We start from the raw sequence: 72089 nt of genomic DNA, 5'->3' as shown, positions 1-72089 counted from the left end.
GCCCAACGAGGTTCCTCCAGGGTTCACAGACGATGGACTTCTCATTGACCAACATTCAATTTGCCGAAATGGGAAGTCGTTAGCGAGATAGCCGGGGGGGTTAGTAGCCGGCCCCGCAATCTTACGGCCAAGGGGAGACGCTGATTGGCCAAAGCCACTCCTGTCATTTGCCCCTGACATCCATAGGCCGGTATGGGGGCACACATGCCTTGCTGGGGGTCTATATACTGTATATACGGAATATGGGGGTGTATATACTGTATATACGGAATATGGGGGTGTCTATACTGTATATACGGAATATGGGGGTGTATATACTGTATATACGGAATATGGGGGTCTATATACTGTATATACGGAATATGTGGGTGTATATACTGTATATATGGAATATGGGGGTGTATATACTGTATATACGGAATATGGGGGTGTATATACTGCATATACGGAATATGGGGGTGTATATACTGTATATACGGAATATGGGGGTGTATATACTGTATATACGGAATATGGGGGTGTATATACTGTATATACGGAATATGGGGGTGTATATACTGTATATATGGAATATCATGCCCAGACTGGGGTGGGGCATTAATTAAGGAAAGTGCAGGGGGGGGGTCACACAGGACCCGCCCGTCTCCCCCCCCCCCCTGTTTATTTAAGGTTCAGCCCAGACTGAGTCGCACACAAATTGGAACCAGCTGCCGCCGTGCGATTCAGTAGCACAATCCCCCCCCCCGGCCCCCACCTGAACAATAGCTCCTTATGCGCCAATTTCATTGGGGGTTACAGTCATGTTTGGTCCTAACACCCCCCCACCCCCGGTGTCAGTATAGTAAGGAGACTGGGACACTCTGTGCAGAGAGGAACTAACGGGAAAACTTCCCCTTTACTCAAACCTGGGCCGGTCCTTAATATATTCTGTGTCCCACTCACACTCACCTCACTCACTCCCACTCCAGCACTCACACTCACGTCATTCACTCACTCCCACTCCTGCACTCACTCACCCCCGCTCCTTCACTCACTCACCCCCACTCCTGCACTCACTCACCTCATTCACTCACCCCCACTCCTTCACTCACTCACCCCCACTCCTGCACTCACTCACCTCATTCACTCACCCCCACTCCTTCACTCACTCACCCCCACTCCTGCACTCACTCACCTCATTCACTCACCCCCACTCCTTCACTCACTCACCCCCACTCCTGCACTCACTCACCTCATTCACTCACCCCCACTCCTGCACTCACTCACCTCATTCACTCACCCCCACTCCTTCACTCACTCACCCCCACTCCTGCACTCACTCACCTCATTCACTCACCCCAACTCCTGCACTCACCTAACTCACCCCACTCCTGCACTCACACTCACCCCCCCTCCTGCACTCACACTCACCCCCCCTCCTGCACTCACCTCCCCTCCTGCACCCACCTCATTCACTCACCCCCGCTCCTTCACTCACACTCACCCCCCCTCCTGCACTCACCTCCCCTCCTGCACCCACCTCATTCACTCACCCCCCTCCTGCACTCACACTCACCCCCCTCCTGCACTCACCCCCGCTCCTTCACTCACACTCACCCCCCTCCTGCACTCACCTCCCCTCCTGCACCCACCTCATTCACTCACCCCCCTCCTGCACTCACACTCACCCCCCTCCTGCACTCACCCCCGCTCCTTCACTCACACTCACCCCCCTCCTGCACTCACCTCCCCTCCTGCACCCACCTCATTCACTCACCCCTGCTCCTACACTCACCCCCCTCCTGCACTCACACTCATCTCACTCACCCCTGCTCTGCCCCACTCCTGCACTCACACTCACTCCCTCCTGCACTCACACTGACCTCATTCACTCACCCCCGCTCCTTCACTCACACTCACCTCACTCACCCCTGCTCTGCCCCACTCCTGCACTTTTCATTCACTCAGCCCCACTCACCTCAGCAGGCAAGTGTGGGTGTAGGAGTGGGGGCAAGTGGGGCGCAGATGCAGGGGAATATATTGGGACCCACACTGAGGGCCACAGGCCCTAGAGCCCCCCCTTTCCCCAGTAGGACAGAACAGTAGGAGTCTATTTGGGGTTCTGGGGTCACCAAGGTATCTTGTCCTTATAGAGTGAAACCGGGGGTCCGTGTCCCATGCAATAGGGAATGTATACGGGGGGGGGGGGTAGGATTGCGGGGCGCTGATTGGTGCCAGATGCTGCTAACAATGTGCATGTTATGTGGGGGCCGCAGGTGTGGGACAGAATCCCTTTCTGGGGGGGGGGCGGGGGGATTCAGCAATCAGCGCTGCGGTTTCTCCCGGCTCCCACTTCCCAATGAGCATCACAATGGGATTGTTGTTCTGCCGCCACTGGATCAGGTGTCAGTACCGACCCATACACGCTCCGACCCCCCGACACTGGGGGGGGGGGGACATATGCTCCGCATTAGGGCAAAACAGTGAAAATGGATAAAAAAGGGGGAAAATCCTGACGTTCCATTAAATGTTTATGATTGCGGCTTATCGGCAGATTTTCACATTTTTATTTCCATAAAACAAATAGCGAGGGGGACGCGACCCCCCCCCCAACAGTGCGACAATATACGACTTTTATACGACTCGCCCCTATGTTCCCTCTTATCTTTCCTCCTTCACTAATTACACTTTCTGCCCGACTTTCCCTTTATTTCCACATCATAAAGAGAATGAGCCGCTTGTGCTGCTGCGTAGCCGGAGCTCCCTCTGCTGGGCACAAAATGCACTGCAGCCGCCCGGGACAAACGGCAGCAGCTCCCCCTGCTGGGCAATGGGAATCAGTGCAACTGAGTAACCAACATGGCAGCTCCATCGTCCAATCATTGGTATTAATCTGATTCTTGTTCTTTACCCACAATGCAGCATTTTCCCTGGAATCCCAACTTATTAGCAGATACAGGGGACCCTGGAAGCAGGGTAGGATTGGGCCGGGGGGCACCTGGAAAAAAACAGTGGTCCCCAACCCTAGTGGGCCCCCGCCGGCCCTGACCTGATCCTCACCGGAGCTTCCCAGGCTGTAGATCAGGCAGGTTGGGTGGGGGTGTATGGGAGCCATGGCAGGGGCCCCTGGGGTGGCTATATTGGTGGGCCCTGCACCCCTCAATCTGACCCTGCCTGGAAGTAACCCGCCCCCTGAAGGCAGAGGTTAATATTAGGGTTCCCTTGCACCCCGCTGCCCCTTATTTAGCTACTATTATATGGGGGGGTATTGCGCAGCCCCCATCTACTGAGCCCCCTATATGTGCACTGGGCTTGGGGGAATTGGCTGTGGGGGGGTGTTAGGCCGCAGTGGGGGTGTCGGGGTGCCTTTGGGTGCCTATATCTTAATTTTTCAGGGTAATATTTTGGGGTTCTGTTAGATATATTTATCGTATATTTATTAGACACCCCCTCATATCGCCCCGGCCCCCCTTGGAAACACAGGTTTATATTGTTACAGAAAATGAAAATCAAGGGGGGGGGGCTGCGCAGGCGGATAATGCAGTGTGTGGGGGTCACAGGGAAATGGGCCGGGGGGGGGGGGCTGCGCAGGCGGATAATGCAGTGTGGGGGGTCACAGGGAAATGGGCCGGGGGGGGCTGCGCAGGCGGATAATGCAGTGTGTGGGGGTCACAGGGAAATGGGCCGGGGGGGGGGCTGCGCAGGCGGATAATGCAGTGTGTGGGGGTCACAGGGAAATGGGCCGGGGGGGGGGCTGCGCAGGCGGATAATGCAGTGTGGGGGGTCACAGGGAAATGGGCCGGGGGGGGCTGCGCAGGCGGATAATGCAGTGTGTGGGGGTCACAGGGAAATGGGCCGGGGGGGGGGGCTGCGCAGGCGGATAATGCAGTGTGTGGGGGTCACAGGGAAATTGGCCGGGGGGGGCTGCGCAGGTGGATAATGCAGTGTGTGGGGGTCACAGGGAAATGGGCCGGGGGGGGCTGCGCAGGCGGATAATGCAGTGTGTGGGGGTCACAGGGAAATGGGCCGGGGGGGGCTGCGCAGGCGGATAATGCAGTGTGTGGGGGTCACAGGGAAATGGGCCGGGGGGGGCTGCGCAGGCGGATAATGCAGTGTGTGGGGGTCACAGGGAAATGGGCCGGGGGGGGCTGCGCAGGCGGATAATGCAGTGTGTGGGGGTCACAGGGAAATGGGCCGGGGGGGCTGCGCAGGCGGATAATGCAGTGTGTGGGGGTCACAGGGAAATGGGCCGGGGGGGCTGCGCAGGCGGATAATGCAGTGTGTGGGGGTCACAGGGAAATGGGCCGGGGGGGGCTGCGCAGGCGGATAATGCAGTGTGTGGGGGTCACAGGGAAATGGGCCGGGGGGGGCTGCGCAGGCGGATAATGCAGTGTGTGGGGGTCACAGGGAAATGGGCCGGGGGGGGAGCAGAACCATCACAGAGATGAGCACTAACAGCTCCGTAATTACCCCCCCGGGGCATCTGGGCGCCTCCAATCGCTCCGATTCTCTCACTAATGAATCCGGGGAGTCATTTCCCTCTGGTTAAACCCAAACGATATCAGCGCAGAACCGGCCGGAAGCGCCTTATTGGGTCAGCGACACACGGCCCAGATAGGAACGTTCCCTCACCCCCAGCGGCTGCCACACACTAACTGCCCCCCTACCAACCCCACTAACCGGCACCCACACATTCTACTAACTGCCCCCCTACCAACCCCACTAACCGGCACCCACACATTCTACTAACTGCCCCCCTACCAACCCCACCAACCGGCTGCCACACATTCTACTAACTGCCCCCCAACCAACCCCACCGACCGGCACCCACACATTCTACTAACTGCCCCCCAACCAACCCCACCGACCGGCTGCCACACATTCTACTAACTGCCCCCCAACCAACCCCACCGATCGGCGGCCACACATTCTACTAACTGCCCCCCAACCAACCCCACCGACCGGCGGCCACACATTCTACTAACTGCCCCCCAACCAACCCCACTAACCGGCTGCCACACATTCTACTAACTGCCCCCCAACCAACCCCACCGACCGGCGGCCACACATTCTACTAACTGCCCCCCAACCAACCCCACTAACCGGCTGCCACACATTCTACTAACTGCCCCCCAGCCAACCCCACCGACCGGCGGCCACAAATTCTACTAACTGCCCCCCAACCAACCCCACTAACCGGCTGCCACACATTCTACTAACTGCCACCCTACCAACCCCACTAACCGGCTGCAATGGATTTTTGTTCCTTTTTCACTTATATTTCCAAATATTAAGGTTAAATGGCACAGTCTGTAGTGGGGAGGAAAGGGGATCTCACCATCAGCATAGGAAAGGGTTCCTTACTGTAAGGGCAGTCAGGTTATGGGATTCCCTACCAAGAGAGGGGGAATGAGTGATACATTGGGGGTGGGGAGGAAAGGGGATCTCACCATCAGCATAGGAAGGGGTTCCTTACTGTAAGGGCAGTCAGGTTATGGGGTTCCCTAGCAAGGGGGGGTAGGGGTGTTGGGGTACCACCATATGCAGCTGAGCCCCCCCATCCCTATTACATACAGACTCTGGGTCTCTGATAGAAACAAAGCCAATAAAAATGATTTCAACTGTAATTAAAACGGGAGCCGTCAGTGAGTGGGAATTGTGCGCAGCTCGCGGTTATTTTACAGCCCCCGCGGCGCTTATTTATGGGCGTCGTTATTAATAATTAAATCGACAGTCAGTGATTTACTGGGAACATCTCCTTCCTCTCCTGTTTGTATCAATCAGTAGGAACGGGGCGGGACAAAGGGATACCCACCAATCACAAGCCTTGTTATGGGCTAAGGGGGCCCAGCCTGAAGGCCAGTTAGGGGGGGATTTGGGGTGAGTGCTTATTTGTGCCCTGGGTACCCCTGGAACTATAGCGGGGTGACTGTTACCCCAATGTTTCTATATATCTGTAACCTTGTTATGGGCTAAGGGGGCCCAGCCTGAAGGCCAGTTAGGGGGGGATTTGGGGTGAGTGCTTATTTGTGCCCTGGGTACCCCTGGAACTATAGCAGGGTGACTGTTACCCCAATGTTTCTATATATCTGTAACCTTGTTATGGGCTAAGGGGGCCCAGCCTGAAGGCCAGTTAGGGGGGGATTTGGGGTGAGTACTTATTTGTGCCCTGGGTACCCCTGGAACTATAGCGGGGTGACTGTTACCCCAATGTTTCTATATATCTGTAACCTTGTTATGGGCTAAGGGGGCCCAGCCTGAAGGCCAGTTAGGGGGGGATTTGGGGTGAGTACTTATTTGTGCCCTGGGTACCCCTGGAACTATAGCGGGGTGACTGTTACCCCAATGTTTCTATATATCTGTAACCTTGTTATGGGCTAAGGGGGCCCAGCCTGAAGGCCAGTTAGGGGGGGATTTGGGGTGAGTACTTATTTGTGCCCTGGGTACCCCTGGAACTATAGCGGGGTGACTGTTACCCCAATGTTTCTATATATCTGTAACCTTGTTATGGGCTAAGGGGGCCCAGCCTGAAGGCCAGTTAGGGGGGGATTTGGGGTGAGTGCTTATTTGTGCCCTGGGTACCCCTGGAACTATAGCGGGGTGACTGTTACCCCAATGTTTCTATATATCTGTAACCTTGTTATGGGCTAAGGGGGCCCAGCCTGAAGGCCAGTTAGGGGGGGATTTGGGGTGAGTGCTTATTTGTGCCCTGGGTACCCCTGGAACTATAGCGGGGTGACTGTTACCCCAATGTTTCTATATATCTGTAACCTTGTTATGGGCTAAGGGGGCCCAGCCTGAAGGCCAGTTAGGGGGGGATTTGGGGTGAGTGCTTATTTGTGCCCTGGGTACCCCTGGAACTATAGCGGGGTGACTGTTACCCCAATGTTTCTATATATCTGTAACCTTGTTATGGGCTAAGGGGGCCCAGCCTGAAGGCCAGTTAGGGGGGGATTTGGGGTGCTTATTTGTGCCCTGGGTACCCCTGGAACTATAGCGGGGTGACTGTTACCCCAATGTTTCTATATATCTGTAACCTTGTTATGGGCTAAGGGGGCCCAGCCTGAAGGCCAGTTAGGGGGGGATTTGGGGTGAGGGCTTATTTGTGCCCTGGGTACCCCTGGAACTACAGCGGGGTGACTGTTACCCCAATGTTACCCCAGTTGGGGGGGATTTGGGGTGCTGGAAGAGATAGAGGGGGCCCTGCTCCATGTATATTCTATCCCCGCTGATCTGTTCCGTATGTTTAACCCTCTCCGTGCCAGCTGATTGGAGACATGTGTGCGGCAGGCCGGGGGGGGGGCGCTAATGCCGGCGATTACCCGGCGGTTGCCTGAGTGGAGCTGACAGCTCGGGGCTAATGGAGTTGTACTGGGAGTTCATATAAATCAGACAGGGCAATTAATTACAGAAACCGCCACAAATCCCTTTGTTACTTTCCCTGCGCAGACGGATTTAATAACGTTCCTTTTTGTCAGATTTCAGTGACATTTATAAGTCTTAAACCTTCCCTAATCGAATCAATACGGCGATATATTTAGCCCCCGGCCGGGGCCCGACGCACGACTCGTTAGCTCCGGGTCTGGGGGGGCGGCTCCTACAGAACCAGCTCCGGGTCTGGGGGGCATTGGGCCACCACGGGCAGGAATTGGCCCAATAGAGAGATTTAGGGCAGGAATTGGCCCAATAGAGAGAGTTAGGGCAGGAATTGGCCCATAGAGAGAGTTAGGGCAGGAATTGGCCCATAGAGAGATTTAGGGCAGGAATTGGCCCATAGAGAGAGTTAGGGCAAGGTATTGGCCCATAGAGAGATTTAGGGCAGGGATTGGCCCATAGAGAGAGTTTGGGCAGGAATTGGCCCAATAGAGAGATTTAGGGCAGGGTATTGGCCCATAGAGAGAGTTAGGGCAGGAATTGGCCCATAGAGAGAGTTAGGGCAGGAATTGGCCCATAGAGAGATTTAGGGCAGGAATTGGCCCATAGAGAGAGTTAGGGCAGGAATTGGCCCATAGAGAGAGTTAGGGCAGGAATTGGCCCATAGAGAGATTTAGGGCAGGAATTGGCCCATAGAGAGAGTTAGGGCAAGGTATTGGCCCATAGAGAGATTTAGGGCAGGGATTGGCCCATAGAGAGAGTTTGGGCAGGAATTGGCCCAATAGAGAGATTTAGGGCAGGAATTGGCCCATAGAGAGATTTAGGGCAGGGTATTGGCCCATAGAGAGATTTAGGGCAGGAATTGGCCCAATAGAGAGATTTAGGGCAGGAATTGGCCCATAGAGAGAGTTTGGGCAGGAATTGGCCCAATAGAGAGATTTAGGGCAGGAATTGGCCTATAGAGAGATTTAGGGCAGGAATTGGCCCATAGAGAGAGTTAGGGCAGGGTATTGGCCCATAGAGAGATTTAGGGCAGGAATTGGCCCATAGAGAGATTTAGGGCAGGAATTGGCCCATAGAGAGAGTTAGGGCAGGGTATTGGCCCATAGAGAGAGTTAGGGCAGGAATTGGCCCATAGAGAGAGTTAGGGCAGGAATTGGCCCATAGAGAGAGTTAGGGCAGGAATTGGCCCATAGAGAGAGTTAGGGCAGGAATTGGCCCATAGAGAGAGTTAGGGCAGGAATTGGCCCATAGAGAGATTTAGGGCAGGAATTGGCCCATAGAGAGAGTTAGGGCAAGGTATTGGCCCATAGAGAGATTTAGGGCAGGGATTGGCCCATAGAGAGAGTTTGGGCAGGAATTGGCCCAATAGAGAGATTTAGGGCAGGAATTGGCCCATAGAGAGATTTAGGGCAGGGTATTGGCCCATAGAGAGATTTAGGGCAGGAATTGGCCCAATAGAGAGATTTAGGGCAGGAATTGGCCCATAGAGAGAGTTTGGGCAGGAATTGGCCCAATAGAGAGATTTAGGGCAGGAATTGGCCTATAGAGAGATTTAGGGCAGGAATTGGCCCATAGAGAGAGTTAGGGCAGGGTATTGGCCCATAGAGAGATTTAGGGCAGGAATTGGCCCAATAGAGAGATTTAGGGCAGGAATTGGCCCATAGAGAGAGTTAGGGCAGGGTATTGGCCCATAGAGAGATTTAGGGCAGGGATTGGCACATAGAGAGAGTTTGGGCAGGAATTGGCCCATAGAGAGATTTTGGGCAGGGTATTGGCCCATAGAGAGATTTAGGGAAGGAATTGGCCCATAGAGAGAGTTAGGGCAGGAATTGGCCCAATAGAGAGATTTAGGGCAGGAATTGGCCCATAAAGAGAGTTAGGGCAGGTATTGGCCCAATAGAGAGATTTAGGACAGGAATTGGCCTATAGAGAGATTTAGGGCAGGAATTGGCCCATAGAGAGAGTTAGGGCAGGGTATTGGCCCATAGAGAGATTTAGGGCAGGAATTGGCCCAATAGAGAGATTTAGGGCAGGAATTGGCCCATAGAGAGAGTTAGGGCAGGGTATTGGCCCATAGAGAGATTTAGGGCAGGAATTGGCCCATAGAGAGAGTTAGGGCAGGGTATTGGCCCATAGAGAGATTTAGGGAAGGAATTGGCCCATAGAGAGAGTTAGGGAAGGAATTGGCCCATAGAGAGAGTTAGGGCAGGAATTGGCCCATAGAGAGATTTAGGGAAGGAATTGGCCCATAGAGAGATTTAGGGCAGGAATTGGCCCATAGAGAGAGTTAGGGAAGGAATTGGCCCATAGAGAGAGTTAGGGCAGGAATTGGCCCATAGAGAGATTTAGGGAAGGAATTGGCCCATAGAGAGAGTTAGGGAAGGAATTGGCCCATAGAGAGAGTTAGGGCAGGAATTGGCCCATAGAGAGATTTAGGGAAGGAATTGGCCCATAGAGAGAGTTAGGGAAGGAATTGGCCCATAGAGAGAGTTAGGGCAGGAATTGGCCCATAGAGAGATTTAGGGAAGGAATTGGCCCATAGAGAGAGTTAGGGAAGGAATTGGCCCATAGAGAGAGTTAGGGCAGGAATTGGCCCATAGAGAGATTTAGGGCAGGAATTGGCCCATAGAGAGATTTAGGGCAGGAATTGGCCCATAGAGAGAGTTAGGGCAGGAATTGGCCCAAAGAGAGATTTAGGGCAGGAATTGGCCCATAAAGAGAGTTAGGGCAGGTATTGGCCCATAGAGAGAGTTTGGGCAGGAATTGGCCCATAGAGAGAGTTAGGGCAGGAATTGGCCCATAGAGAGAGTTAGGGCAGGAATTGGCCCATAGAGAGATTTAGGGCAGGAATTGGCCCATAAAGAGAGTTAGGGCAGGTATTGGCCCATAGAGAGAGTTTGGGCAGGAATTGGCCCATAGAGAGAGTTAGGGCAGGAATTGGCCCATAGAGAGAGTTAGGGCAGGAATTGGCCCATAGAGAGATTTAGGGCAGGAATTGGCCCATAAAGAGAGTTAGGGCAGGGTATTGGCCCATAGAGAGAGTTTGGGCAGGAATTGGCCCATAGAGAGAGTTAGGGCAGGAATTGGCCCATAGAGAGAGTTTGGGCAGGAATTGGCCCATAGAGAGATTTAGGGCAGGAATTGGCCCATAGAGAGATTTAGGGCAGGAATTGGCCCATAGAGAGATTTAGGGCAGGAATTGGCCCATAGAGAGAGTTAGGGCAGGTATTGGCCCATAGAGAGATTTAGGGAAGGAATTGGCCCATAGAGAGATTTAGGGCAGGAATTGGCCCATAGAGAGATTTAGGGCAGGAATTGGCCCATAGAGAGATTTAGGGCAGGAATTGGCCCATAGAGAGAGTTAGGGCAGGAATTGGCCCATAGAGAGATTTAGGGCAGGAATTGGCCCATAAAGAGAGTTAGGGCAGGGTATTGGCCCATAGAGAGAGTTTGGGCAGGAATTGGCCCATAGAGAGAGTTAGGGCAGGAATTGGCCCATAGAGAGAGTTTGGGCAGGAATTGGCCCATAGAGAGATTTAGGGCAGGAATTGGCCCATAGAGAGATTTAGGGCAGGAATTGGCCCATAGAGAGATTTAGGGCAGGAATTGGCCCATAGAGAGAGTTAGGGCAGGTATTGGCCCATAGAGAGATTTAGGGAAGGAATTGGCCCATAGAGAGATTTAGAGCAGGAATTGGCCCATAGAGAGAGTTTGGGCAGGAATTGGCCCATAGAGAGATTTAGGGCAGGAATTGGCCCATAGAGAGAGTTTGGGCAGGAATTGGCCCATAGAGAGATTTAGGGCAGGGTATTGGCCCATAGAGAGATTTAGGGAAGGAATTGGCCCATAGAGAGATTTAGGGCAGGAATTGGCCCATATAGAGAGTTAGGGCAGGAATTGGCCCATAAAGAGAGTTAGGGCAGGTATTGGCCCATAAAGAGAGTTAGGGCAGGTATTTGGCCCATAGAGAGAGTTTGGGCAGGAATTGGCCCATAGAAAGAGTTAGGGCAGGATTTGGCCCATAGAGAGAGTTAGGGCAGGAATTGGCCCATAGAGAGATTTAGGGCAGGAATTGGCCCATAGAGAGGGTTAGGCCAGGAATTGGCCCATAGAGAGAGTTAGGGCAGGAATTGGCCCATAGAGGATGTTAGAGCAGGAATTGGCCCATAGAGAGAGATAGGGCAGGAATTGGCCCATAGAGAGATTTAGGGCAGGAATTGGCCCATAGAGAGATTAAGGCCAGGAATTGGCCCATAGAGAGATTTAGGGCAGGAATTGGCCCATAGAGAGAGTTTGGGCAGGAATTGGCCCATAGAGAGATTTTGGGCAGGAATTGGCCCATAGAGAGAGTTTGGGCAGGAATTGGCCCATAGAGAGATTTAGGGCAGGAATTGGCTCATAGAGAGAGTTAGGGCAGGAATTGGCCCATAGAGAGATTTAGGGCAGGAATTGGCCCATAGAGAGAGTTAGGGCAGGTATTGGCCCATAGAGAGATTTAGGGAAGGAATTGGCCCATAGAGAGATTTAGAGCAGGAATTGGCCCATAGAGAGAGTTTGGGCAGGAATTGGCCCATAGAGAGATTTAGGGCAGGAATTGGCCCATAGAGAGAGTTTGGGCAGGAATTGGCCCATAGAGAGATTTAGGGCAGGGTATTGGCCCATAGAGAGATTTAGGGAAGGAATTGGCCCATAGAGAGATTTAGGGCAGGAATTGGCCCATATAGAGAGTTAGGGCAGGAATTGGCCCATAGAGAGATTTAGGGCAGGAATTGGCCCATAAAGAGAGTTAGGGCAGGTATTGGCCCATAGAGAGAGTTAGGGCAGGAATTGGCCCATAGAGAGAGTTAGGGCAGGATTTGGCCCATAGAGAGAGTTAGGGCAGGAATTGGCCCATAGAGAGAGTTAGGCCAGGAATTGGCCCATAGAGAGAGTTAGGGCAGGAATTGGCCCATAGAGAGAGTTAGGGCAGGAATTGGCCCATAGAGAGAGTTAGAGCAGGAATTGGCCCATAGAGAGAGATAGGGCAGGAATTGGCCCATAGAGATATTTAGGGCAGGAATTGGCCCATAGAGAGATTTAGGGCAGGAATTGGCCCATAGAGAGATTTAGGGCAGGAATTAGCCCATAGAGAGATTTAGGGCAGGAATTGGCCCATAGAGAGATCTAGGCCCATAGAGAGATTTAGGCCAGGAATTGGCCCATAGAGAGATTTAGGGCACGCTATTGGCCCATAGAGAGAGTTTGGGCAGGAATTGGCCCATAGAGAGAGTTAGGGCAGGAATTGGCCCATAGAGAGATTTAGGCCAGGAATTGGCCCAATAGAGAGATTTAGGGCAGGAATTGGCCCATAGAGAGATTTAGGGAAGGAATTGGCCCATAGAGAGATTTAGGCCAGGAATTGGCCCATAGAGAGATTTAGGGCAGGGTATTGGCCCATAGAGAGATTTAGGGAAGGAATTGGCCCATAGAGAGATTTAGGCCAGGAATTGGCCCATAGAGAGATTTAGGCCAGGAATTGGCCCATAGAGAGATTTAGGGCAGGGTATTGGCCCATAGAGAGAGTTTGGGCAGGAATTGGCCCATAGAGAGAGTTAGGGCAGAAATTGGCCCATAGAGAGATTTAGGCCAGGAATTGGCCCATAGAGAGATTTAGGGCAGGAATTGGCCCATAGAGAGATTTAGGCCAGTAATTGGCCCATAGAGAGATTTAGGCCAGGAATTGGCCCATAGAGAGATTTAGGGAAGGAATTGGCCCATAGAGAGATTTATGGAAGGAATTGGCCCATAGAGAGATTTAGGGCAGGAATTGGCCCATAGAGAGATTTAGGCCAGGAATTGGCCCATAGAGAGATTTAGGGCAGGAATTGGCCCATAGAGAGATTTAGGCCAGGAATTGGCCCATAGAGAGATTTAGGCCAGGAATTGGCCCATAGAGAGATTTAGGCCAGGAATTGGCCCATAGAGAGATTTAGGGAAGGAATTGGCCCATAGAGAGATTTAGGGCAGGAATTTGCCCATAGAGAGATTTAGGGCAGGAATTGGCCCATAGAGAGATTTAGGGAAGGAATTGGCCCATAGAGAGATTTAGGGCAGGAATTGGCCCATAGAGAGATTTAGGGCAGGAATTGGCCCATAGAGAGATTTAGGGCAGGAATTGGCCCATAGAGAGAGTTAGGGCAGGAATTGGCCCATAGAGAGAGTTAGGGCAGGAATTGGCCCATAGAGAGAGTTAGGGCAGGAATTGGCCCATAGAGAGAGTTAGGGCAGGAATTGGCCCATAGAGAGAGTTAGGGCAGGAATTGGCCCATAGAGAGATTTAGGGCAGGTATTGGCTCATAGAGAGAGTTAGGGCAGGAATTGGCCCATAGAGAGAGTTAGGGCAGGTATTGGCCCATAGAGAGAGTTAGGGCAGGAATTGGCCCATAGAGAGAGTTAGGGCAGGAATTGGCCCATAGAGAGAGTTAGGGCAGGTATTGGCCCATAGAGAGAGTTAGGGCAGGTATTGGCCCATAGAGAGAGTTAGGGCAAGAATTGGCCCATAGAGAGAGTTAGGACAGGAATTGGCCCATAGAGAGAGTTAGGACAGGAATTGGCCCATAGAGAGAGTTAGGGCAGGTATTGGCCCATAGAGAGAGTTAGGGCAGGAATTGGCCCATAGAGAGAGTTAGGACAGGAATTGGCCCATAGAGAGAGTTAGGGCAGGAATTGGCCCATAGAGAGAGTTAGGACAGGAATTGGCCCATAGAGAGAGTTAGGGCAGGTATTGGCCCATAGAGAGAGTTAGGGCAGGTATTGGCCCATAGAGAGAGTTAGGGCAGGAATTGGCCCATAGAGAGAGTTAGGGCTGGGTATTGGCCCTGAGAATCACATGATATGGTCAGTAATACGGCTCTGGGGTTCCCCTTTGGTAGATCCATCCATTCACAGTGTTACCCCCGGCCATTATTTCCAAAAATATACTCCATTCATTCTGTCCCATATCTGCCCCTTTCCCTGCCCCACATCTGCCCCTGGCCTAGCCACGCAGTGCAAAGTCTCTCCCCAACCCACCCAATTCTGCCCTCCTACCCCTTATGTCTCTGCCCCTTGTGTCACTCTCCTGCCCCTAGTTATGTCCGGGAGACTTTGTGTGTGAAAAGGTGCAAACCCTCCATGAGATTTCATTATAAGGGATAATGTACCCCCTACTGTAAATGATAAGGATATTAGCAGTCACTGAGGGGTTCTGTGCCCCCCATATAAAGGCACAAGGCTGCAGGCTGAGTTATACAGGGAACTCTGAGTATCACTCATGTATTATAAGGGATAATGTACCCCCTACTGTAAATGATAAGGATATTAGCAGTCACTGAGGGGTTCTGTGCCCCCCATATAAAGGCACAAGGCTGCAGGCTGAGTTATACAGGGAACTCTGAGTATCACTCATGTATTATAAGGGATAATGTACCCCCTACTGTAAATGATAAGGATATTAGCAGTCACTGAGGGGTTCTGTGCCCCCCATATAAAGGCACAAGGCTGCAGGCTGAGTTATACAGGGAACTCTGAGTATCACTCATGTATTATAAGGGATAATGTACCCCCTACTGTAAATGATAAGGATATTAGCAGTCACTGAGGGGTTCTGTGCCCCCCATATAAAGGCACAAGGCTGCAGGCTGAGTTATACAGGGAACTCTGAGTATCACTCATGTATTATAAGGGATACTGTACCCCCTACTGTAAATGATAAGGATATTAGCAGTCACTGAGGGGTTCTGTGCCCCCCATATAAAGGCACAAGGCTGCAGGCTGAGTTATACAGGGAACTCTGAGTATCACTCATGTATTATAAGGGATAATGTACCCCCTACTGTAAATGATAAGGATATTAGCAGTCACTGAGGGGTTCTGTGCCCCCCATATAAAGGCACAAGGCTGCAGGCTGAGTTATACAGGGAACTCTGAGTATCACTCATGTATTATAAGGGATACTGTACCCCCTACTGTAAATGATAAGGATATTAGCAGTCACTGAGGGGTTATACACATTTCTGAAACACAAAGCATCAGGGACAGATTTGCCCCCCAATATCCAGTGATAAGAGCAACACTGACCCTGACTGACCCCCCAATTCTTCTCATTCCCCCCCCAGCTTCAGACTCCCCTACCCCAGGGGCAGTTTGATTAGAAATGTTCCCTCGCGTTACAGGGGGGCGACTAATATACAGAATAATACGACAGACTCTCAGCGGCCCCCAAACTCTCTGCTGGGGGGGGGGGGGGCAGGTATTTTCTATAATGATGTTCCCTTTGTACCAGGAGAGTCAGAGATTAAAGCTCCCGACGGGGAGAATCTTCTCAATTAATTCTCTCTCCCAATTCTCTATTTGTATTTAATCAGCTCCGACTCCCTTTCCCTTCAATAGAAACAGAGCAGGAACCAATGGGGCGGGGGTCACACACACTGGGGGGGGCACGGGTAGGGGGCAAGGGGACATGGGTAGGGGGCAAGGGGACACAGGTAGGGGGGGACGGGTAGGGGGTAAGGCAGTACGGGTAGGGGGCAAGGGGACACAGGTAGGGGGGCACGGGTAGGGGGCAAGGGGACACAGGTGGGGGGGGCAAGGGTAGGGGGCAAGGGGACACAGGTAGGGGGGGCACGGGTAGGGGGCAAGGGGACACAGGTAGGGGGGGCACGGGTAGGGGGCAAGGGGACACAGGTAGGGGGGGCACGGGTAGGGGGCAAGGGGACACAGGTAGGGGGGGCACGGGTAGGGGGCAAGGGGACACAGGTGGGGGGGGCAAGGGTAGGGGGCAAGGGGACACAGGTGGGGGGGGCAAGGGTAGGGGGCAAGGGGACACAGGTAGGGGGGGCACGGGTAGGGGGTAAGGCAGTACGGGTAGGGGGCAAGGGGACACAGGTAGGGGGGGCACGGGTAGGGGGCAAGGGGACACAGGTGGGGGGGGCAAGGGTAGGGGGCAAGGGGACACAGGTAGGGGGGGCACGGGTAGGGGGCAAGGGGACACAGGTAGGGGGGGCACGGGTAGGGGGCAAGGGGACACAGGTAGGGGGGGCACGGGTAGGGGGCAAGGGGACACAGGTGGGGGGGCACGGGTAGGGGGCAAGGGGACACAGGTAGGGGGGGCACGGGTAGGGGGCAAGGGGACACAGGTAGGGGGGGATGGGTAGGGGGTAAGGCAGTACGGGTAGGGGGCAAGGGGACACAGGTAGGGGGGGCACGGGTAGGGGGCAAGGGGACACAGGTAGGGGGGGCACGGGGAGGGGGCAAGGGGACACAGGTAGGGGGGGCACGGGGAGGGGGCAAGGGGACACAGGTAGGGGGGCACGGGGAGGGGGCAAGGGGACACAGGTAGGGGGGGCACGGGTAGGGGGCAAGGGGACACAGGTAGGGGGGGCACGGGTAGGGGGTAAGGCAGCACGGGTAGGGGGCAAGGGGACACAGGTAGGGGGGGCACGGGGAGGGGGCAAGGGGACACAGGTAGGGGGGGCACGGGTAGGGGGCAAGGGGACACAGGTAGGGGGGGCACGGGTAGGGGGCAAGGGGACACAGGTAGGGGGGGATGGGTAGGGGGTAAGGCAGTACGGGTAGGGGGCAAGGGGACACAGGTAGGGGGGGCACGGGTAGGGGGCAAGGGGACACAGGTAGGGGGGGCACGGGGAGGGGGCAAGGGGACACAGGTAGGGGGGGCACGGGGAGGGGGCAAGGGGACACAGGTAGGGGGGGCACGGGTAGGGGGCAAGGGGACACAGGTAGGGGGGGCACGGGTAGGGGGCAAGGGGACACAGGTAGGGGGGGCACGGGTAGGGGGTAAGGCAGCACGGGTAGGGGGCAAGGGACACAGGTAGGGGGGGCACGGGGAGGGGGCAAGGGGACACAGGTAGGGGGGGCACGGGTAGGGGGCAAGGGGACACAGGTAGGGGGGGCACGGGTAGGGGGCAAGGGGACACAGGTAGGGGGGGATGGGTAGGGGGTAAGGCAGTACGGGTAGGGGGACAGGGGACACAGGTAGGGGGGGCACGGGGAGGGGGCAAGGGGACACAGGTAGGGGGGGCACGGGGAGGGGGCAAGGGGACACAGGTAGGGGGGGATGGGTAGGGGGTAAGGCAGTACGGGTAGGGGGACAGGGGACACAGGTAGGGGGGGCACGGGGAGGGGGCAAGGGGACACAGGTAGGGGGGGCACGGGGAGGGGGCAAGGGGACACAGGTAGGGGGGGCACGGGTAGGGGGCAAGGGGACACAGGTAGGGGGGGCACGGGTAGGGGGCAAGGGGACACAGGTAGGGGGGGATGGGTAGGGGGTAAGGCAGTACGGGTAGGGGGCAAGGGGACACAGGTAGGGGGGGCACGGGTAGGGGGCAAGGGGACACAGGTAGGGGGGGCACGGGGAGGGGGCAAGGGGACACAGGTAGGGGGGGCACGGGTAGGGGGCAAGGGGACACAGGTAGGGGGGGCACGGGTAGGGGGCAAGGGGACACAGGTAGGGGGGGCACGGGTAGGGGGTAAGGCAGCACGGGTAGGGGGCAAGGGGACACAGGTAGGGGGGGCACGGGGAGGGGGCAAGGGGACACAGGTAGGGGGGGCACGGGTAGGGGGCAAGGGGACACAGGTAGGGGGGGGCACGGGTAGGGGGCAAGGGGACACAGGTAGGGGGGGATGGGTAGGGGGTAAGGCAGTACGGGTAGGGGGCAAGGGGACACAGGTAGGGGGGGCACGGGGAGGGGGCAAGGGGACACAGGTAGGGGGGCACGGGGAGGGGGCAAGGGGACACAGGTAGGGGGGGCACGGGTAGGGGGCAAAGGGGACACAGGTAGGGGGGGCACGGGTAGGGGGCAAGGGGACACAGGTGGGGGGGCACGGGTAGGGGGTAAGGCAGCACGGGTAGGGGGCAAGGGGACACAGGTAGGGGGGGCACGGGGAGGGGGCAAGGGGACACAGGTAGGGGGGGCACGGGTAGGGGGTAAGGCAGCACGGGGCAGTCCATTAAGGATACTGGTACCATTAACTCACTGGGTCTGTTTGTTGGAAAGAGAAAGAGACAGAGGGACTGAGGGGGGGATCCAGAGAGACAGCAACAGAGAGAGACAGACAGAGGGACTGAGGGGGGGAAAGAGATATCATAGTCTGAATGTGAGACAGGTGCTGAGGAGGAGAGAGATGCTGAGAAAGTGACTGATAGGAGGGGAGAGGGTAAGAGACTAAGGGGAGAGATGATGGGAGGAAAGGAGACTGACTGATAGGGGAGGAGAGACAGAAAAGACAGAGACTTTGGGGATGAGATACTGGAGAAAAAGACAGCAAGAGAGGAGCTGACAGAGAGAGACAGTGAGACAGTCTCTGTAAGAATGAGGTTCCCTCTCAGTTTCTGGGGGGCAGTTTGTTGGGCAGAAACAGAGGGATTGTGGGTGTTTTATTGGGCAATCAGTATATAGCTATCAGTATTGGGCCCCGGGGTGGTCTCTGGGGCTCTATTTGCCCCCCACATCTTAAAGTAGAGACAGTCACATGGGTACCAGGAAATACACTCCCCCGTGCACAGGAAGCAGAGACAGTCACATGGGTACCAGGAAATACACTCCCCCGTGCACAGGAAGCAGAGACAGTCACACGGGTACCGGGAAATACACTCCCCCGTGCAAAGGAAGCAGAGACAGTCACACGGGTACCAGGAAATACACTCCCCCGTGCACAGGAAGCAGAGACAGTCACACGGGTACCGGGAAATACACTCCCCCGTGCAAAGGAAGCAGAGACAGTCACACGGGTACCAGGAAATACACTCCCCCGTGCAAAGGAAGAAGAGACAGTCACACGGGTACCAGGAAATACACTCCCCCGTGCAAAGGAAGCAGAGACAGTCACATGGGTACCAGGAAATACACTCCCCCGTGCAAAGGAAGCAGAGACAGTCACATGGGTACCAGGAAATACACTCCCCCGTGCAAAGGAAGCAGAGACAGTCACATGGGTACCAGGAAAAACACTCCCCCGTGCAAAGGAAGCAGAGACAGTCACATGGGTAACAAGAAATACACTCCCCCGTGCACAGGAAGCAGAGACAGTCACACGGGTACCGGGAAATACACTCCCCCGTGCAAAGGAAGCAGAGACAGTCACACGGGTACCAGGAAATACACCACCCCGTGCAAAGGAAGCAGAGACAGTCACACGGGTACCAGGAAATACACTCCCCCGTGCAAAGGAAGCAGAGACAGTCACACGGGTACCAGGAATACACTCCCCCGTGCAAAGGAAGCAGAGACAGTCACATGGGTACCAGGAAATACACTCCCCCGTGCAAAGGAAGCAGAGACAGTCACATGGGTACCGGGAAATACACTCCCCGTGCAAAGGAAGCAGAGACAGTCACACGGGTACCAGGAAATACACTCCCCCGTGCACAGGAAGCAGAGACAGTCACATGGGTACCAGGAAATACACTCCCCCGTGCACAGGAAGCAGAGACAGTCACACGGGTACCAGGAAATACACTCTCCCGTGCAAAGGAAGCAGAGACAGTCACACGGGTACCGGGAAATACACTCCCCCGTGCAAGGAAGCAGAGACAGTCACACGGGTACCGGGAAATACACTCCCCCGTGCAACGGAAGCAGAGACAGTCACACGGGTACCGGGAAATACACTCCCCCGTGCAAAGGAAGCAGAGACAGTCACATGGGTACCGGGAAATACACTCCCCCGTGCAAAGGAAGCAGAGACAGTCACACGGGTACCAGGAAATACACTCCCCCGTGCACAGGAAGCAGAGACAGTCACATGGGTACCAGGAAATACACTCCCCCGTGCACAGGAAGCAGAGACAGTCACACGGGTACCAGGAAATACACTCCCCCGTGCACAGGAAGCAGAGACAGTCACATGGGTACCGGGAAATACACTCCCCCGTGCAAAGGAAGCAGAGACAGTCACACGGGTACCAGGAAATACACTCCCCCGTGCAAAGGAAGCAGAGACAGTCACACGGGTAACGGGAAATACACTCCCCCGTGCAAAGGAAGCAGAGACAGTCACACGGGTACCGGGAAATACACTCCCCCGTGCACAGGAAGCAGAGACAGTCACACGAGTACCGGGAAATACACTCCCCCGTGCAAAGGAAGCAGAGACAGTCACACGGGTACCGGGAAATACACTCCCCCGTGCACAGGAAGCAGAGACAGTCACATGGGTACCGGGAAATACACTCCCCCGTGCAAAGGAAGCAGAGACAGTCACATGGGTACCGGGAAATACACTCCCCCGTGCAAAGGAAGCAGAGACAGTCACACGGGTACCGGGAAATACACTCCCCCGTGCAAAGGAAGCAGAGACAGTCACACGGGTACCGGGAAATACACTCCCCCGTGCAAAGGAAGCAGAGACAGTCACATGGGTACCGGGAAATACACTCCCCCGTGCAAAGGAAGCAGAGACAGTCACACGGGTACCGGGAAATACACTCCCCCGTGCAAAGGAAGCAGAGACAGTCACACGGGTACCGGGAAATACACTCTTCCGTGCAAAGGAAGCAGAGACAGTCACATGGGTACCGGGAAATACACTCCCCCGTGCACAGGAAGCAGAGACAGTCACATGGGTAACAAGAAATACACTCCCCCGTGCAAAGGAAGCAGAGACAGTCACATGGGTACCGGGAAATACACTCCCCCGTGCAAAGGAAGCAGAGACAGTCACATGGGTACCAGGAAATACACTCCCCCGTGCAAAGGAAGCAGAGACAGTCACATGGGTACCGGGAAATACACTCCCCCGTGCAAAGGAAGCAGAGACATTTACATGGGTACCGGGAAATACACTCCCCCGTGCACAGGAAGCAGAGACAGTCACATGGGTAACAAGAAATACACTCCCCCGTGCAAAGGAAGCAGAGACAGTCACACGGGTACCGGGAAATACACTCCCCCGTGCAAAGGAAGCAGAGACAGTCACACGGGTACCGGGAAATACACTCCCCCGTGCAAAGGAAGCAGAGACAGTCACACGGGTACCGGGAAATACACTCCCCCGTGCAAAGGAAGCAGAGACAGTCACACGGGTACCAGGAAATACACTCCCCCGTGCAAAGGAAGCAGAGACAGTCACACGGGTACCGGGAAATACACTCCCCGTGCAAAGGAAGCAGAGACAGTCACATGGGTACCGGGAAATACACTCCCCCGTGCAAAGGAAGCAGAGACAGTCACACGGGTACCGGGAAATACACTCTTCCGTGCAAAGGAAGCAGAGACAGTCACATGGGTACCGGGAAATACACTCCCCCGTGCACAGGAAGCAGAGACAGTCACATGGGTAACAAGAAATACACTCCCCCGTGCAAAGGAAGCAGAGACAGTCACATGGGTACCGGGAAATACACTCCCCCGTGCAAAGGAAGCAGAGACAGTCACATGGGTACCAGGAAATACACTCCCCCGTGCAAAGGAAGCAGAGACAGTCACATGGGTACCGGGAAATACACTCCCCCGTGCAAAGGAAGCAGAGACAGTCACATGGGTAACAAGAAATACACTCCCCCGTGCAAAGGAAGCAGAGACAGTCACACGGGTACCAGGAAATACACTCCCCCGTGCAAAGGAAGCAGAGACAGTCACATGGGTACCGGGAAATACACTCCCCCGTGCAAAGGAAGCAGAGACAGTCACATGGGTACCAGGAAATACACTCCCCCGTGCAAAGGAAGCAGAGACAGTCACATGGGTACCGGGAAATACACTCCCCCGTGCAAAGGAAGCAGAGACAGTCACATGGGTAACAAGAAATACACTCCCCCGTGCAAAGGAAGCAGAGACAGTCACACGGGTACCGGGAAATACACTCCCCCGTGCAAAGGAAGCAGAGACAGTCACATGGGTAACAAGAAATACACTCCCCCGTGCACAGGAAGCAGAGACAGTCACATGGGTAACAAGAAATACACTCCCCCGTGCAAAGGAAGCAGAGACAGTCACACGGGTACCGGGAAATACACTCCCCCGTGCAAAGGAAGCAGAGACAGTCACACGGGTACCGGGAAATACACTCCCCCGTGCAAAGGAAGCAGAGACAGTCACACGGGTACCGGGAAATACACTCCCCCGTGCAAAGGAAGCAGAGACAGTCACACGGGTACCAGGAAATACACTCCCCCGTGCAAAGGAAGCAGAGACAGTCACACGGGTACCGGGAAATACACTCCCCCGTGCAAAGCAAGCAGAGACAGTCACACAGGTACCAGGAAATACACTCCCCCGTGCAAAGGAAGCAGAGACAGTCACACGGGTAACGGGAAATACACTCCCCCGTGCAAAGGAAGCAGAGACAGTCACATGGGTACCAGGAAATACACTCCCCCGTGCAAAGGAAGCAGAGACAGTCACATGGGTACCAGGAAATACACTCCCCTGTGCAAAGGAAGCAGAGACAGTCACACGGGTACCGGGAAATACACTCCCCCGTGCACAGGAAGCAGAGACAGTCACATGGGTACTGGGAAATACACTCCCCCGTGCAAAGGAAGCAGAGACAGTCACATGGGTACCAGGAAATACACTCCCCCGTGCAAAGGAAGCAGAGACAGTCACATGGGTACCGGGAAATACACTCCCCAGAGACAGAGAGGAAGTTGGGAAGACATTACCCATAATGCCCCATGTTACTCAGCATTAGAAGTAGTTGGAGACACAAGAAGTCACTTTATAACGAGACGTGAGAATTAATGTTCTGAGACTTTTTATGGAACAAACATCGTGTTCCGCTGGGAATTCTCCCAAGTTCCAGACCAAGAAGTTTCCTGAGAAAGTGGAAGTTGCACATATTTCTCGCTGCCGATGGGCTCGGCCTGTCAGTTCTGGTTTATGGGCCCCAATCAATCTCTGGGCCTAACGAGCTCCATGTTCCGCGCCACAAAGGGAGACTCTTTAATAATCGCACCGACATTCTGTGAGTTATGTCTGAATCCCGGGAATTTATATCCCAAATAGGAACTGGGCTCTGCTGGTCCCACAGCGACACCTACTGGCACCGCAGGGAACTACTCAGTGAGCTGATACAGGGAATTGGCCCAGGTATAGGGAAAGGCTGGCCCAGTTGGGATTGGTTACACTGGGGGGGGGCAGTTAAGGGGGGGGGGTCACTATATATAAATATATAAGGGGGGGCAGTAATGAAATAGAGAAAGTACAGGGAAGAGCGACTAAGCTGATAAAGGGAATGGGCTCAGTTATGGGGAAAGGCTGGCCCAGTTGGGATTGGTTACACTGGGGGGGGGGGGGCAGTTAAGGGGGGGTCACTATATATAAATATATAAGGGGGGGCAGTAATGAAATAGAGAAAGTACAGGGAAGAGCGACTAAGCTGATAAAGGGAATGGGCTCAGTTATGGGGAAAGGCTGGCCCAGTTGGGATTGGTTACACTGGGGAAGGGGCAGTTAAGGGGGGGGTCACTATATATAAATATATAAGGGGGGGCAGTAATGAAATAGAGAAAGTACAGGGAAGAGCGACTAAGCTGATAAAGGGAATGGGCTCAGTTATGGGGAAAGGCTGGCCCAGTTGGGATTGGTTACACTGGGGGGGGGGGGGGGGCAGTTAAGGGGGGGGTCACTATATATAAATATATAAGGGGGGGGCAGTAATGAAATAGAGAAAGTACAGGGAAGAGCGACTAAGCTGATAAAGGGAATGGGCTCAGTTATGGGGAAAGGCTGGCCCAGTTGGGATTGGTTACACTGGGGGGGGGGGGGGGGGGGGCAGTTAAGGGGGGGGTCACTATATATAAATATATAAGGGGGGGGGCAGTAATGAAATAGAGAAAGTACAGGGAACAGCGACTAAGCTGATAAAGGGAATGGGCTCAGTTATGGGGAAAGGCTGGCCCAGTTGGGATTGGTTACACTGGGGGGGGGGGCAGTTAAGGGGGGGGTCACTATATATAAATATATAAGGGGGGGCAGTAATGAAATAGAGAAAGTACAGGGAAGAGCGACTAAGCTGATAAAGGGAATGGGCTCAGTTATGGGGAAAGGCTGGCCCAGTTGGGATTGGTTACACTGGGGGGGGGGGGGGGGGGGGGGGGTCACTATATATAAATATATAAGGGGGGGCAGTAATGGAGTAACAATAAGTACAATGAATAGGAAGTGAATGGGGATCATGTGACTCCCCCCTCAATGAGCCTATAAGAGGGCGGGGCTGATTAATGAGCTAATTAGTGTTTCGCACAGAGGTAATTAGGTGCCGTCGCTAATCAAAATGAATGAGGCCCGACCCCCCCCCCCCTTTTCCGATTGGGAGATGCGAGCGCCGTGTTCAGCCAATCAGGGATGAGGTTCCATTTGATGTTTTTTATGATGTTCAAACTGTTCTGTCGCTTTAATTAAAGGGGCAGTTATTGTTTCTGCCAGGCCCGGATTTGTGGAGAGGCCACAAAGGCCCGGGCCTAGGGCGGCAGAAGTTTAGGAGAGAAATCCGGCCCTGGTTTCTGCCCCCCCAGGGCCCCACAGTATAACGGGAGAGACAGGGGCTGCTATAATATCTGTAGCCAGCAGGGGGCTGTCCTGCCCCAGTCAAACCAGCTCAAAAATGAGAAAGTTACCTGCTGGTTTCTGCTACATTGTTTCAGCAGTCGGAACCAGCAGTGCAGAGAATAGAAACAGACAGACTATTAACCAGCGAGAATAAATGTGTGTTGAAAAGAAAACATTTTTTGGGTGGATTTCCCCTTTAAACAGCTGGACCCAAGCCCCAGTACGGCCCCCCCCCCCCCCCTATCAATGGGCCCTTTGTGCTCCCGGGCACCCTGCGTGCCAGCAGCCAATAGAAGGCACAGGTAACAAGGTATTTATTACCCCCCCGTCACATCTGATCCCACTTTGCACTCGGGGTGCCGGGGGGGCAAATCCCAGGAATAATGATGCGGAACCAATCGGCTCACCTGGATCTGTTTGTGCCCAACGTCCCAATGCGCCTTGGTCTGCGCCGCCGCTTTCATCTCGTTCCCGGGCCGGCGGGACAAACAATTCAGCTGCTTGGGGGCAGGGCTTAGTTCCGCGGGGGCGGGGAAAGGCTTCCAGATGTCCCACGAGGAGCTGAATGCATTATGTGTCAGTTTGTATAGAAGTGGGCGGTCCCTTGTTGTTGAGCTCTGTACCTGGGTAAGTACTGGGGGGAGATTGGATTCACTTACCCAGGGGGAGGTTCCTGCCTGACCATGGGAAAGAGAGCAGCCCAGGAGCAGGAAGTACAGAGAATCAGAGCTCTGTACCTGGGTAAGTACTGGGGGGAGATTGGATTCACTTACCCAGGGGGAGGTTCCTGTCTGACCATGGGAAAGAGAGCAGCCCAGGGGCAGGAAGTACAGAGAATCAGAGCTCTGTACCTGGGTAAGTACTGGGGGGAGATTGGATTCACTTACACAGGGGGAGGTTCCTGCCTGACCATGGGAAAGAGAGCAGCCCAGGAGCAGGAAGTACAGAGAATCAGAGCTCTGTACCTGGGTAAGTACTGGGGGGAGATTGGATTCACTTACCCAGGGGGAGGTTCCTGCCTGACCATGGGAAAGAGAGCAGCCCAGGAGCAGGAAGTACAGAGAATCAGAGCTCTGTACCTGGGTAAGTACTGGGGGGAGATTGGATTCACTTACCCAGGGGGAGGTTCCTGCCTGACCATGGGAAAGAGAGCAGCCCAGGAGCAGGAAGTACAGAGAATCAGAGCTCTGTACCTGGGTAAGTACTGGGGGGAGATTGGATTCACTTACCCAGGGGGGGTTCCTGTCTGACCATGGGAAAGAGAGCAGCCCAGGAGCAGGAAGTACAGAGAATCAGAGCTCTGTACCTGGGTAAGTACTGGGGGGAGATTGGATTCACTTACCCAGGGGGGGTTCCTGCCTGACCATGGGAAAGAGAGCAGCCCAGGAGCAGGAAGTACAGAGAATCAGAGCTCTGTACCTGGGTAAGTACTGGGGGGAGATTGGATTCACTTACCCAGGGGGAGGTTCCTGCCTGACCATGGGAAAGAGAGCAGCCCAGGAGCAGGAAGTACAGAGAATCAGAGCTCTGTACCTGGGTAAGTATTGGGGGGAGATTGGATTCACTTACCCAGGGGGAGGTTCCTGCCTGACCATGGGAAAGAGAGCAGCCCAGGAGCAGGAAGTACAGAGAATCAGAGCTCTGTACCTGGGTAAGTACTGGGGGGAGATTGGATTCACTTACCCGGGGGGGGGGGTTCCTGCCTGACCATGGGAAAGAGAGCAGCCCAGGAGCAGGAAGTACAGAGAATCAGAGCTCTGTACCTGGGTAAGTACTGGGGGGAGATTGGATTCACTTACCCAGGGGGGGGGGGTACCTGCCTGACCATGGGAAAGAGAGCAGCCCAGGAGCAGGAAGTACAGAGAATCAGAGCTCTGTACCTGGGTAAGTACTGGGGGGAGATTGGATTCACTTACCCAGGGGGAGGTTCCTGCCTGACCATGGGAAAGAGAGCAGCCCAGGAGCAGGAAGTACAGAGAATCAGAGCTCTGTACCTGGGTAAGTACTGGGGGGAGATTGGATTCACTTACCCAGGGGGAGGTTCCTGCCTGACCATGGGAAAGAGAGCAGCCCAGGAGCAGGAAGTACAGAGAATCAGAGCTCTGTACCTGGGTAAGTACTGGGGGGAGATTGGATTCACTTACCCAGGGGGAGGTTCCTGCCTGACCATGGGAAAGAGAGCAGCCCAGGAGCAGGAAGTACAGAGAATCAGAGCTCTGTACCTGGGTAAGTACTGGGGGGAGATTGGATTCACTTACCCAGGGGGAGGTTCCTGCCTGACCATGGGAAAGAGAGCAGCCCAGGAGCAGGAAGTACAGAGAATCAGAGCTCTGTACCTGGGTAAGTACTGGGGGGAGATTGGATTCACTTACCCAGGGGGAGGTTCCTGCCTGACCATGGGAAAGAGAGCAGCCCAGGAGCAGGAAGTACAGAGAATCAGAGCTCTGTACCTGGGTAAGTACTGGGGGGAGATTGGATTCACTTACCCAGGGGGGGTTCCTGCCTGACCATGGGAAAGAGAGCAGCCCAGGAGCAGGAAGTACAGAGAATCAGAGCTCTGTACCTGGGTAAGTACTGGGGGGAGATTGGATTCACTTACCCAGGGGGAGGTTCCTGCCTGACCATGGGAAAGAGAGCAGCCCAGGAGCAGGAAGTACAGAGAATCAGCGCTCTGTACCTGGGTAAGTACTGGGGGGGAGATTGGATTCACTTACCCAGGGGGGGGGGGTTCCTGCCTGACCATGGGAAAGAGAGCAGCCCATGAGCAGGAAGTACAGAGAATCAGAGCTCTGTACCTGGGTAAGTACTGGGGGGAGATTGGATTCACTTACCCAGGGGGGAGGTTCCTGCCTGACCATGGGAAAGAGAGCAGCCCAGGAGCAGGAAGTACAGAGAATCAGAGCTCTGTACCTGGGTAAGTACTGGGGGGAGATTGGATTCACTTACCCAGGGGGGGGGGTACCTGCCTGACCATGGGAAAGAGAGCAGCCCAGGAGCAGGAAGTACAGAGAATCAGAGCTCTGTACCTGGGTAAGTATTGGGGGGAGATTGGATTCACTTACCCAGGGGGAGGTTCCTGCCTGACCATGGGAAAGAGAGCAGCCCAGGAGCAGGAAGTACAGAGAATCAGAGCTCTGTACCTGGGTAAGTACTGGGGGGAGATTGGATTCACTTACCCAGGGGGAGGTACCTGCCTGACCATGGGAAAGAGAGCAGCCCAGGAGCAGGAAGTACAGAGAATCAGAGCTCTGTACCTGGGTAAGTACTGGGGGGAGATGGGATTCACTTACCCAGGGGGAGGTCCCTGTCTGACCATGGGAAAGAGAGCAGCCCAGGAGCAGGAAGTACAGAGAATCAGAGCTCTGTACCTGGGTAAGTACTGGGGGGAGATTGGATTCACTTACCCAGGGGGGGGGGGTCCTGCCTGACCATGGGAAAGAGAGCAGCCCAGGAGCAGGAAGTACAGAGAATCAGAGCTCTGTACCTGGGTAAGTACTGGGGGGGAGATTGGATTCACTTACCCAGGGGGAGGTTCCTGTCTGACCATGGGAAAGAGAGCAGCCCAGGAGCAGGAAGTACAGAGAATCAGAGCTCTGTACCTGGGTAAGTACTGGGGGGAGATTGGATTCACTTACCCAGGGGGGGAGGTTCCTGCCTGACCATGGGAAAGAGAGCAGCCCAGGAGCAGGAAGTACAGAGAATCAGAGCTCTGTACCTGGGTAAGTACTGGGGGGAGATTGGATTCACTTACCCAGGGGGGGGGTTCCTGCCTGACCATGGGAAAGAGAGCAGCCCAGGAGCAGGAAGTACAGAGAATCAGAGCTCTGTACCTGGGTAAGTACTGGGGGAAGATTGGATTCACTTACCCAGGGGGAGGTTCCTGCCTGACCATGGGAAAGAGAGCAGCCCAGGAGCAGGAAGTACAGAGAATCAGAGCTCTGTACCTGGGTAAGTACTGGGGGGAGATTGGATTCACTTACCCAGGGGGGAGGTTCCTGCCTGACCATGGGAAAGAGAGCAGCCCAGGAGCAGGAAGTACAGAGAATCAGAGCTCTGTACCTGGGTAAGTACTGGGGGGAGATTGGATTCACTTACCCAGGGGGAGGTTCCTGCCTGACCATGGGAAAGAGAGCAGCCCAGGAGCAGGAAGTACAGAGAATCAGAGCTCTGTACCTGGGTAAGTACTGGGGGGAGATTGGATTCACTTACCCAAGGGGGGGCAGTTATCCTGATGCCACTGCCCCTCACTACTCATCCAAGGGGGCAGATTCACTACTTGCAGTACCATTGCTCCCTATAGAGTACAGGCAGGACAGCGCCACCATCTGACGAGGAACTGAAATGAAATCATTCCCGATTGGTGCATTTCCTCAGCCAATTCCCATATTAACCTCTAAATGCCCGCACTGCAGACAGACAAGGAATGGGTCCCACTGCACGGCGGTTACACAGAACCAGTCCCAGATTTAAAGGGCAAATATTCCAATCTATTTAGGAGGGAAGAGAGGATGATGGGAGCTCCGCAATGTCCTGTTATTTACTGGGATGGAAATGGTTTCTCTGTATAAGAGAATTCTGGGTAACAGGGCCCCTCTGATACTGACGGGGCCCGGCTCTTTGGAACCAGGAATTCTGGGAGTATTTTCATCCTGGCCACTCATAATGAGCGGCCCCAGCAAATTAATGGAGCTCGTTAAGAAAAAGCAATTAATTAGAGTCTGGCCGTGACTCTCGCCAGCAGTTCCGCCACATTAAGGCTGCGCAATTACACCGTTTGGCTGATACTGATCCCCCCCCCCGCCTGATTGGCTGGCCGGCGGCCAATGAAAAGCAGCGTCCTGAAGTCCTTCAAGTGACTCCGAGAAACTTCCAGATTCCAAAGCCTGAAACACCGGCGGATTATCCAGTCATCTCCCAGCCTGGCATTCGCCCCCACAGCCTGGTCGCTAGGCACACACTCCCTAGCAACCAGACAGCAATATCATAAGTTAAATAGAAAAATGCACCCAATGATGAAGAAATACAAAGGGGCCCCTGAACCCCACCCAAGTTTGGGGTTTGTATCTGCCGTGGGAGGGGGGTTCCATACTAAAAACTTACCCCTGACTATTAATAGGACAATAGTCAGGGGTAATTTTTTAGTCTGGAACATCCCCCCCCCCCCCCCCCGAGCAGATCCCTTTATCAAGTGTGAAAAACAAAATAAACGGTGTAGAAATTTAAAACAATAACTCCACCCCCCCAGGTGTCCAATTGGTTATCAAAACTGTCCATCAAGAGAGCTGAAAGCTCCTCCGTGTAGTGTCATTATCCATATTCATATGTTCAAGCCGGTCATTTTTGAATTTTCAATCACCATCAGTAGTGCCATTTAAAGGTCTGTGAAAAGTCCCATAGTCTTATACTGTTACAATATATACAAAACCATTAAATACATCACTCCATATTTGTGCCATATACATAAACATATTAAAACCATGTATGTCCCCACACAGGTACAACATTCTTACAAATATTAAAATATTGCTACATTACACTATATGCCTCTAATTACGCACACTGTAATGGTATTTAACAATACTCAGATCCTTAGGGCTATATACTTAACCAAATGACATTACTAAAAAACATACCCTTATTATTATACAGGTATCGGACCCCTTATCCGGAAACCCGTTATCCAGAAAGCTCCGAATTACGGAATGCCCGTCTCCCATAGACTCCATTTTAATCAAATAATTCAGAATTTTGAAATTGATTTCCTTTTTCTATGTAGAAATAAAACAGAACCATGTAATTGATTCCAACTAAGATTAATTAATCCTTATTGGGGCAGAACAGCCCTATTGGGTTTATTTCATGGTTAAATGATTCCCTTTTCTCTGTAATAATAAAACAGTACCTGTACTTGATCCCAACTAAGATATAATTACCCCTTATTGGGGCAGAACAGCCCTATTGGGTTTATTTCATGGTTAAATGATTCCCTTTTCTCTGTAATAATAAAACAGTACCTGTACTTGATCCCAACTAAGATATAATTACCCCTTATTGGGGGCAGAACAGCCCTATTGGGTTTATTTAATGGTTAAATGATTCCCTTTTCTCTGTAATAATAAAACAGTACCTGTACTTGATCCCAACTAAGATATAATTACCCCTTATTGGGGGCAGAACAGCCCTATTGGGTTTATTTAATGGTTAAATGATTCCCTTTTCTCTGTAATAATAAAACAGTACCTGTACTTGATCCCAACTAAGATATAATTACCCCTTATTGGGGCAGAACAGCCCTATTGGGTTTATTTCATGGTTAAATGATTCCCTTTTCTCTGTAATAATAAAACAGTACCTGTACTTGATCCCAACTAAGATATAATTACCCCTTATTGGGGCAGAACAGCCCTATTGGGTTTATTTAATGGTTAAATGATTCCCTTTTCTCTGTAATAATAAAACAGTACCTGTACTTGATCCCAACTAAGATATAATTACCCCTTATTGGGGCAGAACAGCCCTATTGGGTTTATTTAATGGTTAAATGATTCCCTTTTCTCTGTAATAATAAAACAGTACCTGTACTTGATCCCAACTAAGATATAATTACCCCTTATTGGGGGCAGAACAGCCCTATTGGGTTTATTTAATGGTTAAATGATTCCCTTTTCTCTGTAATAATAAAACAGTACCTGTACTTGATCCCAACTAAGATATAATTACCCCTTATTGGGGGCAGAACAGCCCTATTGGGTTTATTTCATGGTTAAATGATTCCCTTTTCTCTGTAATAATAAAACAGTACCTGTACTTGATCCCAACTAAGATATAATTACCCCTTATTGGGGCAGAACAGCCCTATTGGGTTTATTTAATGGTTAAATGATTCCCTTTTCTCTGTAATAATAAAACAGTACCTGTACTTGATCCCAACTAAGATATAATTACCCCTTATTGGGGGCAGAACAGCCCTATTGGGTTTATTTCATGGTTAAATGATTCCCTTTTCTCTGTAATAATAAAACAGTACCTGTACTTGATCCCAACTAAGATATAATTACCCCTTATTGGGGGCAGAACAGCCCTATTGGGTTTATTTCATGGTTAAATGATTCCCTTTTCTCTGTAATAATAAAACAGTACCTGTACTTGATCCCAACTAAGATATAATTACCCCTTATTGGGGCAGAACAGCCCTATTGGGTTTATTTCATGGTTAAATGATTCCCTTTTCTCTGTAATAATAAAACAGTACCTGTACTTGATCCCAACTAAGATATAATTACCCCTTATTGGGGGCAGAACAGCCCTATTGGGTTTATTTCATGGTTAAATGATTCCCTTTTCTCTGTAATAATAAAACAGTACCTGTACTTGATCCCAACTAAGATATAATTACCCCTTATTGGGGGCAGAACAGCCCTATTGGGTTTATTTCATGGTTAAATGATTCCCTTTTCTCTGTAATAATAAAACAGTACCTGTACTTGATCCCAACTAAGATATAATTACCCCTTATTGGGGCAGAACAGCCCTATTGGGTTTATTTAATGGTTAAATGATTCCCTTTTCTCTGTAATAATAAAACAGTACCTGTACTTGATCCCAACTAAGATATAATTACCCCTTATTGGGGCAGAACAGCCCTATTGGGTTTATTTCATGGTTAAATGATTCCCTTTTCTCTGTAATAATAAAACAGTACCTGTACTTGATCCCAACTAAGATATAATTACCCCTTATTGGGGGCAGAACAGCCCTATTGGGTTTATTTAATGGTTAAATGATTCCCTTTTCTCTGTAATAATAAAACAGTATCTGTACTTGATCCCAACTAAGATATAATTACCCCTTATTGGGGGCAGAACAGCCCTATTGGGTTTATTTCATGGTTAAATGATTCCCTTTTCTCTGTAATAATAAAACAGTACCTGTACTTGATCCCAACTAAGATATAATTACCCCTTATTGGATACAAAACAATCCTATTGGGTTTAATTAATGTTTTATTGATTTTTTAGTAGACTTAAGGTATAGAGATCCAAATTACGGAAAGACCCCTTATCCGGAATACCCTTGGTCCTGAGCATTCTGGATAACGGGTCCTATACCTGTACCACCATAATTACAAAAAAGGTTTTAGACTCCAAGAGTCATTAAGGCCATCAGGTACGAAAGTGTTAAGTTTTTTTATCCATTTGCCTTCTCGCCTCAAGAGGTCTTTCCTACGATCACTACCTCTTATATCCACAATAACCTCGTCGAGGACACACCACCTCAATTGTGCAGCACTATGTTTAAGGTCAAAAAAATGTCTCGACACTTGCGTATCGGTTTGTGTATTAGGCTTAAAATGACGAATATTCCCTTTATGTTCCTATATTCTCAATTTTACTTCCCTTATTGTTTGGCCCACATACCCTAGCCCACAAGGGCACTTCAGTAAATACAGTGGAGGAAATAATGATTTGACCCCTCACTGATTGTGTAAGTTTGTCCAATGACAAAGAAATGAAAAGTCTCAGAACAGTATCATTTCAATGGTAGGTGTAACAGTGGCAGATAGCACATCAAAAGGAAAATGGAAAAAAGAACTTGAAATAAAAGATAGCAACTGATTTGCATTTCATTGAGTGAAATAAGTTTTTGAACCCCTACCAACCATTAAGAGTTCTGGCTCCCACAGAGTGGTTAGACACTTCTACTCAATTAGTCAACCTCATTAAGGCACCTGTCTTAACTAGTCACCTGTATAAAAGACACCTGTCCACAGAATCAATCAATCAAGCAGACTCCAAACTCTCCAACATGGGAAAGACCAAAGAGCTGCCCAAGGATGTCAGAGACAAAATTGTAGACCTGCACAAGGCTGGAATGGGCTACAAAACCATTAGCAAGAAGCTGGGAGAGAGGGTGACAACTGTTGGTGCGATTGTTGGAAAATGGAAGGAGCACAAAATGACCATCAATCGACCTCGCTCTGGGGCTCCACGCAAGATCTCACCTCGTGGGGTGTCAATGATTCTGAGAAAGGTGAAAAAGCATCCTAGAACTACACGGGAGGAGTTAGTTACTGACCTCAAATTAGCAGGGACCACAGTCACCAAGAAAACCATTGGAAACACATTACACCGCAATGAATTAAAATCCTGCAGGGCTCGCAAGGTCCCCCTGCTCAAGAAGGCACATGTGCAGGCCTGAAGTTTGCCAATGAACACCTGAATGATTCTGTGAGTGACTGGGAGAAGGTGCTGTGGTCTGATGAGACCAAAATAGAGCTCTTTGGCATTAACTCAACTCGCTGTGTTTGGAGGAAGAAAAATGCTGCCTATGACCCCCAAAACACCGTCCCCACCGTCAAGCATGGGGGTGGAAACATTTTGCTTTGGGGGTGTTTTTCTGCTAAGGGCACAGGACAACTTATTCGCATTAACGGGAAAATGGACGGAGCCATGTATCGTGAAATCCTGAACGACAACCTCCTTCCCTCTGCCAGGAAACTGAAAATGGGTGGTGGATGGGTGTTCCAGCACGACAATGACCCAAAACATACAGCAAAGGCAACAAAGGAGTGGCTCAAGAAGAAGCACATTAAGGTCATGGAGTGGCCTAGTCAGTCTCCGGACCTTAATCCAATAGAAAACCTATGGAGGGAGCTCAAGCTCAGAGTTGCACAGAGACAGAAACCTTAGGGATTTAGAGATGATCTGCAAAGAGGAGTGGGACCAACATTCCTCCTAAAATGGGCGCAAACTTGCTCATCAATTACAAGAAACGTTTGGCCTCTGTGCTTGCAAACAAGGGTTTTTCCACTAAGTATTAAGTCTTTTTTTGTTAGAGGGTTCAAAAACTTATTTCACTCAATGAAATGCAAATCAGTTGCTATCTTTTATTTAAAGCTATTTTTTCCATTTTCCTTTTGATGTGCTATCTGCCACTGTTAAACCTACCATTGAAATGATACTGTTCTGAGACTTTTCATTTCTTTGTCATTGGACAAACTTACACAATCAGTGAGGGGTCAAATCATTATTTCCTCCACTGTATACCACAAAAGGAGAATTACAGGTGGCATATATTTTCAATGGTATAGTATACCCCTTGGATGGATGACTTAAGGACTTACCCTTTATAATTGAAGAACAACAATTACAATTAAGGCAAGGAAAGGTACCAGTTTTTTGCAGGCATAAAATATCCTTCAAAGTAGAACCTCGTTTGTAACAAAAAACAATTTGCCGAACTGCTTATCATTTTGTATCAGAGGCCAGTATTTATTTACCACGTTCTGGACTTTCCGACTATATTGGCCGTATTTAGAAACAAAAGTTAATCTACGATTTTCATTCGTTTTTCTTTTGCTTGGAATTAACAAATCACTCCTATTAAGTTTAGCTACCTCTTCAATAGCTGCCTGAATATTATTCTTATTATAGCCCCTTTCCACAAATCTTACAGTAAGCCCATTTTTAGCCTCCTCTTTTAGCACGCATAAATTGCCCTTTAGGAATAGCACGCATTATTTTAGGGTTATGGTAACTCTTCGCGTGTAATAGATTATTCCTATCTACGTTTTTTCTATACAGATCTGTCTGTATTATGCCATTCTGCATCTAAAAAGTTAAGTTCTGACAAAGACCATTTTTTAGCAGAGAATCTGCCCACTGTATCTAGTGACCAGGGTAACAATGCTATTAGTTTGCCCCATGGAGGGGCAATAAAGAGACAGGGAGACGTGGGAGGAGTGAGCTCCATTTTATTATTCAGCAGAGACATATTTACACTGAGTTACATTCCTTCACAGCGGGAGCAGCCATTGCACCAGTCACTCAGGGCATCGCTGGGGGGGCATTACTGGGGGGGCAACAGAAACGCCGTGGGAATGGGTTCAAATCACTGCTGGTCCCTGCGAGCGACTCAAACGCCGTCGTCATTTACTAAACACAAATGCAGCGCGGCCCCCTGGGAAATCACCGGAGCTCCACCCCCCAGACGCAGGGGAGGGGTCATTGTGCCAGTGCTCACTCCGATGGTCGCACCAGGCTACTATGGGGGCAGTGCCCGGGGCCCCTAGGGGCAGATGAGGATATGTAGCAAGCAGTATGGCAGCTCCCAGCCCTGGGCTGGCAATAAGGCTCTCTGGTCAGTAGAACTGCTGTCCATATATACATAAGGGCAGTAAAGGGCAAGCAAACCCTCCCTAAACATAGCGCGCACTGTACCTTTAAGGTGTTCTGATTGTGTTGATACCAACGTCGGGTTCAAGTATTCCAGGGAATTGGTACCAAATCTCCCTCCCATAACAACCCCGTGGTTACCGGGGGGGGGAATCTGGGTAACTACCCCCACCAGCCCTTGTCATACCCCCTGCGCCCCAGGAACTGCTGTCAAAAGTGCAGGAGGGCCACAGAGTACAGAACTCTGTCTTAAAGGGTCAGTTCCCCTTTAATTTAACCCTTAGTGTGATGCAGTGATATTCTCAGAAAATTTGCAATTGGTCTACATTTTCTGTGGTTTTTTTTTTTTTTTTAAACAGTTTCCACTTGGGAATTCCAGCAGCTATCTGGTTGCTAGGGGCCAATTTAACCTAGCAACCAGGCAGCGGTATAGGAGAGACTGGAAGACCCACAGAGGAGGTCTGCATAGAAAAGAATAAAAAGTTACAGTAACCAATAGGGGGTTTTGGTTGCCGGGGGGGGGGGTCAGCGACCCCCATTTGAAAGCTGGAAACTATAAGAAATGAAGACCAATGGAAAAGCTGCTGAGAATCTGTAACACACACATGGGGGTTATGTAATAAAAGGCACCGAGTTTGCCCAGGAGCAGTAACCCATAGCAACCAATCAGCAGGCAGCATTTACTGGTCAGCAATCTCTCATTGGCTGTTGCTTCTGGGCAAACTTCCCCTTTAATGCGTCAGTGTTATATACAGGTCACAACAACTTCACAGTTTTCCGTGCAATCAACACGCAATCGTGTCTCGCCGTTTCCGCGGAAACGCCGCTTGTGCCGTAAAGTAAAGTGCTTAACCCCGAAGAGGATGAAAGACGTTGGACACTTTGGTTACGGGGCGACGTTACCCATCAGCCCCATAAAGTTACACAAAGAAAAAAAAAAAAGAAAAAGTCTAGTTTTAAAGCAAACGCCGCACAGAGGCGAGAGGCGGAGCCAAGTGCAGCGCCGGGGGGGGGGATCCAAGGTACTGGCTCCGCCTCTTCCTGCCACTGGGCGGGAACCAACCCTCAGCCCCGAGACAAACGCTCATTTACACGCTTTGCGTATATACAATATGCTACATGCGTCCTGATTGGTGCACAAGCCCACGGAGCTAAGCTCCGCCCTTCGCTTTGGTCTCCAGTGGCGCCAGTCTGGCTCAGTCACAGAGGAGGATCATGGGAATACGGATTTAAGACTACGCGTCACGGGGAGGGGTCATGTGACAGGAAAATGAATGCCACAGTGCTTCCTGTCATGTGATCGGAGTGGGCGGGACACAGGAATCTTTAGACTGGGGGTCATTTTACCATAGGAGACCCCCCCACACACTCATTGCTATACAAGCGACTGTATACGTGTGGGTTAAAGGGGAAGTCTGCACAAACCAGATATCTAATCTAGCAAATCCGCTAGTGGGTCGCCCCATTCTCTTCTACCCGCCCCCCCCACCTTGAGCCCAAATCAGAAGGGACCAGAACCGCCCCCACGCGGGTCCCACTGACGCTTCACGATTATCAAAAAAATAGAAAATCTCTTAATAAACGTCCCGTCTCCCTTTCCCACGTTGATTTAAGAAATTTGAACCCGCCCCCGAGGGGGTGGGGCTTCACAGTCTGCTTCAGGCACCTTCAGAAAGGAAAGGGTTAACGTGAAACCCACACGGGAGGGATTGAAGGCAAAGTTCGCCCCCTGCTGGGGGGGGGGGGGGTGTTGTTAGGGTTCTACCCCCGTCTCCTCGGTTGTAGGTGTGTCAGTAGGAATCTTCTGGGGGAGGTGGCTACGGCGAAACTCCTCCCCCGCGGAGCAATAAATTAGCGGTTTCATTCCAGTTATTAGCAGGACCCGTTCTATTCACGTAGTGAGGGGCCCCGGGGGCCCCGTACAGTATCCGTACGATTGAAATGTAGAAAAGAGGGGGCGTGGCCAATGTGCCTAAGTGGGAGGGGCATGGAGACCCTGGGGTCGCCATTGAGCAGCTGCTGGGAACGGGCGGCGCCGAATTCTCTTTCGATAATTTAAGTAAAATCTTCTTTTCCAGGGAGGAGCCTCGGCCTTGGCCCCGCCCCTCGCGCTCCTGGAGGCTGACAGTTAGTCTGGGGTTAAAGGCATGTTTGAAATAAAAGTGATATATGAGGAGCTGTGGAGCGCGCAGCTGACGCTCCGTTCCCACGTTCCCAGAGCGAGATCCAGTTGAGACGAGTCGAGCCCGAGGGCGGCGGCCGCTACTTGGGGAGGGTCAGCGCCGTCACCTCCGCCTTCATTTTGAAGTATTGGTTGAGGCGCACGATGGCGTAACTGGAACGGGAGAAAGCACAGGGTTAATTACCAACGTTACACTGCACGTTACAGGGGATGCTGGGAAATGTAGTCTGGCAACGGCATCACACAGGGGTCAAACTAACCCAAACGATTATTATTATTACTATTCAGAACTTACAGCTTTCATCTCGCAGCCTGGCATATAAAGCCCTGTCTTGTTGCTACGCTCTGTAGCCTAGCAACAGAGGAGCTTTAAAGGGGGCAGTACACCTTTAAGTTAACTTTTACTATGTTATAGAACGGCCAATTCTAAGCAACTTTCCAATTGGTCTTCATTATTTATTTGTTATAGTTTTTGAATTATTTCCCTTCTTCTTCTGTCTCAAATAGGGGTCACTGACCCCGGCAGCCAAACCCTATTGCTCTGTGAGGCTCCAGTTTTATTGTTATTGTTACTTTTTATCCCTTATCTTTCTATCCAGCCCCTCCCCTATTCATATTCCTGTCTCTCATCCTAACCCCTCCCTGGTTGCTAAGGTAATTTGGACCCTAGCAACCAAACCCTATTGCTCTGTGAGAGTCCAGTTTTATTGTTATTGTTACTTTTTATCCCTTATCTTTCTATTCAGCCCCTCCCCTATTCATATACCAGTCTCTCATTCAAACCACTCCCTGGTTACTAAGGTAACTTGGACCCTAGCAACCAAATAGCTGCTAAGACTCCAAACTGGAGAACTGAAAGTGAAATAACTAAAAAACTACAAATAATAAAAAATGAAGACCAATTACAAATTGTCTCAGAATATCACTCTCTACAAAGCTGAGCAACACCCTTTAATGGCCAAACTGAAGGCTGCAACCAAAATGAGAAACGACCAACTGCAACCTGGCTCAGGTCTCTGTCTACACAAACCTCCTGAACATCAGGGGTTAACTAAATATACATTTGTTTCATTCCCCCGACGGCCCCCCAATTTGTCCCAGTAGCAGCTCTGTCAGTGTGGCCCCTGAGGGCCCCCGTAGTGCTACAATGCATTATTACCCAGCAGCCCCTACTGAGCCTTCCCCCTGCCTGGGGTATACATTGTATGTGACTGTCAGGCTCAGTAAGGGCTGCTGGGTAATAATGCATTGTAGCTCTACGGGGGGAGCCCTCAGGGGCCACACTGACAGAGCTGTTGGGGAAAGGGCACTCATTTGTGGGAGGGGCTATTTGTGGGAGGGGCTATTTCAGGCTCATGAGTCGCACCCCAGACCTTGTATTTAGTAACATTACACCTGCCCCTGGCAGTTAACAGCCCCCGCTGGCAGCCTGTGTGCCCCCCCCCTTCCTTTAAGGTATAGAAGTCGGGGGGCTATAGGCTATACATAGGATTCCCAGAATGCCGCACAAATGCGCTGATTAAGGGGGTTTAGTTTCCCTTGTGACGCACGGAGCAGAAATACCCCCGGCTCTAGGGTTACACGAGGGAGGGGGCAGGTGGGGGGCTATAATGGGGGGGGCAGTGGCATTTAGTACTGGATCTTCCACCCTAGAACTGAACCAACAGCATTGGGCGCAGGTTTGGCTCATACAGAGAATTTAGGGCACGGTCTGTGCTACAGCGCAAACACCATTTATTCCCCATTCCTGTCTGGGGGGCGGGATTAACTGTCAACACCTGTCTGGGGGGGCAGGATTAGCCCCCAACACCTGTCTGGGGGGCAGGATTAGCCCCCAACACCTGTCTGGGGGGGCGGGATTAACCCCAAGACCTGTCTGGGGGGGGGCGGGATTAACCCCAACACCTGTCTGGGGGGGGCGGGATTAACCCCAACACCTGTCTGGGGGGGCGGGATTAACCCCAACACCTGTCTGGGGGGGCGGGATTAACCCCAACACCTGTCTGGGAGGCAGGATTAACCCCCAAGACCTGTCTGGGGGGCGGGATTAATCCCCAAGACCTGTCTGAGGGGCGGGATTAACCCCCCAACACCTGTCTGAGGGGCGGGATTAACCCCCCAACACCTGTCTGGGGGGCGGGATTAGCCCCCAACACCTGTCTGGGGGGGCAGGATTAGCCCCCAACACCTGTCTGGGGGGGCAGGATTAACCCCCAACACCTGTCTGGGGGGGCAGGATTAGCCCCCAACACCTGTCTGGGGGGCGGGATTAATCCCCAACACCTATCTGGGGGGCGGGATTAATCCCCAACACCTGATGTGCCCAAACACTGCCCCCTTGTGGGCACTTGGGGGGCGTCACTCTGCCAAGCTGGGGTATAATCCTTTGCGTACGGCAACCCCCCCAAATAACTGCCCCCGGTCACCTCTCAGGAACCCCCAGCGAGTGGAATCTGCCCCATTTGCGGCAAAACTTACCCCAAGAAGTCAAAGTCGATTTTGGAATATTTCGCTTGAATCAAGGCCCAAAGTCCCCAGAAGAAATGAGAAGCCTGAGGGGAAAGAGAGAAGGTTGAGAGGCTGTTACACAATCTTGGGGTACAGAGCCCGTGGCCCCTACAGAACCCCAGGGCCCCCCAACCATCTGACACAGGGCTTCATTATTTCAGCTGGTTGCTAGGCTCAACAACCATAGCAACTGGCCTAGGGAAATTTTTAAAGACAAAAATGGAGCCTGCAGCTGACCCCCCCCCGGGTGCCCAGAAACCATTTTATTGCCCCCCCCCCCCGGACTCACCAGGGCAAACTGATTCACTTGCACGTAGAGAACCTCCACCTCCTTCTCAGTCACCTCCGGGCTGAAGCCCTTGTGCTCCTTGTAGGCCTCCAGGTAGGATCTGAGCCACTGGAACTGCAACTCCCGGCCGGGGTACAGGGAATAGTCCACCTCGTTCACCCCTACGGAACAGTGCATTGATTTAACCCCTTACTGCCCCAGTCAGATCAGTGCATTGCATTAACCCCTTACTGCCCCAGTCAGAGCAGTGCGTTAACCCCTAGCAACTTGCCCTTAAACAGGCCTTGTTCCCCCCCCCCCCCCCAGAGCTGTTGGACCAGTCCGGGCCCAGTGGAACCTCACCTGCAACCCCTCCCCCAGAGCTGTTGGACCAGTCCGGGCCCAGTGGAACCTCACCTGCAACCCCCCCTCCCTCCCCCAGAGCTGTTGGACCAGTCCGGGCCCAGTGGAACCTCACCTGCAACCCCTCCCCCAGAGCTGTTGGACCAGTCTGGGCCCAGTGGAACCTCACCTGCAACCCCTCCCCCAGAGCTGTTGGACCAGTCTGGGCCCAGTGGAACCTCACCTGCAACCCCTCCCCCAGAGCTGTTGGACCAGTCCGGGCCTAGTGGAACCTCACCTGCAACCCCTCCCCCAGAGCTGTTGGACCAGTCTGGGCCCAGTGGAACCTCACCTGCAACCCCTCCCCCAGAGCTGTTGGACCAGTCTGGGCCCAGTTGAACCTCACCTGCAACCACCCCCAGAGCTGTTGGACCAGTCTGGGCCCAGTTGAACCTCACCTGCAACCACCCCCAGAGCTGTTGGACCAGTCTGGGCCCAGTGGAACCTCACCTGCAACCCCCCCCCCCTCCCCCAGAGCTGTTGGACCAGTCTGGGCCCAGTGGAACCTCACCTGCAACCCCCCCCTCCCCCAGAGCTGTTGGACCAGTCTGGGCCCAGTGGAACCTCACCTGCAACCCCCCCTCCCCCAGAGCTGTTGGACCAGTCTGGGCCCAGTGGAACCTCACCTGCAACCCCCCCCTCCCCCAGAGCTGTTGGACCAGTCCGGGCCTAGTGGAACCTCACCTGCAACCCCTCCCCCAGAGCTGTTGGACCAGTCCGGGCCTAGTGGAACCTCACCTGCAACCCCTCCCCCAGAGCTGTTGGACCAGTCTGGGCCCAGTGGAACCTCACCTGCAACCCCTCCCCCAGAGCTGTTGGACCAGTCTGGGCCCAGTGGAACCTCACCTGCAACCCCTCCCCCAGAGCTGTTGGACCAGTCTGGGCCCAGTGGAACCTCACCTGCAACCCCTCCCCCAGAGCTGTTGGACCAGTCCGGGCCTAGTGGAACCTCACCTGCAACCCCTCCCCCAGAGCTGTTGGACCAGTCCGGGCCCAGTGGTACCTCACCTGCAACCCCCCCCTCCCCCAGAGCTGTTGGACCAGTCTGGGCCCAGTGGAACCTCACCTGCAACCCCCCCCTCCCCCAGAGCTGTTGGACCAGTCTGGGCCCAGTGGAACCTTACCTGCAAACACCACTCCCCCCAGAGCTGTTGGACCAGTCCAGGCCCAGTGGAACCTCACCTGCAACCCCCCCCTCCCCCAGAGCTGTTGGACCAGTCTGGGCCCAGTGGAACCTTACCTGCAAACACCACTCCCCCCAGAGCTGTTGGACCAGTCCAGGCCCAGTGGAACCTCACCTGCAACCCCCCCCCTCCCCCAGAGCTGTTGGACCAGTCTGGGCCCAGTGGAACCTCACCTGCAAACCCCCCCCCTCCCCAGAGCTGTTGGACCAGTCTGGGCCCAGTTGAACCTCACCTGCAACCACCCCCAGAGCTGTTGGACCAGTCCGGGCCCAGTGGAACCTCACCTGCAATTTCCCCCCACCCAGAGCAGTTGGACAAGTCCGGGCCCAGTGGAACCTCACCTGCAACCCTCCCAGAGCTGTTGGACCAGTCCGGGCCCAGTAGAACCTCACCTGCAACCCCCCCCAAGCTGTTAGACCAGTCCGGGCCCAGTAGAACCTCACCTGCAAACTCATTGAAGTGGTTCCCGATATCGTAGGCCTGGTAGTTGTACCCCGAATATTCGTAATCGATAAACTGCAGGTCCCCTGTAAGAGAGAAGCGCAATTCAGGCCCCGAGGCTCCTGGGGGGGGGGGGGGGGTCCCTATCTGCGGTGTTAGTGGGACAGAACCAGCAGAACCAACAGTCTGTGCATGCAGCGGGTCTGGGCTGTGAATTTTACCCTGGTTAGAATGGCTACGGGGACCCCCCCCCAAATACCCCAAATAAAAATTACAAGCTGCCCCCCCCCCAACAGGAATTAAGCAGAAAATACAATAAAACTGGGTTTTAGGTCATTTAAGCCCAAAATGGGAGAAATGGAAATTCCTGATATTTAAAGCCCCCCCAGGCCCCACCCCCGACAGAGAAGGGAAACGGCACTGACAGCAGCGACTACGGAAACACGAGGGTCAGACAGACAGCGGGGGGGGCACCCCTCCAGGAATGTTACACTTGGAACGTTCCAAATAGGAAATATGGATTGTGGGTAATGTGGCCCTGACAGCGGGAATGGGTAGGATTGGGGTAGTTACCCTAGGGGCCCCCACCCACTGCCAGCCCCTTCTGAGAGATAAAGGGGGTTCAGGGTTACCCCAATACTAAACAGCAGCCATATGCAAGGCACCGTAACCCAATGGGATTAGCGTAATAGAGAATGGGCGGAGCCACTGTTTCTCCTTCCTGACGACAGGGTGGGGGACAGAGAATTTAGGGGGACAAGGGGGGGCACAATATCTCCTAATTAACGTGTCGGACATTTGGCCAATGAGCATTTCTGTAAAATTCACAGTCGAGCCCCCAATACACAAATGACGGACATAAACCCCGCCCCCGCGGAACAGGGAAATAGCACAAGGAAGCGGGGGCGCCTGGGGTTTCGGGGGGAAGGGGGGGGTATCTCGGGGGTCACATGACAGAGAGACAGGAGAGAGAGAGGAGACAGAGCAATGAGAATACGGACGGAGGAGGAGGAGGCGGTTACCAGGATTCGTGCTCCTAGGGGGAGGTGCAAGGGGAGGTGCCAATTACCCTCCAGTCAGTGCGGCGCCACGGGGCAGCCACAACCCTGATCTGCGGCAGATGAAGAAAATCTGGCACTGACATGTCACAACACACAATGGTTAAAAGCCCCTCATTTCCCACCCCCCCCCCCCCCCCCCAGGGTTTTAAAGTGGAAGGGCCCGAGGGGCAGGAAGCGCTGGTACAATGGTCAGTACCCGGCCCTATAACAGCCCCAAATACAGAGCTGGGGGAGGGAGGTAAGAGAAGGGTAAGAGTGGGGGCCAAGTTGTGTTTAAGTCTACCCCCCCTCTCTGTATCTACCCCTCTCAACCCCTGTCACCCATCTCTCACCCCATTACCCCCAGCTCACAATTTTACCTGCCCCATTGCTCCCCCTATTGCCCCCCATCCCTGGATTCTACCTGCCCCATTGCTCCCCCTATTGTCCCCCATCCCTGGATTCTCCCTGTCCCATCCCTCCCCCTATTGCCCCCCATCCCTGGATTCTACCTGCCCCATTGCTCCCCCTATTGTCCCCCATCCCTGGATTCTCCCTGTCCCATCCCTCCCCCTATTGCCCCCCATCCCTGGATTCTCCCTGTCCCATCCCTCCCCCTATTGCCCCCCATCCCTGGATTCTCCCTGTCCCATCCCTCCCCCTATTGCCCCCCATCCCTGGATTCTCCCTGTCCCATCCCTCCCCCTATTGCCCCCCATCCCTGGATTCTACCTGCCCCATTGCTCCCCCTATTGTCCCCCATCCCTGGATTCTCCCTGTCCCATCCCTCCCCCTATTGCCCCCCATCCCTGGATTCTCCCTGTCCCATCCCTCCCCCTATTGCCCCCCATCCCTGGATTCTCCCTGTCCCATCCCTCCCCCTATTGCCCCCAGCTCACGATTTTACCTGCCCCATTGCTCCCCCTATTGCCCCCATCCCTGGATTCTCCCTGTCCCATCTCACCCCCTATTGCCCCCAGCTCTGGATTCTTCCTGCCCCATCTCTGCCCCCATTACCCCAGCATTGGGTTCTCCCTGCCCCACCCTCCCCCTATATCCCCAGATCTTCTCAACCCCCCCGCCCCCCCAACACTTTCATCCCACCCCTCTATCTGTCACATTCTGGCTGATTTGTGTGCCCCTCCCACGGACACAGCTATTGGTTAGAGGCCACTTGTGACACGGCAAACAGAGCCAATCAGAGCGGTTATTTATTTGCACCAAAATAGAGCAATTTCCACTTTAAAACCCAAAGAAGCAATTAGTTCTGTGAGCCCAGGAGCCCCGGCATGCATTACCCACAATTCCCTGTTACCCGACTGCTCTATCAATAGACTGGCACCTTCAGAGTTAACTTTCCATCAGAGCCCGACCAATCAGAGAGAAGCACCTCAAGTTCTGTGCGAATTTCTCACATACCCCCCCCCCAATAACTGCCCAGCAATGGCTGCTCCTACCCCTCCCCCAGAGGGAACCCCAAAATATAAATCCTGCTGCACCCCCAGTCCCCCTATAATCAGCAGAGGGTGGGCCCCTGGGTTCTGACGTGATGATGCATATTTGGGGGGGGCAGTATGGGGTGTCTGGGTTGATCAGGGCACCCCAATATATTTCTCTCTAAAACCAAAATAAAGGGAAAATAAAGTAACCCCACCCCCGCTCCCCAAGATCCCAACTCTGAGTGCTGATTGGATCATATATTGCCCCACCCCCCCCAAACATTCCCTACTTACCAAAGGGAACTGCACAGATTTGGGGGGGCACAGACCATGCAAAGTCTCTCGGTACCAGCGCTACGGGGAAGGGGCGGGGCTTGCGGGCCCCGGGGACCTACCTTGCTTCTCATTGTAGATGATGTTCTTACACAGGAGGTCGTTGTGGCACAGAACCACCGGCGACTGCAGATTGGACAGAACCTCCTTCATCCACGACATCTCCCCTTCCAGAACCTCAGGGCTGGGCACGTCCCGGCGGAACCTGGGGGGCAGTAAGTGCGTTAGAAAAGACCCAAATACCCCCCTCAGCTTTGGTTTCACCCTCTCCCCCCACTAGGGGCAGCACAGTCTCTGTGTGTCGGGGACAGCGCTGTTTGGCCAATCAGAGGGCAGAACTGGGAAGCAGCCAATGTGCAGAGGGGAGAACAGACAGTGCAGGGGCAGAAGGTGTGATGGGAGGGGCAGAAGGTATAATGGGAGGGGCAGAAGGTATAATGGGAGGGGCAGAAGGTATAATGGGAGGGGCAGAAGGGGTGACGGGCGGGGAAGAAGGGGTGACGGGAGGGGCAGAAGGGGTGACGGGAGGGGCAGAAGGGGTGACGGGCGGGGAAGAAGGGGTGACGGGCGGGGAAGAAGGGGTGACGGGCGGGGAAGAAGGGGTGACGGGAGGGGAAGAAGGGGTGACGGGAGGGGCAGAAGGCGTGACGGGAGGGGCAGAAGGCGTGAAGGGAGGGGCAGAAGGCGTGACGGGAGGGGCAGAAGGCGTGACGGGAGGGGCAGAAGGCGTGATGGTGTGAGGGGCAGAAGGCGTGATGGTGTGAGGGGCAGAAGGCGTGATGGTGTGAGGGGCAGAAGGCGTGATGGTGTGAGGGGCAGAAGGCGTGATGGTGTGAGGGGCAGAAGGCGTGATGGTGTGAGGGGCAGAAGGCGTGATGGTATGAGGGGCAGAAAGTGTAATGGGAGGGGCAGAAGGCAAGATGGGAGGGGCAGAAGGCAAGATAGGAGGGGCAGAAGGTGTAATGGGAGGGGCAGAAGGCGTGACGGGAGGGGCAGAAGGTGTGACAGGAGGGGCAGAAGGTGTAACGGGAGGGGCAGAAAGCGTGACAGGAGGGGCAGAAGGTGTAATGGGAGGGGCAGAAAGCGTGACAGGAGGGGCAGAAGGCGTAATGGGCGGGGCAACCTACCTGGCATTGACCGCCTCCTCCTGGAACTCGGTAGGAATGAGGGAGAAATATTTCCTCATCTTCGCCCACAGATTGGACTTGGGGATCCAGCCGTTGTGGGCGTGGATGGCGTGGATCTTGGCCAGTTGCCGGGCGATTAGCCTGGGGAGGAAAGGAATGGGTTAATGGACCGACCACCCCAATATCCCTCCCCCAAGTCTATCCATTTCCATGCAGACATGATAGGGTTAATGGCACATAAAGGGTTAAGCAGACGTGCAGCCAATGGGATTCACAGCTCAGCCTGGCCCCGCCCAATTGGGTCGGCGTCCGGTTCCTGTGCCGGGGGGGGGGGGGGGGGGGGGGGGAGAGTTAACCCCAAAACCCAACGCGGGGGAATTAGATGTCACCGAAATCTTCTTAGCGGCAAATTCCCTGAGTGTCAGCAGCGACTTACTGGCCCGATTAGCGCCGTCACCTTCAGCTACTGGGTCACAGGAACAGAACCGACCCTACTGGGCCTGGCTACTGGGTCACAGGAACAGAACCGACCCTACTGGGCCTGGCTACTGGGTCACAGGAACAGAACCGACCCTACTGGGCCTGGCTACTGGGTCACTGGGAACAGAACCGACCCTATTGGGCCTGGCTACTGGGTCACAGGAACAGAACCGACCCTATTGGGCTTGGCTACTGGGTCACAGGAACAGAACCGACCCTACTGGGCCTGGCTACTGATTCACAGGAACAGAACCGACCCTACTGGGCTTGGCTACTGGGTCACAGGAACAGAACCGACCCTACTGGGCCTGGCTACTGGGTCACAGGAACAGAACCGACCCTACTGGGCCTGGCTACTGGGTCACAGGAACAGAACCGACCCTACTGGGCCTGGCTACTGGGTCACAGGAACAGAACCGACCCTACTGGGCCTGGCTACTGGGTCACAGGAACAGAACCGACCCTACTGGGCCTGGCTACTGGGTCACAGGAACAGAACCGACCCTACTGGGCCTGGCTACTGGGTCACAGGAACAGAACCGACCCTACTGGGCCTGGCTACTGGGTCACAGGAACAGAACCGACCCTACTGGACCTGGCTACTGGGTCACAGGAACAGAACCGACCCTACTGGACCTGGCTACTGGGTCACAGGAACAGAACCGACCCTACTGGGCCTGGCTACTGGGTCACAGGAACAGAACCGACCCTACTGGACCTGGCTACTGGGTCACAGGAACAGAACCGACCCTATTGGGCCTGGCTACTGGGTCACAGGAACAGAACCGACCCTACTGGGCCTGGCTACTGGGTCACAGGAACAGAACCGACCCTACTGGGCCTGGCTACTGGGTCACAGGAACAGAACCGACCCTACTGGACCTGGCTACTGGGTCACAGGAACAGAACCGACCCTACTGGACCTGGCTACTGGGTCACAGGAACAGAACCGACCCTACTGGACCTGGCTACTGGGTCACAGGAACAGAACCGACCCTACTGGACCTGGCTACTGGGTCACAGGAACAGAACCGACCCTACTGGACCTGGCTACTGGGTCACAGGAACAGAACCGACCCTACTGGACCTGGCTACTGGGTCACAGGAACAGAACCGACCCTACTGGGCCTGGCTACTGGGTCACAGGAACAGAACCGACCCTACTGGACCTGGCTACTGGGTCACAGGAACAGAACCGACCCTATTGGGCCTGGCTACTGGGTCACAGGAACAGAACCGACCCTACTGGGCCTGGCTACTGGGTCACAGGAACAGAACCGACCCTACTGGGCCTGGCTACTGGTCACAGGAACAGAACCGACCCTACTGGACCTGGCTACTGGGTCACAGGAACAGAACCGACCCTACTGGACCTGGCTACTGGGTCACAGGAACAGAACCGACCCTACTGGACCTGGCTACTGGGTCACAGGAACAGAACCGACCCTACTGGACCTGGCTACTGGGTCACAGGAACAGAACCGACCCTACTGGGCCTGGCTACTGGGTCACAGGAACAGAACCGACCCTACTGGACCTGGCTACTGGGTCACAGGAACAGAACCGACCCTACTGGACCTGGCTACTGGGTCACAGGAACAGAACCGACCCTATTGGGCCTGGCTACTGGGTCACAGGAACAGAACCGACCCTACTGGGCCTGGCTACTGGGTCACAGGAACAGAACCGACCCTACTGGGCCTGGCTACTGGGTCACTGGGAACAGAACCGACCCTACTGGGCCTGGCTACTGGGTCACAGGAACAGAACCGACCCTACTGGGCCTGGCTACTGGGTCACAGGAACAGAACCGACCCTACTGGGCCTGGCTACTGGGTCACAGGAACAGAACCGACCCTACTGGGCCTGGCTACTGGGTCACAGGAACAGAACCGACCCTACTGGGCCTGGCTACTGGGTCACAGGGAACAGAACCGAGCTAAACACCCTGAGGGGCCGTGCTACTGGGTCACAGGGAACAGAACCGACCCTACTGGGCCTGGCTACTGGGTCACAGGAACAGAACCGACCCTACTGGGCCTGGCTACTGGGTCACAGGAACAGAACCGACCCTACTGGGCCTGGCTACTGGGTCACAGGAACAGAACCGACCCTACTGGGCCTGGCTACTGGGTCACAGGAACAGAACCGACCCTACTGGGCCTGGCTACTGGGTCACAGGGAACAGAACCGAGCTAAACACCCTGAGGGGCCGTGCTACTGGGTCACAGGGAACAGAACCGACCCTACTGGGCCTGGCTACTGGGTCACAGGGAACAGAACCGAGCTAAACACCCTGAGGGGCCGTGCTACTGGGTCACAGGGAACAGAACGAGCCTGGGACTAACGGGTCAGAAGGAACTAGACCAGGTACTTGGGGGTCAGAACTGATTTATAGGGTATTTAGGGGTCTGTGGGTGCCGGGAGTTTTACCTCAAAGGCTGCAGGTTGCTCAGAGTCCCCCCTGCTGTACCCCATACACCCCCACATTCCGGTTCCGAGCAGCGATATTTAACCCTCTGCGGTACGGTACCAGATGAGTGAGTTGTAGTTTAACAACAGCTCATTGGGCTGAATACGTGTCTCTATCCCTATATCTACTTATAGTTTTATTTATTTGTATTGGGCGGAGAGAGAGTAATGGATATGGAGAGTGGGGGCTGCTGGGAGTTATTTGCATCCTCAGCTATAGGGAACATGGGGCGGGGCGGCCAAACTGCTATTCTGCGCGTCTGGGTCGGTGCCAGCGAGGTTTTAGGTTCTGCAGATCCGTTACTGTGGGAATGTCCCTCGCTGAACTGTATGGGCCCCACTGACTGCTAATATCCTTATCAGTTACAGTAGGGGGTACATTATCCCTTATAATACATGAGTGATACTCAGAGTTCCCTGTATAACTCAGCCTGCAGCCTTGTGCCTTTATATGGGCACAGAACCCCTCAGTGACTGCTAATATCCTTATCATTTACAGTAGGGGGTACAGTATCCCTTATAATACATGAGTGTTACTCAGAGTTCCCTGTATAACTCAGCCAGCAGCCTTGTGCCTTTATATGGGGGGCACAGAACCCCTCAGTGACTGCTAATATCCTTATCATTTACAGTAGGGGGTACATTATCCCTTATAATACATGAGTGATACTCAGAGTTCCCTGTATAACTCAGCCTGCAGCCTTGTGCCTTTATATGGGGGGCACAGAACCCCTCAGTGACTGCTAATATCCTTATCATTTACAGTAGGGGGTACATTATCCCTTATAATACATGAGTGATACTCAGAGTTCCCTGTATAACTCAGCCTGCAGCCTTGTGCCTTTATATGGGGGGCACAGAACCCCTCAGTGACTGCTAATATCCTTATCATTTACAGTAGGGGGTACATTATCCCTTATAATACATGAGTGATACTCAGAGTTCCCTGTATAACCCAGCCTGCAGCCTTGTGCCTTTATATGGGCACAGAGCCCCTCAGTGACTGCTAATATCCTTATCATTTACAGTAGGGGGTACATTATCCCTTATAATACATGAGTGATACTCAGAGTTCCCTGTATAACTCAGCCTGCAGCCTTGTGCCTTTATATGGGGGGCACAGAACCCCTCAGTGACTGCTAATATCCTTATCATTTACAGTAGGGGGTACATTATCCCTTATAATACATGAGTGATACTCAGAGTTCCCTGTATAACTCAGCCTGCAGCCTTGTGCCTTTATATGGGGGGCACAGAACCCCTCAGTGACTGCTAATATCCTTATCATTTACAGTAGGGGGTACATTATCCCTTATAATACATGAGTGATACTCAGAGTTCCCTGTATAACTCAGCCTGCAGCCTTGTGCCTTTATATGGGGGGCACAGAACCCCTCAGTGACTGCTAATATCCTTATCAGTTACAGTAGGGGGTACATTATCCCTGTAGAAGTCGGGGGCTGTACCTGGATATTGTGGGGTTGCAGACATGTTCTGGGTCGAGGGCCTCCCCCTGCATGAACTCGTAGCACAGGCCGTTGTTGAAGGTGCAGTAGAGTTGGGGGGCGCAGCCGTGGGAACGCAGCACCCGGAAACTCTTTAGCTCCTCCTCCCTGTCGACCAGCAGTTCGGTTTTGTTGCCGTAGATTCTCACCAGGACCACGTCCTCCATCGCGTCGCCCGTGTAACAGCCAATCAACTTGTTGGTTATTCCATCAGTGAAAACCTGAGACACGGGGGGGGTAAAACACATTATTACAGACAGAATCGCTATGGCAGCTCCATAGGGAGACACAGAGAAGGAATCTCCCATAATGCACTGGGAGGCGATGCCAGGAAGGGGCAGACACATTCATTTTGGTTATTGCCCTTTTACCCTTTAGAAGGACTATAGGTTTGTGTGGGGCAGTCCATTAGGGCGGGGGGGGGGAGGTTTAGATCTGCCCGGGGCGATTATCCGGCTGCACCTACTGACCTGGATTATGATTATTCGTTGGAACGAACCACCTGGGGGCGGGGCCAAGGAGATTATACACCTATTATTATACAGACAGGGTGCAGGGAGTTGGGGGCGGCACGGATATAATGAGCAGTATATAGTACTGGCCACTAGGGGGCGCTGCTTCTCTGCGTTTTCTGAATCCTCATTCATTTTACTGAGGGGAAGCAGCAGGGCAGGTCCCACGCACTTTGCTACAGATGCAGATACACACCGGGTTAACTTGCTCTTTACTCCCCTTACTGCAGGGTAGGATCAGCCCCTGCCCCAGTGAGCTTACAATCTAATATCCCTATGCCATTCCCATCAGCCCCTGCCCCAGTGAGCTTACAATCTAAGGTCCCTATCCCATTCCCATCAGTCCCTGCCCCAGTGAGCTTACAATCTAAGGTCCCTATCCCATTCCCATCAGCCCCTGCCCCAGTGAGCTTACAATCTAAGGTCCCTATCCCATTCCCATCAGTCCCTGCCCCAGTGAGCTTACAATCTAAGGTCCCTATCCCATTCCCATCAGCCCCTGCCCCAGTGAGCTTACAATCTAAGGTCCCTATCCCATCAGTCCCTGCCCCAGTGAGCTTACAATCTAAGGTCCCTATCCCATTCCCATCAGTCCCTGCCCCAGTGAGCTTACAATCTAAGGTCCCTATCCCATCAGTCCCTGCCCCAGTGAGCTTACAATCTAAGGTCCCTATCCCATTCCCATCAGTCCCTGCCCCAGTGAGCTTACACTCTAAGGCCCCTATCCCATTCCCATCAGTCCCTGCCCCAGTGAGCTTACAATCTAAGGTCCCTATCCCATTCCCATCAGCCCCTGCCCCAGTGAGCTTACAATCTAAGGTCCCTATCCCATTCCCATCAGTCCCTGCCCCAGTGAACTTACAATCTAATGTCCCTATCCCATTCCCATCAGCCCCTGCCCCAGTGAGCTTACAGTCTAAGGTCCCTATCCCATTCCCATCAGCCCCTGCCCCAGTGAGCTTACAATCTAAGGTCCCTATCACATTCCCCCCGCGCCACGCTGGCACTGACACAGGAACGGCCCCACCTGCTCGGGGCAAATATTTACACTGCGAGTGCAGAAAATAAACAGGTTCATAACCCGAATCCTCTCACCTCTGACTGTTTGTGGGCTGAACTCCACCCTCTCTTTAGCCCCAGTGGCCCCTGAGTGGGGTCCCCCCCATGTTGGGGGTTAGGGGGCACTGAAGCTCCAATAAATGAAGGTGACTGGGTTTCTGAGGTTAGCGGGGCGGTCCAACAGCCGGGGGGGGGGCAGAAGTTATTACCCAAAACAAGAAGAACTTATAAGGAAATGTATGTACAAATAACAGCCCCCCCCTCCCCCCCGAGGCAACACTGGGGTTTTTGTTTCAGAAGAATCGCTACATTGTATCACAGGCGAGAAATGCCCTCCAACCCCGCGGCTCCGTGGGATCGGCCTATTGTCACGTACGGGGGGGGGGGCCTCGTCCTCCATTTTATTCTACGTCGACTCCCAGCGTCACCGGCAAGTGGGGGGGGGGGGTTCCCTTTAATGTGAACTGGGGGATTCTATGTAAGAGCAGGCCAATGGGGGAATGTGGGGGAGGAGACAGAGTTGCCCCCCAAACCAGGGTGGATCAGAGGCCACGCCCCCTTTAGAGGAGAATAAAGGGGAAATGTCAGGTTGCAAACAGGTTGTGGGAGTGTCACATGGTATAAACATGATAGCCCCGCCCCACTGATCCCCCAGCATCCCCTACTGGTACCAGTACAACCCCAGCAGCCCAGAACCTCGGCCCAAAAGCCACGGCCCATTAACTTGTTAATGATTAAAGGCAAACGATATGGAAACAGAACCAGGAGTCACCTTTCTGCAGGGTCCCTAGTGGGGCACAACTCCCAGCATGCCTAGCGCTCCCCTACTGGGGCACAACTCCCAGCATGCCTAGCGCTCCCCTACTGGGGCACAACTCCCAGCATGCCTAGCGCTCCCCTACTGGGGCACAACTCCCAGCATGCCTAGCGCTCCCCTACTGGGGCACAACTCCCAGCATGCCTAGCGCTCCCCTACTTGGGCACAACTCCCAGCATGCCTAGCGCTCCCCTACTTGGGCACAACTCCCAGCATGCCTAGCGCTCCCCTACTGGGGCACAACTCCCAGCATGCCTAGCGCTCCCCTACTGGGGCACAACTCCCAGCATGCCTAGCGCTCCCCTACTTGGGCACAACTCCCAGCATGCCTAGCGCTCCCCTACTGGGGCACAACTCCCAGCATGCCTAGCGCTCCCCTACTGGGGCACAACTCCCAGCATGCCTAGCGCTCCCCTACTTGGGCACAACTCCCAGCATGCCTAGCGCTCCCCTACTGGGGCACAACTCCCAGCATGCCTAGCGCTCCCCTACTGGGGCACAACTCCCAGCATGCCTAGCGCTCCCTACTGGGGCACAACTCCCAGCATGCCTAGCGCTCCCCTACTGGGGCACAACTCCCAGCATGCCTAGCGCTCCCCTACTTGGGCACAACTCCCAGCATGCCTAGCGCTCCCCTACTGGGGCACAACTCCCAGCATGCCTAGCGCTCCCTACTGGGGCACAACTCCCAGCATGCCTAGCGCTCCCCTACTGGGGCACAACTCCCAGCATGCCTAGCGCTCCCCTACTTGGGCACAACTCCCAGCATGCCTAGCGCTCCCCTACTTGGGCACAACTCCCAGCATGCCTAGCGCTCCCCTACTGGGGCACAACTCCCAGCATGCCTAGCGCTCCCTACTGGGCACAACTCCCAGCATGCCTAGCGCTCCCCTACTGGGGCACAACTCCCAGCATGCCTAGCGCTCCCCTACTTGGGCACAACTCCCAGCATGCCTAGCGCTCCCCTACTTGGGCACAACTCCCAGCATGCCTAGCGCTCCCCTACTTGGGCACAACTCCCAGCATGCCTAGCGCTCCCCTACTGGGGCACAACTCCCAGCATGCCTAGCGCTCCCCTACTGGGGCACAATTCCCAGCATGCCTAGCGCTCCCCTACTGGGGCACAACTCCCAGCATGCCTAGCGCTCCCCTACTGGGCACAACTCCCAGCATGCCTAGCGCTCCCCTACTGGGGCACAACTCCCAGCATGCCTAGCGCTCCCCTACTGGGGCACAACTCCCAGCATGCCTAGCGCTCCCCTACTGGGGCACAACTCCCAGCATGCCTAGCGCTCCCCTACTGGGGCACAACTCCCAGCATGCCTAGCGCTCCCCTACTGGGGCACAACTCCCAGCATGCCTAGCGCTCCCCTACTGGGGCACAACTCCCAGCATGCCTAGCGCTCCCCTACTGGGGCACAACTCCCAGCATGCCTAGCGCTCCCCTACTGGGGCACAACTCCCAGCATGCCTAGCGCTCCCCTACTGGGGCACAACTCCCAGCATGCCTAGCGCTCCCCTACTGGGGCACAACTCCCAGCATGCCTAGCGCTCCCCTACTGGGGCACAACTCCCAGCATGCCTTGCACACCCCAATCAGTGACTCAATGGGTGAAAGACATAACTGCCCCCTATTCACTTGTACGGCAATCGCCTGCCAACATCAGCTCACTCATTGGTCAGAAACCCCCCCCCCCCCGTATTCACATGCCCAAAAGTGGGCGTGGGTTACGGTGCAGAGAGGGCGTGTCTAAACTTTCTGCTCCCACTCATTATACAGAGCCCTGGGGGGGGGGGGGGTATATTTAGTGCAAACACTGAGCCATAAACCCAGCAAAACAACAGGTACAGAGCGGGCACAGGATGGGGGAAGGGTGGGTACAGGTCGGGCACAGGGCAGGCACAGGGCGGGTACAGGGCGGGCACAGGATGGGGGAAGGGTGGGTACAGGTCGGGCACAGGGCAGGCACAGGGCGGGTACAGGGCGGGCACAGGATGGGGGAAGGGTGGGTACAGGGCGGGCACAGGGCGGGTACAGGGCGGGTACAGGGCAGGTACAAGGTGGGCACAGGATGGGGGAAGGGCGGGTACAGGGCGGGTACAGGGCGGGCACAGGATGGGGGAAGGGCGGGTACAGGGCGGGTACAGGGCGGGCACAGGATGGGGGAAGGGCGGGTACAGGGCGGGCACAGGGCAGGTACAGGGTGGGCACAGGATGGGGAAAGGGCGGGTACAGGGTGGGCACAGGATGGGGAAAGGGCGGGTACAGGGTGGGCACAGGATGGGGAAAGGGCGGGTACAGGGTGGGCACAGGATGGGGAAAGGGCGGGTACAGGGTGGGCACAGGATGGGGAAAGGGCGGGTACAGGGTGGGCACAGGATGGGGAAAGGCGGGTACAGGGTGGGCACAGGATGGGGGAAGGGTGGGTACAGGGCGGGCACAGGGCAGGCACAGGGCGGGTACAGGATGGGGAAAGGGCGGGCACAGGGTGGGGAAACGGCGGGCACAGGGTGGGGAAACTGCGGGCACAGGGTGGGGAAACGGCGGGCACAGGGTGGGGAAGGGCGGGCACAGGGTGGGGAAAGGGCGGGCACAGGATGGGGGAAGGGTGGGTACAGGGTGGGGAAAGGGCGGGCACAGGATGGGGGAAGGGCGGGCACAGGATGGGGAAAGGGCGGGTACAGGGTGGGCACAGGATGGGGAAAGGGCGGGTACAGGGTGGGCACAGGATGGGGAAAGGCGGGTACAGGGTGGGCACAGGATGGGGAAAGGGCGGGTACAGGGTGGGCACAGGATGGGGAAAGGCGGGTACAGGGTGGGCACAGGATGGGGGAAGGGTGGGTACAGGGCGGGCACAGGGCAGGCACAGGGCGGGTACAGGGCGGGCACAGGATGGGGAAAGGGCGGGCACAGGATGGGGAAAGGGCGGGCACAGGATGGGGGAAGGGTGGGTACAGGGTGGGGAAAGGGCGGGCACAGGATGGGGGAAGGGTGGGCACAGGGTGGGGAAAGGGCGGGTACAGGGTGGGCACAGGGTGGGGAAAGGGCGGGTACAGGGTGGGCACAGGGTGGGGAAAGGGCGGGCACAGGATGGGGGAAGGGTGGGGAAAGGGCGGGTACAGGGTGGGAAAGGGCGGGTACAGGGTGGGGGAAGGGTGGGTACAGGGCGGGTATAGGAAGGGCGGGTACAGGGTGGGTGAAGGGCAGGTACAGGGCGGGTGAAGGGCGGGTACAGGGCGGGTGAAGGGCAGGTACAGGGCGGGGAAAGGGCAGGCACAGGATGGGGGAAGGGCGGGTACAGGGTGGGGGAAGGGTGGGTACAGGGCGGGTACAGGAAGGGCGGGTACAGGGTGGGTGAAGGGCAGGTACAGGGCGGGTGAAGGGCGGGTACAGGGCGGGTGAAGGGCGGGTACAGGGCACCCGTGGGCATCTCAGCCCCTTGCCCCGGACTCTCGGATCCATATAACTTGTCTCTAACGAAGCTCTGACTCAGCTGCCTCTGATTAGCATAATTAATAAGGAGACTTGGGGGAGGGGTTTAAAGGGCAAATTAACCCAATATTGTAACTAGAACGGAAATGGGTCACTCGGGCATGGGAACATCACGTCCAGCAGAACCGCCCCCCCCCGGGTCACGTCCAGCAGAACCCCCCCCCCCCCCGGGTCACATCCAGACAGAACCCCCCCCCCCCGGGTCACGTCCAGCAGAACCCCCCCCCCCCGGGTCACGTCCAGCAGAACCCCCCCCCGGGTCACGTCCAGCAGAACCCCCCCCCGGGTCACGTCCAGCAGAACCCCCCCCCCGGGTCACGTCCAGCAGAAACCCCCCCCCCCGGGTCACGTCCAGCAGAACCCCCCCCCCGGGGTCACGTCCCAGCAGAAAACCCCCCCCCCGGGTCACGTCCAGCAGAACCCCCCCCCGGGTCACGCCAGCAACCCCCCCCCCCGGGTCACGTCCAGCAGAACCCCCCCCCACCGGGTCACGTCCAGCGGAACCCCCCCCCCGGGTCACGTCCAGCGGAACCCCCCCCCCCCCCCCGGGTCACGTCCAGCAGAACCCCCCCCGGGTCACGTCCAGCAGAACCCCCCCCCCCGGGTCACGTCCAGCAGAAACCCCCCCCCCGGGTCACGTCCAGCAGAACCCCCCCCCCCCCCGGGTCACGTCCAGCAGAACCCCCCCCCCCCGGGTCACGTCCAGCAGAACCCCCCCTCCCCCGGGTCACGTCCAGCAGAACCCCCCCCCGGGTCACGTCCAGCAGAACCCCCCCCCCCCCCGGGTCCACGTCCAGCAGAACCCCACCCCCGGGTCACGTCCAGCAGAACCCCCCCCCCCGGGTCACGTCCACAGACCGCCCCCCCCCCCGGGTCACATCCAGCAGAACCCCCCCCCCCCCGGGTCACGTCAGCAGAACCGCCCCCCCCCCGGGTCACGTCCAGCAGAACCCCCCCCCCCGGGTCACGTCCAGCGGAACCCCCCCCCCGGGTCATGTCCAGCAGAACCCCCCCCCCCCCCCCGGGTCACGTCCAGCATAAGCCCCAGCGCAGGTTCCCATTGGCTGGCAGGGCAGTAATAAAGTAACCAATAGGATTAGCAGGGGCCGAGCTGTTACCGGCAAATTTTCCTCGGGTCTGAACCAGTACATCGGGCCACTGGCAGCCACTAAAGGGTTAATCCCCCCCCACCGAGGAAATGAGAGCAGCGGCTACAGGCGAGAGGGAAGTGAGAAGCTGCCGGAGACTGAAAGAGAGAGAGGCAGAGAGATAGACAGAGAGAGAGGCAGAGAGAGAGGCAGAGAGATAGACAGAGAGAGAGGCAGAGAGAGAGAGAGAGGCAGAGAGAGAGAGGCAGAGGCAGAGAGAGAGAGAGAGAGGCAGAGAGAGAGAGAGAGGCAGAGAGAGAGGCAGAGAGAGAGGCAGAGAGATAGACAGAGAGAGAGGCAGAGGAGAGAGAGAGAGGCAGAGAGAGAGAGGCAGAGAGAGAGAGAGGAGAGAGAGGCAGAGAGAGAGAGAGAGAGAGGCAGAGAGAGGAGAGAGAGAGAGAGAGAGAGAGGCAGAGAGAGAGAGAGAGAGAGAGAGAGGCAGAGAGAGAGAGAGAGAGAGAGAGGCAGAGAGGAGAGAGAGAGAGAGAGGCAGAGAGAGAGAGAGAGGCAGAGAGAGAGAGAGAGAGAGAGGAGAGAGAGAGAGAGAGGCAGAGAGAGAGAGAGAGAGAGGCAGAGAGAGAGAGAGAGAGAGGCAGAGTGAGAGAGAGAGAGAGAGAGGCAGAGTGAGAGAGAGAGAGGCAGAGAGAGAGAGAGGCAGAGAGAGAGAGAGGCAGATAAAGAGACAGAGAGAGAGACAGAGAGAGAGACAGAGAGAGAGACAGAGAGAGAGACAGAGAGAGAGACAGAGAGACAGACAGAGAAGACAGAGAGACAGAGAGACAGACAGAGAGACAGACAGAGAGACAGACAGAGAGACAGACAGAGAGACAGACAGAGAGACAGACAGAGAGAGAGACAGAGAGACAGACAACAGAGAGAGAGAGAGACAGACAAAGAGAGAGTGAGACAGACAACAGAGAGAGAGTGAGACAGACAGGCAGAGATAGAGAGAGCGGCAGAGACAGACTAGAATTAAACCTACTAGAAGTTGAGGGAACGCACGCAGGGCACTGATTGGTTCAGAGAAAGTGGGGGCCACTGAGACTTGTACAGAACCCCAGTGGGAGGGTTTACTTTCCCTTTACAGTAGCGCAGGGTCATACAGGGGCAGCAAGTGGGGCCCCAATAGCCCAGCGCCAACCCACCCGGGCCACAAGGCTTACTCCTTATATCCAATACCCCCAGTCCCACCCCTACTGCCCAATGTAGGGCTAGAGGCCCCGCCCCCCCCAACTGGCAGATGGGAAATGGGTCCCAACGAGCCAAATGTCCTGCGCGGACACAGGAAGTGGCTCTCTGGGCAGCAGGGGGGGGAAGGAAATGGGACCCTCGGCCCGCAGGTGGCACTTCCTGTCACATGGCATCTGCACAACAGGAAGTACCAGCATCCCAGCTGGTACCTACCGATACCTACAGAACCAGAACTGGGTCCCACTATTTACCTGCAACCCCCCCAGCATGAATAATCTGACCTCGGGCAGTTGGGCAGCCCAGTGCCCCACAGGGGAAGAAATTCTTGGAGGGACACAGGTTCCCTCAGGGCTGGAACATGAATAACCTGATCTCAGGCAGTCGGGGAACCGGAGCCCAATTGGGTCGGTATCAGTTACACCCAGAGATCAACTGGTACTGAGAGTTACACTGGGGAATGCGATGTCGCAACTTGTCTGCCCCGGGGCAACAAGAGCCCTCAGGAGCGACACGCCCACCCCCGCAGCCCAATCACTCGCCCAGCCCCGTCCCGACAGCTCCGACACCCACCGGCCCCCCAGTCTGTCACCCACCGGCCCCCCAGTCTGTCACCCACCAGTCTGTCACCCTCCGGCCCCCCAGTCTGTCACCCACCAGTCTGTTACCCGCCGGCCCCTGTCTCCCCCAGTCTGTTACCCCCCGGCCCCTGTCTCCCCCAGTCTGTTACCCGCCGGCCCCTGTCTCCCCCAGTCTGTTACCCCCCGGCCCCTGTCTCCCCCAGTCTGTTACCCACCGGCCCCCAGGCTGTTACCCCCCGGCCCCTGTCTCCCCCAGGCTGTTACCTGCCGGCCCCTGTCTCCCCCAGTCTGTTACCCGCCGGCCCCTGTCTCCCCCAGTCTGTTACCCGCCGGCCCCTGTCTCCCCCAGTCTGTTACCCGCCGGCCCCTGTCTCCCCCAGTCTGTTGCCCCCCGGCCCCTGTCTCCCCCAGTCTGTTACCACCCGACCCCCAGTCTGTTACCCCCCGGCCCCTGTCTGTTACCACCCGACCCCCAGTCTGTTACCCACCGGCCCCCCAGTCTGTCACCCACTGGCCCCCCAGTCTGTCACCCACCGGCCCCTGTCTCCCCCAGTCTGTTACCCACCGGCCCCTGTCTCCCCCAGTCTGTTACCCGCCGGCCCCTGTCTCCCCCAGTCTGTTACCCACCGGCCCCTGTCTCCCCCAGTCTGTTACCCACCGGCCCCTGTCTCCCCCAGTCTGTTACCCCACCGGCCCCAGGCTGTTACCCACCGGCCCCCAGTCTGTTACCCCCCGGCCCCTGTCTCCCCCCAGTCTGTTACCCACCGGCCCCCAGGCTGTTACCCCCCGGCCCCTGTCTCCCCCAGTCTGTTACCCACCGGCTCCTGTCTCCCCCCAGTCTGTTACCCACCGGCTCCTGTCTCCCCCCAGTCTGTTACCCCCCGGCCCCCAGGCTGTTACCCCCCGGCCCCTGTCTCCCCCAGGCTGTTACCCCCCGGCCCCTGTCTCCCCCAGTCTGTTACCCACCGGCCCCCAGTCTGTTACCCCCCGGCCCCCAGTCTGTTACCCCCCGGCCCCCAGTCTGTTACCCACCGGCCCCCAGTCTGTTACCCACCGGCCCCAGTCTGTACCCCCCGGCCCCTGTCTCCCCCCGTCTGTTACCCGCCGGCCCTGTCTCCCCCAGTCTGTTACCCGCCGGCCCCTGTCTCCCCCAGTCTGTTACCCGCCGGCCCCTGTCTCCCCCAGTCTGTTACCCGCCAGCCCCTGTCTCCCCCAGTCTGTTACCCACCGGCCCCCAGTCTGTTACCCCCCGACCCCTATCTCCCCCAGTCTGTTACCTGCCGGCCCCTGTCTCCCCCCAGTCTGTTACCCGCCGGCCCCTGTCTCCCCCCAGTCTGTTACCCGCCGGCCCCTGTCTCCCCAGTCTGTTACCCGCCGGCCCCTGTCTCCCCCAGTCTGTTACCCACCGGCCCCAGTCTGTTACCCCCCGACCCCTGTCTCCCCCAGTCTGTTACCTGCCGGCCCTGTCTCCCCAGTCTGTTACCCGCCGGCCCCTGTCTCCCCCCAGTCTGTTACCCGCCGGCCCCTGTCTCCCCAGTCTGTTACCCGCCGGCCCCTGTCTCCCCCAGGCTGTTACCCCCGGCCCCTGTCTCCCCCAGTCTGTTACCCACCGGCTCCTGTCTCCCCCAGTCTGTTACCCACCGGCCCCCAGGCTGTTACCCCCCGGCCCCTGTCTCCCCCAGGCTGTTACCCCCCGGCCCCTGTCTCCCCCAGGCTGTTACCCCCCGGCCCCTGTCTCCCCCAGTCTGTTACCCGCCGGCTCCTGTCTCCCCCAGGTCTGTTACACGCCGGCCCCTGTCTCCCCCAGTCTGTTACCCACCGGCCCCTGTCTCCCCCAGTCTGTTACCCACCGGCCCCCAGGCTGTTACCCACCGGCCCCCAGTCTGTTACCCCCCGGCCCCTGTCTCCCCCCAGTCTGTTACCCACCGGCCCCCAGTCTGTTACCCCCCGGCCCCTGTCTCCCCCAGTCTGTTACCCACCGGCCCCCAGGCTGTTACCCCCGGCCCCCTGTCTCCCCCAGTCTGTTACCCACCGGCCCCTGTCTCCCCCAGTCTGTTACCCACCGGCCCCCAGGCTGTTACCCACCGGCCCCCAGTCTGTTACCCCCCGGCCCCTGTCTCCCCCCAGTCTGTTACCCACCGGCCCCCAGGCTGTTACCCCCCGGCCCCTGTCTCCCCCAGTCTGTTACCCACCGGCCCCCAGGCTGTTACCCCCCGGCCCCCAGGCTGTTACCCCCCGGCCCCTGTCTCCCCCAGGCTGTTACCCCCGGCCCCTGTCTCCCCCAGTCTGTTACCCACCGGCCCCCAGTCTGTTACCCCCCCGGCCCCCAGTCTGTTACCCCCCGGCCCCCAGTCTGTTACCCCACCGGCCCCCAGTCTGTTACCCCCCGGCCCCTGTCTCCCCCCGTCTGTTACCCGCCGGCCCCTGTCTCCCCCAGTCTGTTACCCCCCGGCCCCTGTCTCCCCCCGTCTGTTACCCGCCGGCCCCTGTCTCCCCCCGTCTGTTACCCGCCGGCCCCTGTCTCCCCCAGTCTGTTACCCGCCGGCCCCTGTCTCCCCCAGTCTGTTACCCGCCGGCCCCTGCCTCCCCCAGTCTGTTACCCGCCGGCCCCTGCCTCCCCCAGTCTGTTACCCGCCGGCCCCTGTCTCCCCCAGTCTGTTACCCGCCGGCCCCTGTCTCCCCCAGTCTGTTACCCGCCGGCCCGTCTCCCCCAGTCTGTTACCCGCCGGCCCCTGTCTCCCCCCAGTCTGTTACCCGCCGGCCCCTGTCTCCCCCAGGCTGTTACCCCCCGGGCCCCTGTCTCCCCCAGTCTGTTACCCACCGGCTCCTGTCTCCCCCAGTCTGTTACCCACCGGCCCCCAGGCTGTTACCCCCCGGCCCCTGTCTCCCCCAGTCTGTTACCCCCCGGCCCCTGTCTCCCCCAGGCTGTTACCCCCCGGCCCCTGTCTCCCCCAGTCTGTTACCCACCGGCTCCTGTCTCCCCCAGTCTGTTACCCGCCGGCCCCTGTCTCCCCCAGTCTGTTACCCACCGGCCCCTGTCTCCCCCAATATGTTACCCGCCGGCCCCTGTCTCCCCCAGGCTGTTACCCGCCGGCCCCTGTCTCCCCCAGGCTGTTACCCCCCGGCCCCTGTCTCCCCCAGTCTGTTTCCCGCCGGCCCCTGTCTCCCCCAGTCTGTTACCCACCGGCCCCCAGTCTGTTACCCCCCCGGCCCCTGTCTCCCCCAGTCTGTTACCCGCCGGCCCCTGTCTCCCCCAGTCTGTTACCCACCGGCCCCCAGTCTGTTACCCCCCGGCCCCTGTCTCCCCCAGTCTGTTACCCGCCGGCCCCTGTCTCCCCCAGTCTGTTACCCGCCGGCCCCTGTCTCCCCAGTCTGTTACCCGCCGGCCCCTGTCTCCCCCAGTCTGTTATCCGCCGGCCCCTGTCTCCCCCAGTCTGTTACCCGCCGGCCCCTGTCTCCCCCAGTCTGTTACCCGCCGGCCCCTGTCTCCCCCAGTCTGTTACTCACCGGCCCCCAGTCTGTTACCCCCCGGCCCCCAGTCTGTTACCCGCCGGCCCCTGTCTCCCCCAGTGTATCATTAAAATAGTAATTGCCCCTATAGGAAAATAAAGATATCATATATATTATAGGAGCTGCCCTACTGCTGGTAATATTATTATTATCTGTTAATTATATGGTGCCAACATAGCCTGCAGCGCTGTAAAGAGAATACACACCATTCCCATCAGTCCCTGCCCCAGTGAGCTTACAATCTAAGGCCCCTATCCCATTCCCATCAGTCCCTGCCCCAGTGAGCTTACACTCTAAGGTCCCCATCCCATTCCCATCAGCCCCTGCCCCAGTGAGCTTACAATCTAAGGTCCCTATCCCATTCCCATCAGCCCCTGCCCCAGTGAGCTTACAATCTAAGGTCCCTATCCCATTCCCATCAGCCCTGCCCCAGTGAGCTTACAATCTAAGGTCCCTATCCCATTCCCATCAGTCCCTGCCCCAGTGAGCTTACACTCTAATGTCCCTATCCCATTCCCATGAGCCCCTGCCCCAGTGAGCTTACAATCTAAGGTCCCTATCCCATTCCCATCAGCCCCTGCCCCAGTGAGCTTACAATCTAAGGTCCCTATCCCATTCCATCAGCCCCTGCCCCAGTGAGCTTACAATCTAAGGTCCCTATCCCATTCCCATCAGCCCCTGCCCCAGTGAGCTTACAATCTAAGGTCCCTATCCCATTCCCATCAGCCCCTGCCCCAGTGAGCTTACACTCTAATGTCTCTATCCCATTCCCATGAGCCCCTGCCCCAGTGAGCTTACAATCTAAGGTCCCTATCCCATTCCCATCAGTCCCTGCCCCAGTGAGCTTACAATCTAAGGTCCCTATCCCATTCCCATCAGCCCCTGCCCCAGTGAGCTTACAATCTAAGGTCCCTATCCCATTCCCATCAGCCCCTGCCCCAGTGAGCTTACAATCTAAGGTCCCTATCCCATTCCCATCAGCCCCTGCCCCAGTGAGCTTACAATCTAAGGTCCCTATCCCATTCCCATCAGTCCCTGCCCCAGTGAGCTTACAATCTAAGGTCCCTATCCCATTCCCATCAGCCCCTGCCCCAGTGAGCTTACAATCTAAGGTCCCTATCCCATTCCCATCAGTCCCTGCCCCAGTGAGCTTACAATCTAAGGTCCCTATCCCATTCCCATCAGTCCCTGCATGTATTTGGGGGGCAGGAGGGACCCCACTCTGGGGCAGAACATACAGGGCCCCAGCAGACAGTGCCCAGGCTGGAAGGGAAGGCAGGCCCCCGGTGCTGCAGGGCAGTAATGAAGAATAGCGGGGATGCTATAGTGTTACCCCAGCAGCCCAGCCAAGCGGCCCCCCAGTTATACAGCACACTGACCGGTCCCCCCAGTACCTGGGTAGTGACCTCCTCCGGTTTCCAGTGGGGCCTGAGCTCCTTGAGCAGCCGGAGGGCCCCCTCCCGGTAGTCGGAGTCCGACACGGTGAAGTCGATCTTGGGCACATGCGGGCAGCCGGACGGTAAGTGGATGTAGTTGGCCATGGCGGGTAGGAAACCGGGACACCGGGACACAGGGGACTCTCACGGCCTCAGCGCTATAATAAGCGGCTCTGATGGAAAATTCCACAAGCCCCCTTAGGCCACGCCTCCCTCGCACACGCCCACTCACCTCTGCGCACCTCCCATTGGTCGTTACGGAGGTGTCAGCCGATTCATACGTCACTTGGGCGGTTCCCTGAGGGTGGGCGGAGCTTTTTTCCCCTGACGTAGCGCTCCAACCTGTCATTCAACATAGCGGTCACATGTCTCGCCTGGGCCTTTGAATCAGCGGTCGGTTACAGTGCAGGACTGGGGGGCGGGGCTAGGGCGTGGCTTCAGCTGCATTGGAGCCCTGAGGCTTTGATCCTATACAGTCTGTGGGGCGGGGCTAAGGGGAGTCATATTGGGACCCTTCTGTCACTGAACTTCACCTTCCATTCCCTGTAACAAGATGCAGGGGGTGTTAGTGTTAAACTACAACTCCCACAATCCTCTGTGGTGTGTTTGGTCCCTTCACCCCCCCCCCCAGCTAGAAGTACAGGTGCCTCAGGGGAATTAAAGGATAAATAAATATACTAATAAGGGATTAGCTCAGGTTGCTGTGTGGGGGGAAGGGCTTATTATCCCGTTACTAGGGCCACTAACCCAGCAACCGCACAGCAGGTTCTTATTATAGTTTCTGTGGTGCTAATCCTTCTTGGTTGCTAAGTCAGTGTCCCTAGCAACCACACTGCCTTGCAGCAGGAATAGAGAAATAATAGGCGTATGTGACATTATGGGGGTACAGGGGGCAGTGGCTGCAGGTTGTACCCCCACATTGAGCCCCCCCCCCGTATATATATACATATAAACCCTCTGTTCCGCCCGTGACTCCCAAATGCCCAAAACCTGCTGCTGCCGAGTGATGGGAACGTCGTGTCCTTGTGGTGCATCATGGGAACTGCCCAATCCAGAGCCCCGTCCCATGCTGTGTCTGGATTGGCTGCCGCTCACTGACTGCCCCAGGGGGTATTTATTCCCTGTCAGGCAGGAGGTACAGGGAGTTTTATTCCCCGGTGTCACTGGAACAACCAGTTCATTTTAACTGTCAGACTGGGGCCCCTTGTTCCCCCCGCAGGGGAGGCTCTGAGAATTGCACTGCCCCCGGCCGTTACCCTCCAGTCTGAATCTGCCCCGGGGCAACTGCTAATATATACAGAGTAGGGCTGTCTCCTGAACCAGGGGCAGCAAGTAATGTTCTGGGTCTTATCCAGAGTGGGTCCACCCCACGCACCCACCCCACGCACCCACCCCACGCACCCACCCAACACGGCCACCCCATGTACCCACCCCACACGCCCACCCCACGCACCCACCCCACGCACCCACCCCACGCACCCACCCCACGCGCCCACCCCACGCACCCACCCCACACGCCCACCCCATGTACCCACCCACCCATGTACCCACCCCACGCACCCACCCCACACGGCCACCCCATGTACCCACCCCACACGCCCACCCCATGTACCCACCCACCCATGTACCCACCCCATGCACCCACCCCACGCACCCACCCCACGTACCCACCCCACGCACCCACACCACGCACCCACCCATCCATGTACCCACCCCACACACCCACCCCATGTACCCACACCACGCACCCACCCACCCATGTACCCACCCCACGCACCCACCCCATGTACCCACCCCATGTACCCACCCCATGTACCCACCCCACGTACCCACCCCACGCACCCACCCACCCATGTACCCACCCCACGCACCCACCCCACGTACCCACCCCACGCACCCACCCCACGTACCCACCCCACGCACCCACCCCACATACCCACCCACGCACCCACCCCACGCAACCCACCCCACACACACCCACTGACACCTTGTACCCACTTATTCCCTTCGCTCCGATACCAACAAACACATTTGGGAGCTTTATAAGGAGGCGCCGACGCTTCATGAAATGTGCTGAAATGCAACAATTTATTCCCCCCCCCCCGATAAGAGAGATGGGTGTGGCCTCTCCAGCCTTTGGGGGTGTCATGTGATCTCACCTGTGATTGGGTCTGCGCCCGAAACCTGTCGCCCGGAGTCAGCGGCACAAATGTAAAGGATACGAGATGATAAATTGCATTTATAAGTCTTTAAAGGGCAAGTAAACCTGCATGTATCAAGCGCCTGCCTGTGACATTAATCCGGCACCTCAGGGGGGGCTGCTGGGCCCGGACGGGCAATCTGTGAGTTCTGGCCAGGTAGTGACTATTCATTGGGCTGCTGGGGGGGGGGCTGTTTGGGCCTCTGGGTACTGGGAATGCTGGGGCCTACTGGGGGCGGGTCCTGATCCAGATGCCCGGTTCTGATTAGTGGAGGCGCCAGGATCTTGAAGTTAACGGGGTGCTTCACATTTACATGGCCTATTCCTAGCAACTTTACAATTGGTCTTCATTTTTTATAGTTTTCGAACTATTTGCCTTCCACTTCTACATTTTTCCAGCTTTCAAACGGGGGGGGTCACTGACCCCGGCAGCCAAAAACGATTGCTCTACAGATGTATTAATATTGTTACTTTTTATTACTTACCGTACCATTCAGCCCCTCTCCGATTCATGTTCCAGCTTTTCATTTAACCCACTGCCTGGTTGCTAAGGTAAACAAGACCCTAGCAACCAGAAATTCCAAACTGGAGAGTCTGTTGCCAGGAGCCCTAGTGAGTGAAGGCCATTGGCTGGAGGAGAGAAGCCTAGATTTAGGGCTAATGGAGGCCCAAATCTTTCCCTATTGTGGGAGTGGGAGGAGCCGCCACATAATAGAGGTAAGTACCTGGCCACTCCCCTTCCTTTACTTCATGGAACCCAATCTCATGTCATTCTAGGATTTCTGCCTGACCAATCAGCTTTGAGAAAAAAGAATAAGGAATTCCTTCATGGTGCTGTCAGTCTTCAACCATGATTCACCCTTCAATAGAGGGGTAATTCTGCCCCCAATGTACCAAAAATACTCATCCATGTACTCTTATAGGGTGCTATGGAATATACAGAGAAGGAATGTTCTGGGCACACAATAAGCTGTACCCCCATACTGTACTGTCTAAGGGAAACACTATGGCACCCCCTACCCATATGTATAAATACAAATATACAGAGAGGGAATGTTCTGGGCACACAATAAGCTGTACCCCCATACTGTACTGTCTAAGGGAAACACTATGGCACCCCCTACCCATATGTATAAATACAAATATACAGAGAGGGAATGTTCTGGGCACACAATAAGCTGTACCCCCATACTGTACTGTCTAAGGGAAACAGTATGGCAGCTCCTACCCATATGTATAAATAGAAACATGCAGTACAAGTAGAAGACCCATAATGCCTGTAAATATATATCCCAATATTGTACAGAGAACAATGTACCTGGCAGGTAACACCTGAGAGTTGGGGGAGGGGGGTAACTGTTCCTATAGCAATTAATAACATAACTATTAACCCTTTCTTTGGATTACATTAATATACAAATCTATTTATCTATCTTCAGTTAGATCCATTTTCTCCCCTGGACCATAATGATTTCTTGGTTATTATTCTGAGTCGCAATAAATGAAGTCTCCATGGCGACTCTGTTAACGAGCGGCTGATTAGAGGGACGGAATAGTCAGTTCTGGGAACGGCCCTATCTGGTTACTGGTCTGCAGTTACTGAATATAGCTGTGTATGGGGGTTACACTGTGACAGTGGGGGGGGGGCTGGGGGAAAGATGGGGGGTATATCTGTGCCTATATATTATACAGTTACATTATGTGCATATATGATATGGGGGTTACACTGTGACAGTGGGGGGGGGGAAAGATGGGGGGTATATCTGTGCCTATATATTATACAGTTACATTATGTGCATATATGATATGGGGGTTACACTGTGACAGTGGGGGGGGGGGCTGGGGGAAAGATGGGGGGTATATCTGTGCCTATATATTATACAGTTACATTATGTGCATATATGATATGGGGGTTACACTGTGACAGTGGGGGGGGGGGCTGGGGGAAAGATGGGGGGTATATCTGTGCCTATATATTATACAGTTACATTATGTGCATATATGATATGGGGGTTACACTGTGACAGTGGGGGGGGGGCTGGGGGAAGATGGGGGGTATATCTGTGCCTATATATTATACAGTTACATTATGTGCATATATGATATGGGGGTTACACTGTGACAGTGGGGGGGGGGGGAAAGATGGGGGGTATATCTGTGCCTATATATTATACAGTTACATTATGTGCATATATGATATGGGGGTTACACTGTGACAGTGGGGGGGGGGGGGAAGATGGGGGTTATATCTGTGCCTATATATTATACAGTTACATTATGTGCATATATGATATGGGGGTTACACTGTGACAGTGGGGGGGGGCTGGGGGAAAGATGGGGGGTATATCTGTGCCTATATATTATACAGTTACATTATGTGCATATATGATATGGGGGTTACACTGTGACAGTGGGGGGGTGGGGGAAAGATGGGGGGGTATATCTGTGCCTATATATTATACAGTTACATTATGTGCATATATGATATGGGGGTTACACTGTGACAGTGGGGGGGGGGCTGGGGGAAAGATGGGGGGTATATCTGTGCCTATATATTATACAGTTACATTATGTGCATATATGATATGGGGGTTACACTGTGACAGTGGGGGGGGGGGGCTGGGGGAAAGATGGGGGGTATATCTGTGCCTATATATTATACAGTTACATTATGTGCATATATGATATGGGGGTTACACTGTGACAGTGGGGGGGGGGGGCTGGGGGAAAGATGGGGGGTATATCTGTGCCTATATATTATACAGTTACATTATGTGCATATATGATATGGGGGTTACACTGTGACAGTGGGGGGGGAGGGAAAGATGGGGGGTATATCTGTGCCTATATATTATACAGTTACATTATGTGCATATATGATATGGGGGTTACACTGTGACAGTGGGGGGGGGGGGCTGGGGGAAAGATGGGGGTATATCTGTGCCTATATATTATACAGTTACATTATGTGCATATATGATATGGGGGTTACACTGTGACAGTGGGGGGGGAGGGAAAGATGGGGGTATATCTGTGCCTATATATTATACAGTTACATTATGTGCATATATGATATGGGGGTTAGACTGTGACAGTGGGGGGGGGAGGGAAAGATGGGGGTATATCTGTGCCTATATATTATACAGTTACATTATGTGCATATATGATATGGGGGTTACACTGTGACAGTGGGGGGGGGAGGGAAAGATGGGGGGTATATCTGTGCCTATATATTATACAGTTACATTATGTGCATATATGATATGGGGGTTACACTGTGACAGTGGGGGGGGGGGCTGGGGAAAGATGGGGGGTATATCTGTGCCTATATATTATACAGTTACATTATGTGCATATATGATATGGGGGTTACACTGTGACAGTGGGGGGGGGAGGGAAAGATGGGGGGTATATCTGTGCCTATATATTATACAGTTACATTATGTGCATATATGATATGGGGGTTACACTGTGACAGTGGGGGGGGGGGCTGGGGGAAAGATGGGGGGTATATCTGTGCCTATATATTATACAGTTACATTATGTGCATATATGATATGGGGGTTACACTGTGACAGTGGGGGGGGGGCTGGGGGAAAGATGGGGGGTATATCTGTGCCTATATATTATACAGTTACATTATGTGCATATATGATATGGGGGTTACACTGTGACAGTGGGGGGGGGGGCTGGGGGAAGATGGGGGGTATATCTGTGCCTATATATTATACAGTTACATTATGTGCATATATGATATGGGGGTTACACTGTGACAGTGGGGGGGGGGGCTGGGGGAAAGATGGGGGGTATATCTGTGCCTATATATTATACAGTTACATTATGTGCATATATGATATGGGGGTTACACTGTGACAGTGGGGGGGGGGAGGGAAAGATGGAGGGTATATCTGTGCCTATATATTATACAGTTACATTATGTGCATATATGATATGGGGGTTACACTGTGACAGTGGGGGGGGGGGGGCTGGGGGAAAGATGGGGGGTATATCTGTGCCTATATATTATACAGTTACATTATGTGCATATATGATATGGGGGTTACACTGTGACAGTGGGGGGGGGGGAGGGAAAGATGGGGGGTATATCTGTGCCTATATATTATACAGTTACATTATGTGCATATATGATATGGGGGTTACACTGTGACAGTGGGGGGGGGGGCTGGGGGAAAGATGGGGGGTATATCTGTGCCTATATATTATACAGTTACATTATGTGCATATATGATATGGGGGTTACACTGTGACAGTGGGGGGGGGGAGGGAAAGATGGGGGGTATATCTGTGCCTATATATTATACAGTTACATTATGTGCATATATGATATGGGGGTTACACTGTGACAGTGGGGGGGGGGGCTGGGGGAAAGATGGGGGTATATCTGTGCCTATATATTATACAGTTACATTATGTGCATATATGATATGGGGGTTACACTGTGACAGTGGGGGGGGGGCTGGGGGAAAGATGGGGGTATATCTGTGCCTATATATTATACAGTTACATTATGTGCATATATGATATGGGGGTTACACTGTGACAGTGGGGGGGGGGGCTGGGGGAAGATGGGGGGTATATCTGTGCCTATATATTATACAGTTACATTATGTGCATATATGATATGGGGTTACACTGTGACAGTGGGGGGGGGGGGGGGAAAGATGGGGGGTATATCTGTGCCTATA

At 54.7% G+C, this 72089-nt stretch overlaps 1 protein-coding gene across 1 annotated transcript; it reads right to left on the bottom strand.

Moving 5' to 3' along the window:
* Positions 1-35620: 35620 nt before the first annotated feature.
* On the bottom strand, positions 35621-65415 carry etnk1 (ethanolamine kinase 1). Its single transcript, XM_031898438.1, has 8 exons — positions 65142-65415; positions 51401-51660; positions 46983-47123; positions 45918-46060; positions 43046-43129; positions 41038-41198; positions 40719-40792; positions 35621-38393 (listed from the first exon to the last, which is right to left on the bottom strand). The coding sequence occupies exons 1-8, from the start codon at positions 65286-65288 to the stop codon at positions 38321-38323; spliced, it is 1083 nt and encodes a 360-aa protein (XP_031754298.1). The 5' UTR covers positions 65289-65415; the 3' UTR covers positions 35621-38320.
* Between the last annotated feature and the right edge of the window lie 6674 nt (positions 65416-72089).

Source organism: Xenopus tropicalis, chromosome 3, assembly GCF_000004195.4.
Source record: "Xenopus tropicalis strain Nigerian chromosome 3, UCB_Xtro_10.0, whole genome shotgun sequence".
NCBI classification, from domain to species: domain Eukaryota; kingdom Metazoa; phylum Chordata; class Amphibia; order Anura; family Pipidae; genus Xenopus; species Xenopus tropicalis.
This window is presented reverse-complemented; position numbering and strand designations above follow the sequence as displayed.

Excerpts from the sequence above, each read along its gene's own strand:
- etnk1 (XM_031898438.1), bottom strand. The coding sequence starts at position 65,288 with ATGGCCAACTACATCCACTTACCGTCCGGCTGCCCGCATGTGCCCAAG. Across the intron at positions 46,061-46,982 it reads GAGGAGGCGGTCAATGCCAG|GTTCCGCCGGGACGTGCCCA; the intron begins GTAGGTTGCCCC and ends ACTGCCCCCCAG. Across the intron at positions 43,130-45,917 it reads CATCTACAATGAGAAGCAAG|GGGACCTGCAGTTTATCGAT; the intron begins GTAGGTCCCCGG and ends TCTCTCTTACAG.